Here is a 54,041-nt window from a genome sequence, read left to right on the forward strand (position 1 = left end):
CTCAGCTGCAGTGCAAGCGTAATAGCACATCCCTGACTGCACAGGTGGCATGAGGGTGAATCCCCAGCAAGGAAAGGTGCCAGAGGGACACGCAGAGAACCCATGGCAAGTGGGGAGGATGACCATGGGGGGCTGTTCCCGTGGCACAGCGCTCCGGCCAGGAGCCTGTGCTGTGTCCATCGGCCGGTAGAGGGGAGTCCAGGCCAGCGAGACAATCCTGACCTCAAACTGATGCCAAGACAGAAGCCATGGCTGACGGGGCTCTGAAAGCCAGCAGAGAAGGGGATGCTGGCTGCATAAGGGGCGGGGGCTGCATGCACCGGGCAGGGGTCTCAGGACAAACTGCAGCCGCTGCAGGGCCAGGAGCTTTATTTCAAGCTTCCGAGAGACTATTGCAAATGCTGGGAAAGCTGGAGCCCAGGGAAGCCCTTCAGTTGGGAGCACCTCCTTCTCCACCCCTCCCTCCTTTTTCCAGGCGCAGCTCCACCGAGGCTCCGGCCTTGCCCTCAGCTGGATTTCAGCAGGAATTCTGCTATGGTGCATAGAAAATGTGGGCGATTCAAGCAGCCGTGCAGCTGCCGAGGGTCAGGCAAGGTGCCTCCAACCCCGCGCGGGGCCTGGAGGGTGCTCTGCACCTGCCAGGGTCTCCAGGAGCTGGAGGTGCCCAGTAACTCCCAAGGCTACTCTCCCCAAGGACTGCAAGGAAGCAGGAAGCATAGCAGGGCATACGACCCCTGCAGCCAGCCTTCCAGTGGGCAAGTCCCTCGAGCCACCTGCCATCCCTTCTGCCATCTGGATGCAAAAAGGGGCAATGGCATGTTACCACTAGGGCTGAGACCGGGGAGTGGCGCCCAGGGTGGCCCACTTCTTCCCAGTTGCTGCGGAAAGTCTCTGCCCCGGACAGGAGGAAGCCAGGGGCATGCACGGGGCCCAAGAACAAAGAGAGGGGATCACAGACACCCTGGAGGCACAGTTCCCCAAGCACCATCACTGCCCAATGCCCCCACCTTGTCCTTCAGGGGCAGGGAGCTCTCCCCAGCTACCAGGAGAGAGCCTTGTACATTAATACATGGTACCAGCTCCTAGTGACTTGGGAAGAGAGGCATTGTCCTGCGCTGGGGGCTTCATCGAGTGCCGCTGTCATCTCCCCTTCCCCACCGGCTCCATCCCTCTGCAGCGGCCTTATGCAGCACGGACCCACCGGGAAGCATTGGGCACGAGGGAGCCGATCCAGCCCCAGCCCCTGCAGATGCAACTCGGGGTCTTGAGTCTTTGCCCCACGAAGCTGTTGCACAGCAAGCTTGGAGGTGTCCAGCTCTCCTGGAGAAAGACGGTCTGCCTCCAGCGCCAGCAGGGCCACGGAGCCGGACGGCAAAGCGGTCAGCGCGGCCTGGCATGGATCCCCCAGAGAGCCAGCCACAAGTGGCAAGGCCCCATGTTGTTCCCCATGGGCTCAGCCCCATGAGTGCAGCGAGTACAGCTTCTCCCAGCAAGCGAGCAGGCTTTCCGCCGTCCGGGCCAGCTCCTTCTGCCGCTTGCGGCTGCTGCCTGTCCTGCGGAGCTGCTGTTTCCCCTGAGCCAGTGGCCGTGGTGGGCTCCTCTGCCTCGCCTGGGAAGAAAAACACAACAAAGTCCTAAGGAGAGGCCCCACAGCTCAGACCCAGGGCAGCTGCCTCTAGAGAAGCAACGGTTGCAACCCCATCCCAGCCGTGACCCCCATCCCACGCGGACGGCAAAGGAGATGGAGGAAGCCCCGACCTTGTGGATCTTCCGGCAGTGCTGCCTGATCATGGACTCGGTGTTGCTGGCCACCTTCATGGCAGCCAGCTCCCGGGGGTCGTGCAGGGAGCCGCTCGCTGCAGCCCGGAGGGATGTGCTCATGTTGTAGATGGACAGCAGGATTTTCCGCTCCTGGAAGGGAAAGGAGGTTTCCGCTGGAGAAGCCCATTCAAGAGGAAAAAGTGCCAGCCGCCGTCACCCAGATTCATGGCAGCTTAGTGCAAGTAGGGGGTTCTGGGAGACAGAGCTGAATACAGGCCCCCCACCTTTCCCTCTCCCCCTGCTCCTCATTAGGACAATGCCAATGGTCATAGTTGCCACCCACCCATGAGCGTGGGTCAGAGCGAACGACTGACCTTCCTGCTCCTATGGAGCTGGGCCAAAGGATGCACCACTGTAACCTGCCAGCTGCAATCCAGAAGGCCTGATTGCATGCAGAGGAATCCCTGAGCCCTGGCCGGTGCTTTCAGTGGGCAGAGAGCTGAGCTCCAGCCCATGCTGCAGCTGCCAAGGGCCACAGCAACATGCATGCAGGCTCAGGACACAGCAGCAGGAGCAAGGTCTGGAAGTTGGGAGCCCCGAGACCCTGCTGGCGACGGTGGCCAGAGCCTACACTGCAGAGCCTGAGCCCAACCAGGAGGCGCCGAGCTGTAGGGGCACCAACCCATTGCGTCAACTCATATCTCCACCTTGTGCAAGCCTCTCCATGGCCAGCCCCACTTCACAGCTGCAGAGCATGCCCAGGTCATCCCCTCTGGGGGATGGAGGAGACTGCTGGCTCAGCAGCACTGGGTTGACCGCACACATGCATGCCCTCCCCATGCCCAGAGGGGACAACTGGATGCCCTTGGCTGGGGACAGGACCGCTCACCTGGTTGGAGCGGCAGGCAGGGCCAGCCCTGCTCCGGTGCTTCCGGTGGGCCTCAGCCGGGCTGCTCAGGTTTTTCTGTGGGGAGGGGGGGACAAGGATTTAGCAGCATGCGGCTCCGTGCTTCCCCCCAGCCCCTGCCCTGAACCCGCCGGACCCTTTGCACAGCACAAGAGCTCTATGGGACCGCTCAAATGAACAGCACAGAGCAGCCCAGGAACAAGCCCCCGTCCCGCTGCCCCTCTATTAGGGGGAATATCGTTCTGTTCTACCTACAGACCCATTCAAGATCAAGCTCCCCTCCCACGTGCTTGGGGCTGTACACCCTGCACCGGCATCCCCGACACCTCATGAGACACGTGCCCTCCCCGGCTCACCAGGCTGTGGATCTCGTCGAAGAGCACAGCTTGGTACTGCTGCAGGATCTCCACCACGCTGCACCTCCGCCCGCCCTTGCTCAGCGCCGATGAGGCCAGCAGTAGCAGAACAGCACCAAGGAGGGGCCTGGGGAGAATCTGCAGGGGAACAACCTGGATTCAGCAGGGCCACCCCTGCCACGGTCCTCGTAGCTGGAGCCTGCGGCCCAGGCTCAACCCCAGAGGCACAAAATGGTCAGCATTTGAGAGCATTAACCAGGCATTTCAGTGCCCTGCCAACAGATCCCTCTCTCTTTAGAGCAGAGGAGCCACTGGCCTTGTAGTGCTGAGCAGAGACCAGCTCTCAGCTAGCCAGGAGGAAGATGCCTTTGCAGCATCTCCATCCTTGGAGGCTATTTCTGTGCCAAGAAAGCAAGGCTCAGCTCCACGATGGCACACGGGATAAAATAGAGGAAAGTGTTTCAGTAAGGAAAGGGAGGCTGTTCGTGCACCGCTTCCCTGCCTGCAGGAACAAGCCCAGGGCTCACGTGCAAGTGTCACACATTGCGTTTGCTACGGCACATCAAGCACTGCCCTCCTTCCACCAGCCTCACGCAGCAACTAGAGATGCACTGGCCCAGCCCGAAGCCAAGGCTTCATGGTTCAAGATGGCAGCAGGGATCAGGAAAGCTTTGCCTGGGAACTTCCCAGCTATGGCTGCCCTCTGTGCGCAAGGCTGCCCCGCGGGCTTGCAAAGGGGAATAGAAACACCTCGGAAGGACAAGAAACAACAAGGTCTTGGAGACGTGAGCAGTACACACAAGCATCGCTCTGCAACCCTGGAGCAAGGGACCTGCGTAGACACAGAGTACAGGCAGGCATCTAAGCAAACGGAAAGGCTTTGCAATGTGCTGGGAAAGGTCATCAGGTTTTCCCCCCACCTGCAGCAAGATCAGACACCTGTCAGGCTCCAGGCCAGGAGATCGGGAACCTTTCCTGTGCTGCCAGGTCAAAGAGGCCTGTCGCCCAAGGAGCCGGAGACTGAATGGAGAAGCACGGCCTTATTCACACCGGCTGGGGGACCCACCTGGTGCCTTCCAACCTCAGCATCCAAAGGAGTTAGGACTGTTTTTTCCCCCTAGTTTTAAAGGGAAACTCTTTTTCTCTCGAGGAAAGCTGAGATCCCGATCGCACGTCAGGATCCCGGCGCTCTCAGACCCAGTCGCTGCAGCGCAACGGGCGCGCGGGGAGAGCCGCCTTCCTCTTACGCTTCCATCAAGCGGCCCACCGCCGGGAGGGAGAGGGGGCCGCTTCGGAGGCATTTATCATTAGGGAACCTAATCCTGCCTGCCGTTAAATACCAAAAAGTCACTGGGGAGCGGCGAGAACTGCAGGGACGCGGGATCTGACTCAACATGTTGGGATCGGGGGGAAACGAGTTCGCCGTCTGAAGGGACGGGCAGGGGCCTGCTCGCCCCGCACGGGGTCACGGCAGGACCCTTGGCTTACAGCAGCGCTGGCCCCCGCCTTCGGGCTCCGGGGGGATCTTCGCCTGGACGGACGGGGCGGCGTTGGGGACGTCCGCGCCGCGCCGTCCTCTTCGGGAAGGCTTCCCCGTGGAGGGCGCGAGCCCGGGCCGCCCGGCTCCGGCTCGGAGGCGAAGGACTCCCGCCTCAGACCGCCTAGCGAGCGGCTGGGCCCGGATTCAAGAGGCGCAGCCTTCCCAGGCAGCTGGTGCTAACATCTGCCGGCTTCCCCCGTGGAGCAGAGACAAATTCCCCGAACTCATGTGACCGGCCGGGCCCCGGCGAGGGGGGCCGCGGGAAGGGGCCCCCAGGCCGGGCACGCGAGGGTGTCCCCGCTGGGCGCGCGCCGCCAGGACGAGGCCAGAGCCCTGAGGGGAGGGATGGGGGGGGGGGGTGCCCCTCCAGGCGGGCCCGGGCACTCACCATTGATGCCCGCCGCGAGCCGCCGGCGGCATGGCCCCGCTGCCGGGCTCCGCGCTTCCCCTCAGCTCCCGCGAGCCGGCCCCGGCCCCGGCCGGCGGGCGGGGAAGCGGCGCCACGCCCCCCGCCATCGCCTCGCCTCACCTGCGGGGCCGCACGCGCCCCGCCCCGCCCCGCCCAGGATGCTGTCGCCCGGGAGACGGCACAGAGAAGCAGCCACCCGGGCCCAGCTCCGCTGCGCGGAAAACGGGGGTTTAAATAAAATACGCAGGTTCCAAAACTCAGCAGCCCTAGGCCCACTCACGGCCCGGCATCCACGGCCTTGCCTCGGTCATGCGGAGAACTGGCAGCAAGAGGGCGGGTGGAAGGCGCGCACGGGGGCTTCGCAGGGTTGGAGGCAGGTACGTACCCCCCCCCGTACTCCCTAGGCTCCCCTGGGCACCCCCTCCGGCCCCCCGCTGCGAACTGGGGAGGAGGGAGCAGGCCCTGCCCCCCAGGCAGCATGGAAAGGAGGGAGCCTTCCTTGCTGGTGTGAAGATGCCAGGCTGACACTTCCCAGCCCAAAGGGAAGGGGGCCCCCTTAGACTAAAGGGACAGATGAAAGCAGGATGAAAAAAAAAAAAAACCCACCTCTGATCAACAGCAGAAGGACTCGCCCCCCAGCATGGACGTAGCATGTTTCAAAGACTTCCCAGCTGCCCCTCCTGCAGGCCATTCCTATGCGAGCCTACTCCCAGAAACCCTTATCCCGCTAACCCCAATGTGGCTGACCCAGCCTCAGGCCTGCGCGGGGTCGTTGCTCCCTCTCTCCTCCAGAGGCAGCTCCTGCCAACACTCCCCCTCCTTGCAGCTGAAGGCAGCGCACCTCGCTTGAATGCAGATGCAGTGATACGCTCTCATCAGCTGCTGCAGCAAGTCCAAGAGTTTTGTTTCATAGGGATAAAGTCTGAAAGGCAGGCTGTTGAATCAAGGACAACCACTGCTGCTTTAGGGTTTAAACAACGTGATATTTTTGGCAAAAAGATGCGAAACTGCTTGGATACAAGAACGCTACTTACAGCAGATATATTCCTAAAAGACTCACCTTTATCAAGAGTAGCAGGCAAGGCTGTCACAGGGCACCTGCCAATCTGAGCCACTCGTCCCTGATCAAATCTTTAATGTGCAAGATTCGTTACAACGGAGATGAGGACCAAATAAAACTCGAAGAGGAACAAAACCAAGCTGTATTTTACACGCCTGTTTCCCAAGCAAGTGCCAGGTCCCCCCCCAAACAAAACTTCTAGGACAACACAAAAATATACACATGGAAGCAAAAGCTTTCACTATATCCTACTCCACAACACGCACGGTCAAATGCAACAGGAGATGATTTTACCACTCCAATCAGCAAGTACAAAACAGATAGTCCTTCAAGGTGGAGACGACTTTTCATTCGAAGGAGGATCACAAGAATTCAAGTGAGCCTCTTCGGGTCAAGTGGCCCTGATCACAAGTTTTAAAAGAGTATATGCAAGTCATGAAATAAGACAACTTCAAGGCAACCACAAATGCACAGACCTGTGCTCACTAAGAATCCCTCCAGCTACAAGTAAGATTTTTCCACCCGTGCTTGGAGAAGCTATTTCTACGGCATTTGTAGTGGGAGAAGCAGCTTCAGCTGTCAGAATGCCTAGGCCTTATAATGGCTCTAATTAATGAAGATTCTTCCTTTTTTAACTGGTCTCTTAGACTGTTTTCACCATGTTGTCTTTGTTCTACTGTGGTGTTCAACAACATAACCCTAAAAATATTGCATACATTACAGGCATTTTAAAATCCGGGGAAGTGTCTTTTTAAGTAAAAAAGTTCGCCATTGAATGTCACAAAACATTCAGTTGACTAAAATCTTCCTCCTTACCAGACATGACCAGGGCTCTACCCTGGTCACACCAACACAACTGTTCTCAGACCCTCCTGTCACCCCACGATTCCCCCTGTCTGTCAGTGATGTTCATAGCCATCTCCCTGATGAACTCAACCACAGGGAACCACCAGGCAACTGAAGAGGAGGGTGACAAGAAGGGACCCCACATTAGGGAGGACACCAAAAGGGAGAGCAAGTCGGGAACTGAACAAGCAACTCTCACAGCTCCAAATCTGCAGAATGGGTACAGGCAAAAATCGAGTGGCAATGCCAGTCACAGCTTGGCACTCCTGCCCCCACCCTGGCAGTATAGCTGGATCTAGTGTATGCCAGGGCAATGACTGTCTGTAGTGCCATTGCTGGAGTGGGGAAAAAACTGACTCTCCTTGGGGTTTTGTTTTTCTGGAAAACCCAAGGTTCCTCTCGTTCCTACCCATTCCCTTTGCTTGTTCTAAGTTACTGTGCTGCTATCACAGGTGAGTGTGTTGAAAGCACAGAAAGCAAAGAGGCCAAGCCCTGCCAGGGTGACTGACAGAGCTGAAGGCGGCATGCTCTAGAAGGTATTTTTAATCTTGGCTGCCACGAGCACGAGGATCTCTCCAATCTTCTTCTGCCAGTTCTCGATGTCTTTGGACATTTCACACCACAGCTCTCCATGGCGGGGCTCAGCATTCTCGCAGCGCTTCTTCACCTCCTCCTGCTGCTCCTACAGAGGGAGAGAAACAACAGTTTGGGGCCGTCTCGGTCACTTTGTTCTGTCCTCAAGCAGAGCAAGAAAGGTCAGAGACCTTCCCCACCATTCCTCCTTCTGCGCCAGTGCAGTGTGCTGGGTGTCAGGTGCTTATATAAACCAGTTTTTAAAGGAAACTGGGAAGTGTGTGTTAAAGGACGAGATGAAAGTTCAAGGGCAGCACCTACTCTGCCTTGCTGCAGGCCAACTTAACACCACAGCCCAACAGGAGAGCCAAAAAAGGGTTTGGAAGCAGGAGAGCAGCATGACGGTATTACATCATCATGTCAGGAGGAAGTCATGAAATCATGTCTCATCTCAGCTCATGCCAGGCTGCTCTCTAACCCTCCCAGATCAGACCAAGCAGTTCAGCTGATCTGCTACACGTAGCAATGCACACTAGATGTTTTAGAGCAAGCACAAGGCAACAGCAACCCTAAAGGAATGTTATTTCTAATAAGATGGCTTATATACCTCAGGAGTTTCTCTCACTGATTTCTGTGTGCTTCCAACAGTGTTGAATTATTTGCGGTGGAGACTTCTGTGACACGGTGTCCTGGTGGACTGTGCATCTTTCACAGAGGTCACTTGCCACCGAATTCAGCAAACATACTTGAAGTAGTACTCAACTGTTCTCACGTTATTGCAGAATTGTTATTGTCCTGCATTTTATTTTCCCACACTCTGCTAGTTAGTGGGATGAACAAAGAAATTCTAGGGAATGTGTTGAAAGAGAAGCGCTTACTGCACATTGCAAATAGCAGCAACTTTTGTTTCTCATTAAAAGCAATGAGAATGGGCTTTGAAGACGCAGCTGTCTGTAGCCAGCAGAGCATGGGCAGAGCTGGCAGTGATGTGCTATTCCCAAGGCCACAGTTTCAACCTAGAGGCAGACACTTACCTCTGTGCCATGCTGAAGCTCAAATTTGTAAAAGAAAGCCCAGGCATCCCCCAGGTCTGAGTCGATCTTCACTGTCCGATGGAACCATTCCCGGGCCTTGGTTATTTTGCGCTCGCTCCAGAACAACCTGTTGTAGGGAGGGAAGAGGGAAAGAGCAGAAAGAGGTGGTCAACAGCCCTGTGTCTAATCTGCAGAAGGGCCTCCCCAGAATAAAGGAGGCAGCCTTGCAGATGGCTCGCTCTCTCTCTCTCTCTCTCTGAAGAGGTGGTGGAGGAAGTACAAAGGCAAGTTCCAGACCCCCATCATTTCCACAGTTTTACTGACTACAAGACTAAATTGATGCCCTAGCCAAGGAAATGGGTAGAGGGTAGGAAGGAAAATTAGATCTTCCTAGGACAGATGCATCATCTTCCTACTGCATTTCATTCATTTTGATGCAATGAACCAATTTTGGAACAAAGCAGTATTGGGCCCCTGTCCATTCCCCTCACCCCCACTCGCTCCCAAATTCTTAATAGTTTATATTTAATCTCACAGCTCTCAAACTACATAAGCTCTGTAGATATTTGGAGGTTAAAATCCCCCCTGCCCCTAGGGAAGGTTCAGATTCACCAAGGCTGAAGCAGCACCCATCAACATGCATATATTCTGGGCCATCAACATGCATATATTCAGGCACCAAAATACTAACATCTGCTGGAACACAGCCCTGCCCTGCCAATGGGAAATGGGCAAGAAGGGGGAGCACAAACTTTTGTGATTATGCTGCCCAGCGTCATTTCTAAAATTCACTCATGAATTTCAAAACACCTTCCGCCTCCCAAGACCCAACTGGTTGCGTCAATAGTTTATGGGTTTCATTTCTACACATCAAATAGAGTTCAATTAAAATAAGCGAGGTCTTTTGGAACAGGAGGCTGTCTGATTGGCTGTGCTGTTAAGCTGTACAATTCAACGGTGTGATAATATGATTTCTTTTTAAGGTTTACAATACTCCTGATTATTCAGTGTTGGATAAATTGTGATTTAAAGAGCTTGGACACTGATAGCAAAGCAGACCAAAACACCTGCAAAGTAACAATTGGCAGTGACTAATTTGCTTTTAAACAAAAGCTCTTCGCAAACTCATTATACCCCTGCATATCAGACTGCCATGCAGCAGAGGCACCAAGGGAGGTAGAAGCCATTCATATGCCATCTGGTTTAATTACTAAATAATCTGAGTTGCATCAGGTATAGGCTCTGATAACTGTATTACAGTTCTTTCTCCTTTGCTGCTAAAGCCAAACAATGGAGCTGTCACTGTCTGGAAGATCCTGGTGCTGCAGTTGCTGGAGTGGATCCTGTGGCTTGCTTTGGCTTGTAACAGAGTTGTGAAAGAGTTGAGCAACCACTTTACATGTTTCCTGCATGAACCTCTTCTGGCATTCACAAAGGGAGGAAATTAAACAAAGGCACCCAGTTCAAATCCCAACTGCGTTTCAGTCAGTCCTGCAGCGGGTAAAGTCTTTCAAGTATAAAACAGGAGACGTATGGTACAGCAGATTCCAGCACTAGTTCTTTACCACCAGAAACCAGCACTTGAAACCTTTTCTAGGCAACAAGAGGAAGTTATTTTTTAAATCCATTAGGAACTAGAACATCCTCCTGCTTCACAATAGCATCAGTGTGATTTGCTGGTTTTGCTCATAAACAGCTCTAAACTTAAGCCACACAGAGTGGCAGAACATGAAGATCAAAGTGGTTCTCATGTTCCCAGAAATTGGGGAGCAGAAGCAAGAGATGAGGAATTAACAGGGCCTGTCACAGCAATCTGGGCACTAGTCAGTATAAATAGTCTTCCCTCCATCCCTTTTGTAGGTCTGAACAAGTTCCCTTGAAAGCCAAGGTAATGACAGCTTGACAAAACGTGCATCAATAAGTTATGGGCCATGGGGCCCTAAGTAACAATGTCTTCAGTGTTCACAACATCTGGCTCAGATCTGTTTTAGCACTGACACACACGCGCTGCTACACCCCCAGGTCTCCCAACTGACATGGGTACTTGGAAGAGACAGAGTGTTCATGTTCAGCCAACAGGAAGAAGCAGATCTGCACTAATACTCAGAAGGCAGCTGCAGTGAAGGAGCAGCTGTTCCCTGATCTGAGGTACATAAAAATGAGGCTGGAGGGGCCTCCTGGGACACCAAGGCCAGTGCCCTGCATTCACAGGTAACCACACAGGCAAATGATCCATCAGAGGGATGCTACACTGAAGCAAGACTGAGCAGTGCTATCTGCAGTAGTGTCAGGTATATGGCCTTTGCTTGTGCACAAACATCTTTTTATTACCTTAAAAAGCCCATCCCTAGTTACTCACTTAGCCACAGCCAGCAGGACGTGTGGGTCATGTTCACACTTCTTCAGAGCATCCACACTTTTGGTCTTCCGTTGAGGTCTTGCCTCCAGGAAAATTGCTTCTGACCAAAGGATTCCTAAAAATCAAGTGGAAAGATTTCAGCTTTCATTAATTCAGAGATTAAACTCCATGCTGCTGAGAGCACTTACACTAGGGTACTGCTTTCCAAAGAGGGAACCTCATTCCCCCCAGCCCAGTAGAAGGGCTCACACCCCTCTTTGGGCTGAACTCTTCCTCATTTTACACTCTGCAACACCAGCTGCTGCTCCCCCCACAACACAAGTGCTTCTGCTGCAGGTACTCTAAGCTCTTGCCTTTCGTACTGCTTATGCTTCCTTGCATTGGCCCCAAACCCATGGTTTTTAGCCCAGTTCACTGCACCATCCCATTTATGTAGTGAAGAGTCATCCTCAAAAAATCTGTATGGAGCCTGTACATCACACAGTACAGATGACTGCAGCTATCGGGTAGTTACTTTGTCTGCCACCATCACATACCTGCAAATGCCTTCTACGAACGTGAATCCAGCAAGCAACCATTTTACTATACCAAACAAGCTGCACACATTGTCAACAGGCTAATACAGTTAATCTGCAAGTGCCAGAAGGGGAAAGCAGGCTACAGGATCCTTGTAGCTGGCCGGAAGGAATAAGCCACACAGGAATCTTTCACTGCTCTTCCTGCACTTTATTCATTTGCAGAGAGCGTTGCCAACTAATTATTAGAAGCAAGGCAGCAATTACTTGAAGGGCAATGTGTTCCCTACCCACTTGTGGCCACGTCATTGCTAGCAAACTGGCTACAGACAAACTCAGTGACTGATCAGGACCACAGTGTTACCAAATCTCTCAGAGCGCCAGGAGTAAAACTCTTCCAGATGTAAAGTGTAGATTGTTCAGAACCCTTGTAGGGTCTTACACCTATTGTAACCATCAACTCTTCTTTCTTCCATGATCAGGAACTCCTACAAGAAAATCCCCAAGGAAGTGCAACATCAGGAAGCAACTTTAAGAGAGAGACTCAAGAGGAATACTGATGTCACTGCTGCCAGAGAAGGGACTGGTCATGCTAACTCCAGGGAACACCACTCCAAGTGCCCACAGAAACATAAGGTTTCCTCCCCAGAGCTTCTCTCATCCCCAAAAGCCAATAAGGAAGCCTGCTCAAAGCAGCATGCAATCTTTTGCTTTACCAGTTGCACCTGGCAAACACATTTCAACACAGAGGCCAATCCCATCATTGCACCAGTTTCTTACACATGGCACCACACACATAGACAGTTTGGATTTCACTAGCAATTTTGTATTTATCTGCAGCTATGGTTCCCCAATCTGTCAGCCACCTGAGGGGTCCCCATGGCAAGTCTGCTTGACAAGAGGATAGTCACCCCCATTTCCCACTGCTACTAAAAGAATCAACATTCCTCAGTGAACACAAACCCTGAATCATCTCCTGAAAAGTCAGGACCAGCCAGCTCTACAAGAGCCCAATACTTCAGAAGCAGCCACAGACAGAAATGAGAGCTTCAACAGGAATGAGGGATAAGGCATCTGAGTCCATGTCCATGGAGGAGAGGAAGACAGGACTGGTGCTTCCAGGAAACATGTGGAAGATCAGACAACATGAAGAGCAGAGCAGCAACAAAGCACAAAAAAGCCTTAAAAAGAAAAGCTTTCAAGCTTGTGTGCACAATTGCCACAGCATTGCTATTGAATCAGGAATAGGAAGGGAGGCAGGTCAGGAAAAGCTGTCCAAAAACACAGCTTGTCCAGGCTACAAAGCTCAGAAGTCCCTAATCCAGCAGGCTGATCTTGCAGATGGAACCAAGGACACCCATGCCCTTAGCCCAGCTGTCCCTGACTGCTGTTACAGTGGGCAAGTCTCTTGCACTGCCCTTGTTCCCCATCTGTTAAAATAGGGATAAACTTTCCTTGGCTCACAGAGGCACTGCAAAGCTAAGCATATATGAGAATGCCCAAATACTAGAATTGAGAGTCTTATAAAGGGGTATAAAAATCAAAGAACCATGCTCTCTCAAAGGCAAGCTGGACGTAGAAATCTCTAGCGAGCTCCCTTAGCATGGGAATTCTGCAGCAGCTCTGCATACATGAAAATGGCTATTTCCACAACAGGGATCAGTAATGAAATAGTTAACATTTTAATCATCGCCCAAATTCAGATTTCATACTCCTCTGTTAAAATGATTGTTTCAGGCTGGCAAGGATGTACACACTGCATGCGATTCATGCTTTCAAAGCGCTCTCTACAGCCCGACAGGACTGGGTGCCTTTCTAAAAAGATATGCTCTAGTTCAAGCACGAGTTGTCAGGATCAATGAAGCAGTCAGGAGATGAAATTCTATGGCCCATGCTAGCTCGTGTCAGATGGAATAGGCCCTTCTACCCTTAAACTATTATCCCAATAGAGTTGGAAGAGAGTATGTTGTTTAAATGAAAACAGATCCTACAGCACATTTCCATAGAAACAGAAAGAGTCTGCAGCAAGTTGTGGCAGCAAAGGCACACACAGGCCATTCATAAAACAAATTAGCAGAGTGTGGTTTGCGATACACGACTAACTCTGTTGTCCAATAGTGCACTATATTGAGGAGCTTGCGGAAAGTCTCTCAAGGCACTACAACCTGGATTTTCAGAAGACATCTAGACACTTAACTCCCAAAGGTTTCAACTGGACTTGGGTGCTTAAACAATTTTAAACCTCTGACAAGCCAAGAGGATGATTTTTAATTACCTTGCATTTCTGCGATGACAGCTTTTCTCCAAGGATTTTAACATGTTTTAACAATTAAGCCTCCCAGTGTTCCTATGACACAGGCAAGTCTCAAGCCAGTTTTTATAAACCAGGCCAAAGGAGGAAGTTAATCACCAGTTCAGACTGGTTTAAGGTTGGACTTGACACAATTTAGTTTTTAACAGCAAGTTTGGTTATCCCCCTGCTGAAGCTTTTTGGGGCATAACTAGCTGATCTGCTCCAAAGTCTGCTATGAATACAAAACTTTTAAAGCCCTCAATCAGTTCAGAGGCATAAAGCCTAGAACTGAGAGGCAACTGCTACAGTATTTTTTTCCAAAGAAACAAAACTACTAAAACAAATCCATATGAAGGATGCGGACCCAATTAGCGGACCCTGGCAACAAGGAGACAGAATCTGATACGAGAAAATCTTATAAATGCACAGCTGATCATGACACACAGAAATCCAACAATCCTTCCACTAAATCATGTCCCGCTGAATTGTTCCAGACCACAAATTGTCTTTGTTAGCTCAGAAAGCCTCCTACAATCTGCTTTGTCTCTTCTCAGAGAAAAGCCACCCACATCAATATACAGTCTCAAGAAACCAAAAACCATGGACAGGGACACATGTCTGACAGTACAATCCAAACAACACCAAGGGGAAAAAGGATCCAACGACCAATCCAGGCCCTTCTTGACAGTGGAGAGCGAAAGGCACCTAAAACTGAAGACTTTGAGGACTACCACCACCTCCCTAGAGCACATCAGAATCCAGCCAGGTCATGAGACAACACAGCTAGCAGAAACAGAGACAGATGAAATGCTCTCTTGCCATCAAGACAGTTTGCCCTACATCCTGCTTCTATTTACACATGGAGTTTTGTGCAAGCTCTTGTTCCGTGCCTGCTTCTCTCCTGGAGCCTGGGGAAGTGTACTGTGATACCTGAAAGCTGGCCTATTCTCTATCCTAGCCATGCAGTTGGTCAAAAAGAGATAAATCACCTGTGAGAATTTTTGCAGTCAAGCAATTACAGCTGTATTTCAGAAAAGCTCCTTCTTACCTGAGTTGGGACATTCTTGTAGAGCCTTGGCCATCAGTGTATTGGCGATGTTCTTCAGTCCAGCCCTGTATTCCAATCGCACAGATTCTAACCTAATGTGGAAAAGACCCAGGGTGAACACCCAAGATGTGACCTCAATTCAGCATTTCACAAAGCAGATGCTCACTTGCAGGACATGGAACCTAAGACATCTGCCATGACTCATCCCTAGCTCATTCAGCTAAACGCGTGCAGTAGGAAACCATGGCTATTTAAGCAAAGAACAGCAAAGTAAATGGCTGCCACAATTTTCTCATTCTGGCATTAAAAAAAACAATTATAAATGTCTTTAACAATCATCTTAGATAAAAGCATTTGAAGAGGGGACTAGCCAAACGTGGAAATGGAAAATGAGGTGTTCAAAAATTCTTTTCTATTACCCCAGAGCTGCCATTTAAAGAAAATAGCTGACAATTACCTGTATACCCAAAGCAAGTAACACAAAGGCAGTTGTATACTAGTTGGACCCTTCAGAGGCTGAAGATGCTCAAACGGAAGCAAGCATAAAGCCATCTTAGAATTTCCTTCTCGCTAGGTATAGAGACGCCATACTCGGAGGGCTGGAAGGGTGTCAAGTGATTAGCATGGCTATGGCACTGCCTATACAGCTCGTGGAAACTCCACTCAGCTCCACTCCACTCACCAAAGGTCTGGATTTTTCGGATTCTTTAAGCGGGACTTCTCCAAGATGGCTCTTGCTCTGGTCAGTTGCCCAACTTTCTCCTCCAGCCTTGACAGCAAGAGCCACAGGGGGATGGAATGGGGACATTTCTTCAACTGTTAAGAGAAACGTGCAGGATGGTTGGGGAAGAAGAAGATAAGGAGTCTGCTGTTTTACCTGCTTTTTGCACTAAGGCTGAAATAGTATGATAACCTCCCCAGAGGGCAATTCCCTCATACATCCCTTTTCTCTGCAAGACGTGTAGAGAACGTGAGACAGGAGGTTGGTTACGTCATTTGATGTTTCTCACATTCTACCTGGCTAATTCTCGGATAGCAGTGAACTAGAGAAAACTAGCCTGTGCTTAAGTTCAGGAGAAATTAAAGAGGCCATTTCAGTGTTGTGAACTACACCTTGCTTCATAAGTACATTTACAATTTGTGCTCTCTGTCTGGAGATGGAAAACCTTTGGACTGTGCATTGAGACAGACCAGGTCATTCCCCCAAGCCAGATGTGTGAAACAAATCTCAATCATCTTACCCCTTGATTATAGGCTTCTCGAGCCTTTTCGGTTAGTTCCTTTTGCTCCTCTACCTGTCCTTTCATCATCCACAGTTTGGGGAAGTCTTCATAGTGCTTCAGGGCTTCCTCACAGAGTTCCTGGGCAGCAGCAATGTTCCCCAGCACCCATTCTAATTTCACAGACTTCATGAAGACCTAAGGACAAACCAGAAGATGCTTTATTTTAGCAGCTACTGATGGGCTACGGTATCTGTTAATAGAATGGATCTTTTGTCCTGTCAACCGACAAACAGCCACTGCACGCCTAGATGACAAATAGTCTGAAGATATGAAAATTAAAGCTAAAAGAAGTGGCAGCTGGAAAATGCTAGAGATCAACTGTTGAAGGAGCTGGAACAAAATGATCAGACATAACCTTTGGACCCAGCTGCAAGTAAGAGGATAGACCACAGTATTCAGAAGTGCCCAACACAAACATTTAGGCAGCTGCATATGCTGTGAATATGGGTTTGCTTGTTCTCTTTCCCACAACATCCACCTCTTTTCTTTTTCAAGGTACTCATACTTTAAGACCTCCTTCCCCCTCCTCCACACAAGATTCTGGATTGCTGCTACCATCCCTCTAGCTGAGAACAGAAAGGTCTCTCTCTTTTTTGTGGTCAAAAAAAAAAAGCCAAAAGAGCCATTACTGTGCAAAGGCAGGTCAAGGCTGGGAGGGACTTAGATGAAACAAAATGCAGGTTGATTAGACACTTGTTTCCTCCTTTTAGCCTAAGTAACACAGACATAAACATTTTCAGAAGCTCAACTGCCAGGGGAGGAGAGAAACAGTGACCAATGTAAAAACAAAAAAAATTCGATGTTTTTCTAGTGTAAAGTTTTGATTCATTTCCCCCCAGGAGATAAGATGAGAAACATACACAGACCTGGAATTTTACATGACAAACTACAGTTGTTTTGCCATGTGAAGCTGTATGCATTAGCGAGCCTCCTGTGACAGGATTCTCTTTTTTTTTTTGGTAAAGAAAAGCCAAGCTTTAAACCAGAATGTTACATACTGGGAATTTCCCAACTTTTTCCACTGCATAAAAATCTAAGCTTGTATTTGATCTTAGGTTTTTTCCCATAATACATTTGCTTCATGTCACAATGAGCTGAAGAAACACTTCAACAATCAGCTACATGCCTGCGAAAGGCAATGGCAGGATGCCATCTGGTAAATCTCTGAGGCTGCAAAAGCAAAGGAACTCCCTCTTCCGTCCTTCCTCCCCCATGCCAAGAGAGGTCTTGGTCTCTCCACCCTTTGCACATCTCACCCTTGCAGTGGGGGCACTGCTACGGGCTTTCGCCAGCAGCCTTCTTGCTCTTTCATACTCATTGTTTTCAGACTCCAGCTTCACGGCAGCCAGCCAGATCTCTTCGCTGTTGGGATTGGCCTGCGAGAACACGAAATAAAAGACAAAAATACATACAGAAACAGCAGCAGATTTAAGCCTTCACATGGATCAGATGAAACAGATATCAGGGCATCAATCTACACCAAGATTCTTTCAAGTTCAAACCCTTCCCAAGCGTCTGTCTTTGAGTTTACACAAAGTTCCCCAATGGACTCACAACCTAAGGATCTACGCTAGCTTGAGAATCCAGGACAAAACAAAGCCTTCTAGTATAAAGGCCTGTACATGCAACTGCAGTGCAAATAACTTCAGGGCATCAGTGATGAGAAGACTTCAAGGTTTTATAAGAACCGGCCAAAAGCCTAATTTTGGCAATAATGAATCATTCACCTTTACTTAGAGCAACTGCAGCCATCCAACTATGCTACAGTTCTGCTAGTAGGGCACTGCTCTCCAGGATACCAGAAATTCCCATTTCTCCAGAACTGTGATGTTTGCCTCGATCTTCAGGGTCTGAAGGATCATTTGTAACAAGATGACTGTACTGGTCCAGATGACAAATGCTCTCAAAATTACCCATGAAAGTGAGGTGGGCATGTTCCCAGTTCTGGGACCAAAACCACTGAGTTCCGAGAGAGAAAGTTAAGTTATCCCCAAGGCCTTGTTTGCAACAAAGCGACTGCAGGTCATGTTATCCTAGAGTAGCCCAGCACCCAATACACAGGGGTCTTTGTGCCTGACCTGACTTCTTGGTTCTATGGGAACACAAATAATAATAATAATAATAATAATAATAATAATGAATTCTGAAAGGGTACAAGGTCACAGGGCTGCTACCAGTCTCTCTCTATTTGAAACCAGCAGGTTGTGAAAGATAACGAGGAAAAGCAGAACACAGAAAGGTAAGTTCTGCTATTTTCAAAGGCTGACTGCTGCTGCTAGCTCAGAACTGCCCCCAAAAGGGCTTCCTCGCTTAGCCCCATCTTGCCCATGCTAATGCTCACACCATATCCACAACTCTAACAGATAAGTGATACACAAACCTGGAAAGCCAGGGCCAGAATGCTTCTGGCTGCAGGCACATCTCCAGCCAGCCACTTGGATTTAGCTCCCATGAGCCACAGCACTTCTGCTTTGGGACAGTGAGCCACAGCTCTCTGCAAAAGTGCCTCCAAGGATTCCCTGAAACAAGAGAGTGCTGGATACAATCAATAACCTGAAGATACAGATATTAACATGAGCTTCCTCAATCTACCTCCACCATCCCTTGATGTTATAAATAGTTATCGTTATAAAAAGTCCAAGGCTATAAACACTGATAAGTCACTTCACCAGGAGGGAGTGGGTGCTCTTTTCATGAGGGTTCAAAAAAATCAGCATCAGAAGATCACTCCACAAACCAACTCCCTGTTAACACACCATAATCAGAAAGTGTTTATGGAGAGACCCTCTAAAAACCATGCAAGTCTCAGGTTCACCTAAACCAAATCTTAGCAGCTATGGTGACAATTCCCCCCCCAATATTATCTGTTGAAGTAGCCTAGACCTCATGGATAAGATTACACTTTTCAGAAAGGTAAAATACATTTTAAGTGTAATGAGAGGGGTTATAAGTCAAGTCACCACAAGAAAATCTGAACAGATATTAACATCAGTGGAGGTGGGGCAGAAGGCAGCTAAGTTGCAATAAAAAAAAAGGCAGCTTCAACAGTCTAAACTAATGCCCAGATCCTGCAACAGCTGAAACAGAAGAAGGTCCCTTGGCCTTAGGGTTATTGCTCAAACATTTAAAATTAAGCCCGTGTGCAAATAGTTGGAGAACTGGGGTTCTTACAAATGTACAAACAACTTAGAATGGTTTAAGATTTCCAAAAAGACAAATAACCAGATACCCATCATGCAGATGGAACTTTAAAAAGGTGGATTTCTCTTTCTTTGCACTGTCCGTTCCAAATTTATCACCTGGTACCAATGTGCAAGAGCAATAATGTTTAATTAAAAATGATGGAGTGCTTCCCAGCAAACAGGTTCACCGGTCAAATGGTAAACCAGGAGGCATTTAAATAATTTAGAAAAGCAGTAACACCAGATATTTCCATTTCTGCTTGATGCCTCAGTCCCAAGAGGTATAGCCTCATCTGTGCCACCACATGGACCTAATGAGGCACTCTTCAATCCTCAAGAGGATTTTAATGATGTTCACTAACAACAGGCACTCTGACCTGCCATAGAAAGCCTGTTAGCTGTGCATAAAATGCCAATATTCTCTGGCCTGGTAAAAACCTGCAATTCCAGCTGTCCCATAAGACAGCTTATGGTTGATTGCCTTGCTTCTATGCCTATTCCACAAGTCTTAGAAGAATTATCTTCACATACCTAGTTCCATGATTCTTTTCAAAGTAGGCTGCTCTCAACCACACACTCTTCTTGCTGGGGAAAATTTGTAAGGCGTAAGCATAAATTGCCCGAGCACATTCCAGAGCATTGTGAGCGACACACTAGAGAAAAAAGTAGAAAGAAGAGAGTTTAGCAAAAGGGTCCACCAGAGATACATCCATCAGTGACAGCTCTCCAGGTGTGACAAGAATTCTACTGAATGGGTCTTTACCAAATACTTATATCAGAAGAAGGTACGCTTTTGATCAGCAGCAGGTAAAAAGGTACACATTGGGAATGTGGAATAAATGTTTTAAAGAAAAAATATGGGATTTTCAAAAGCACCCAGGTGTCACCGATTCCATGAAGCGCCTCACTTCTAGATTACTCAAGAATTTTCCAAAATCTGGAAGGTCCTAAAAGTATGGACTCTGTGCTTGCATATGCATTTTCTATGTACAAAACTTGCTGGGAAGCACAATTTCTTGTGTATATACACCATTCATGGTAAGCACAATGCAAAACCAGCATTGGAAACTTAGCTTCACATGGGTTATGAAAGCAATATAGATGCTTTCTTGCTGCAAGTTCAGTCTGCTGCAGATGAACTAAGCTATGCGCTTAAGTTGTTCTAGTTCCAAACTTAAAATTATTACATATAATTAAATTAATCTAGTCTTTCAAAAGGTGGAGTTCAACCACTGCAAAATGTGATGCAACTGGCCCAAGGAACGAGAAGCCAGGACGTGGAACAACAAGGCTGCTGCAGAGAGGCAACCTTGCTACTGGCCAGATGCAGAGAGGTACTGTGCATCAGCCCTTCACTGTCCCAAGACAGAAAATTCACCTGGTCCCAATCCCCCTACCATAGTTCAAGACAAACGAAGCTACAACTGGACATACGCTATCTGCATCTTCCATCCAGGTGTGTTTCCGATCTTCCTCCTCAATCCCAATCCCAATTACAGCTCGCATAATCGCCTGACAGGTTGCCACACTTCCAGCTTTATCGCACTCCTCTGCATCCTGGAGAAAATAAATCAGATCAGCACTAAGGAGATGCATCACTTCAGCCTGGGATAACAGCAAAGGAGAAAACAGATTTTATAGCATTGTTCAAGCAGGAGTTACTATGCAGGACCTTTGCAGCATGGATGGGTCCCTCTCACTACCCCAACATGGGAAGGGCAAGAGACAAAGGGAAAGGAAAAAAAAGGAATTGAAGAATTCAGGCTTGTAGAATTTATTACAGGAGTTTAGTTTCAGCCTCAATTAAAACAGTTTTATGATGCTAGTTGCCATAACCACTTAAATCCTGCCATGAATATCCAATGTTTTCTAATGCCAAAAAGTGTGGTTATGCTACTGCATTCATTGGTGCAGTGTGCCCACTGCTCAGTGGTTGTAGGACCAGGCTCAGAGACAGGCCCAATTTTCCTTGAACCCTGCCATTCAGAAGTAGAAGGACAGCATATGCGAATACTTGGCTGCTTTCACCCCCTCTGGCTAGTGGAGTAGAATCAATTTAAGTAAGTAATTCTGATGTGGTTTATTTTTAAACAGCATTCTATGCTTAAGCCCTGTTTCTAGAACAAAGCAAATCCAGGCGAGGTGCCAGAGGGGTTTTAAGTGGAGTATCAAGCTAGCAATGGATGCCCGCAAAGGCTATTGCCAATGCGGGAGCATCACAGGCATCATTACTACCCAAAGCGTTCAGACATGGCTACTGCAACATAGCCCCTCTCTAGTTTTGTACAGTAAAAGGCTGCAAACACAAATAGTCAATAACAAATTAAGGAGCATTGTTTGGCTCTCACCATACATGGAGTACACTCAATTTTTGCAGCGGGACAAGGAAAGAGACCTCATTGGCTCTACTGGCTTCAAATTCATTATGTAGACAACATACAAAAAGTTTACATGGAGGTTCAACCTCCATCTTGCCTGGTAAATAACCAACTTCACCTTGAAGCAAGTTTCTTTTTAAAAGAGCAGCAACTCTGATGAAAGCAAGTGTGCTCTCCAGCTAAATTAGCATTTTCCTTTCCACGACATACTATTTAATCATAACAGTAGCCTTGATCCTCCCAGCTCAGACTAACTGACCTTTTAGCCTTGCCCAAAGGACCCAAACAGAGAACACATTATACTGTTCTCAAAACTGGCTTAGTTCTATATTATTTTATTTATTTAACATAAGAAGCCCTCAAAGAAGAAGGTGTTACATGGTTAAATATGGATTGTGGTCTAACACTAGAGTCCTCATGAGGCTTTCTAAAACAAGAATGAAAGCGAATACCTGGATCCACTGCTCTCTGTTGATTTCCACCCCGTTTGCCCTGAGGGACGTGATAGCTCTGTCAATGATTTTCTCTACCATCTGAGTGTTTCCGTTGGCTTCTTCCAGTTTGGCAGCCGTGATCCAGATGTGCCGGTCTGTCGGAATGTTCTCACGGGCTTTATTCAGGACTTTGCGAGCATTCTCATATGTCTCCAGCCTTGCCAAAGCAAGCCACAGCTGCACAACAAGACCCATTTTCATATTAAAACAAGAAGGTGACAATGCCTGATAGAGGTGTCAGCCCAAGCAACATAAGAGAGAACATTTTGTTCTATGCCAACACACACACATATACTTATTAACGTGGAAGGGGGAGTATTAAAATCACTGGGCAACAGAATGCTATTATACAAGTAAGATTTGAGTTTAATCAATAAACACTACTGATTTGGGGTTCTCTCTGCTGCAATTTTGAATACTATTTTTTATGTTGCCAGTGGACTTACAGCTTAATAGTTGGTTAAATACTTAAATGAACTTTTTACATTTTTAATATTTTTAAACTATGGCCCATATTTTCCAAGTTGGGCATATGTTAGCTTTCACAATTAAAATGTGCCAACTGTGAATGCAAATGTGCTTAACAGGCCATCTGGAGGTACAGTCACTAGTTTTATTTGCGCAGCCACAGTAACAAACAATTACACAAGAAAAGAAAGCAGTTAAAAAACCTGCCCATTGCCCTACGTATTAGTTAAAACATTGGGTGAACCCATGCATTGTTCCGTTAACCTGAACGGAAAGCAAAATTGGTTGACTTGCCTCCACACTAGTTGGGCAGCATTCCACAGCACGGCTTAGCATTATCCTAGCATCTTCAGGTTCTTCCAACTCTACTGCGGCCTTCCACAAGCGCACCGAGTTTGGAACGTGCTCAAGGGCTACAATGGAGAAACAATAATATGAGTCATGCAGAAGAATTCTTGCCCATAAAGAGAAAACAGTATAGCTTACAGTTGCCCTGCAAAACTACTTTGCTAAGAGACTCTTCAAAGAAAACAGGCAAAAGTTTGCTCATTGGAAAATACTGTGGAATTAGTGAGGGAGAAGGGGGGAAAAATCTATTTGTTCAAAGCTAGGAGAGTCTCATTTTTAAATTCACCTCCTAGCACAGGCTGAAATAAGAGAACATCTAGCCTCAATTTCTGCAAGCTGCCAAACTCTTATCAAGTAACATCTGTGTTTCAACTCTTGCAAAATCCGCTTCAGTGATCTTTGGACATAAAGTCAGGAAAGTAAGCAAGCCATAAAACACTTTTTCCCCTGATTCAAGTCAAACAATACCAGTTGTCAAACAAGTTTTGTGCAAGTCAAAAATTTTTCTACTTAGGTCTAACTGCGCCACATTTGGTATTGTAAGCCCAGGAAGAGTTCAAATACATTATAAAAAGGATTAATCCTACAACAAACAGAGATGAGTGAATAACTTACCATGCAATTAATCCCCAGCTTCAAAAGAAGCTGAGTTAAGACACCAGGCATAAAGCACCCCAACTCTGCCCAAACATATTTTATTGACCACAGCATGAAATCCTGAGACTCAAGTACTCCTCCTCTGTCCAACATGTGTGTATGAGCAAGTTCATATCCTCACATGTTTTTTAAAAGTTCCTATAAGAAGTCATGTTTTCCATAAAGAGCTTCCACTTTAAACAGCAATACACTTTCTCTTCATGTCAGAAGCATTTCTCAAAGAAATGCTGCTTTCCTTCAAGAATGCACTGACAACTGTATGGACAGTGAGTGGTCTAGGTTTCCTGAAAGATAATATAGTACCCTAAAATTTAAGAGACAGTTTGGAAAAGCTTTAGCAGCTCTCCAAAACATTGTTAAAAGATGCAAGTTACTGAAGTCTAATTGTCCTTTCTATAACCAAGTATGTTTCCATTTAGCCAAGGGCTTTTCAGGTTCAGGAAATGTCTAGGCATTTTCTAGCTTTGGTAGGAACTGCCTTCTCAGCAGGCCATGATATTCGAATTCTCAAAGTCCAAACTAGCGACTGCTCTCAACCTGCCTTCTGACAAAGGCAGAATTTAACAAACAAGCAGCACTACATACTTTTCTATTTTTAAAAACTCTGACTTGCTGCAAACACCACAGATTATTATGGCACAGAGAATGCTGTGCTCTGTTTCAGGTGCCTTCTCCTCGATGCCCATGATTTATAACCAGTTGTGCGGTTTTGCCCGACGTGTATGTGTGTGTGAACATGCCACAAGACAGACCAGAACCTTTTAAAACAGAAATAGGTCACTGTAAAACCACAAAGTTGGTGGGCTGGGAGAGCATCTGAAGTTACTTTGAAGGTGAGCAGATTTCAAGTTAGCTGTGTCCCTTTAAATATTCCCACAAAGGTCCAGAGAGATTAACTGTTATTCTGAGCCTCCTTGAGACTCAGATGCAGTAGGAAGTACACATGGGTTTTACAATAAAGGCATTTTAACCAGCTGAACATTACCTGGTTTTTTTTTTGTCAAGTCTACAGCGGCAAGCCTTCTAAAATGTGCAGTACCAGTCTCTGATAGTTTAAGAGTACCAATCAGCAGGACAGAGCATGTTTTCCAAAGGCAGTGTTCAATTTCTATGCTTCGAGACATTCTACCACTCAGATTGCTGCACCTGACTGGAGAGGACATAGGCTTTAAAAGCTCTAGAGCTGAAGTGGGATGGTAGGGTCACACACAGGCAATAGAAACAAAGCAGAAATGCATTTTAAGAGGATTGTGTTTCAGGGCTTCTACTTGGCACTCAGCCCTCCTTATTTTTAAATAAGCAAACTGGTTAAGTTTCCAGATCTCACATGGCAGCTATTCCACATGCATCCAGGCATCAGATTTGTGATGGACCATAGCTCGCAGCAACGTTGGAATAGTGCAGAGCTGATTGTTAATGTATGTAAATGAGAAGCAGCACAACAAATATTCTCCTTCTACACCAAATGTTTGGCCAGGTTGTACTTCACGCAGAATCTCCGAGTTTGCTTCTCACAGGAGACAGGATACAAGATTCAACCTTCAAAAAAGCCCCATATATTGAATCTGCTGCAAGTCATTGCTTTGATACAAAGCGTCCCTCTGACATTTCATCTACGATCATGGTACATTTTTCTATTTAATATTAATTGCTAATCTCAAAGGCTAACAGAGCACAACAGCAGCAGCTGCAGCATCCACTCTAAGTAGATACTGCACAAAAACAGCCAATGGAAACTCCTGAGAGTTCCACCATGGCAGCTGTAAGTGAACCTTAAAGTATAAAGCTTTTATCTAGCAGCAAGAGTGTTGTTCCATCACTGAAAACCAACTTAGATGCAAGTGAGAGGCAGGACATAATTTACTTCCTTTGGTCCCATCCCACTCTGCAGTAATGATGCTCCATGTTATGCAGTCATTTAACACAGTGGATTGCTGCATAAAGACTTCAGAAAAGCACTTTCCCCCAGGCACCTAAAAGACTAACGTTACTCAGACCGTTCGTTCCAAGCTGTAATTGCTGCGGTTCAACAGCTCAACAAGGATTTAGCCTCTGCTAGAATGAGGCTGACATGGTGATTTCAAGCAGTCAAATTAATGCTGTGAGCCCATGGGCAAGACCTGGGTTCAAGATACCAAAACGAATCACTGTTGCGAGAGAAAGAGGTGTCAACCATGTGTGGGCTAAACTACATTGCTGGCTGCCAGCAGACTGACCAAGCATTACGAAGCCGGAGTAGACAGTAAATTAAACAAAGACTGGGGAGACAGAAAGCAGTTATGGGGATGGCACAAGGAAACAAGGGATTGAGTAAACATAGAAAATTTAGTTGGAACAAGTTAGTTCTCCTAGCAGAACAGATCCAAGCCTGACATCCCGGTTGACAGTGACCAGTACCAGACTTTTCAGCTGGAAAGTTTCTTCTCCTACATAGGGCTCTGGAAGTTAGAGGCTGGTTTACACCTTTAAACCCAAGGCTTAAAATGTTTTCCAACATGAGTGCTGTCAAACTCCTTCCAGGTGTTTTCCAACCTCCGCCTCAATGAAGTTAAATGAAAACAGGATAGAAGGGGTTTTAGAGGACAAGAAATTGTGCCATGTTTGTTCAGTGACAAAAGTGCTTTTGAGATCATCAGCATTACAATTCTGGATGTGCTGCCTAACCACATGAACATGCAGTCCCATTTTAAACCCTGTCAAATCTCTGGCATCACTGACCTGCTACAGCAGTAAATTCTGCAAGTTTAAACACATTAAGTGCTTAAACATGTCCTTACCAAGAACATGGAAAAAAAAAACCTCACAGATCTAAGTCTTCAGATCAGACCATGAAGAGACGACACTGTGTGCACATATGTCTTAACACTTTAGTTCTTCCAACCTTGCGGAAGCTCTCACCTTTCCTGAGGACACGTTTCTTTGCTCGGATGTCTGTCTCCAGCTCTGCTGCTCTGATATAAATTCGGACAGACTGTGGGAGATGGCGGACTGCCTGGGCCACCACTGCCTTCGCCGTGTCCCCAGGCTGCAGCCGAGCAGCTTCTAACCAAACATCTTCACTCTGTCAGTCAGGAAAGAAAAATTAGCACTCCTCACAGAGAACACTGGCAAAGGCCCCATAAGAGGGAGGTTCAGTTATAACCACAGGCTAAACACCATTTCTGCTCCTGTCTTACAAGATAAGCTTCTCAGTATAGGCTGAGAGTCTAATGGAGACAAGATGCTTTTAACCACACTCTTTTTGTGAGGTTTTAAAACAGTCAAGTAGAAACCAAAGCAGTTCTAACCTTGGGGCACATTTCTGTCCCCTTCATGATGAGGTTGCGAGCTACTTGCAGTTTGCCAGTGACTTCTTCCAGGCGGGCTGAAGCGATCCACGCTGGGGGGTGGTGAGGGTTGGTCTCCCGGACAGACTTCAGAAGCAAACGAGCTTTTTTGATATCACTGATAAAGAAAACACACAAGGAACTCTCAGTATGCTAATTAACAGCACGCCTTAAGCCAGCTCCCTGCATCCACTCTCTCACAAATCACACATGAATACACATTAACCCTGGCCTTATTCTTAGACACAAATACGACCTTACATGCTAATACTACCCTCCTGTAGAAAATATAGTCATGGAGCTGAGGTCACGTGTGGTTGGAAAAAACAGCACCTGGTGGAGCTGATAATATCCAAGCATGCTTACAAACTTAAAGCCGTTAGATTAAAAGGTATGAATTGAAGTTGTGGTGAATGCTGGTTTAACTGGCCATTTTTAAGGACAGCATCGAGAGCACCATCGGTAGCAAAAAGCTATTTAGTGAGTCAAGTCTTTTGTACAGGTAGACAGATAGATAGATAGATAAGATCTCAGCTTTGACATTTTAAAAGGTCACCAGTCAAATCCAAATCTGCAGTCACTGATGGGAACTGAACTGGATCAGTTCTTAGCCGATAGGCAGTTGCATCACAAAACTGCTGCCATATCTCATCCCCAGTCTTGGCAAAACTGAATACTTGTGGGGACAGTTAAGTGCATCTAACTAACAGGTCTAGATCCTGACCTGCCTTTGTATCTGTAGGGGAGAACTTGTGATAACTGGGCCTGTGGACAAGGGACTTCATCCACCAGATTTTAAGAATACCAATCTTTGAAGAAGAAAAATGTCATCATTCAGACTAGTACAAAGGTTTTAGCCAGAGATATTAGAAATATGGGTTTCTATTGATATGCAGATTATTCAGTCACTGTCAAAAAAAAAAAAAAAAAAAAAATCAAACCAATACATGCCCAGCAAGACCTACTTGATGTCTCCGCCGTGTGTTGGAATCATAGAATTCAAGTCTGTCAGGTATCCCTTTGGGTCCACCACGGTTTGGCCACTCACAGAGTCAGACACCTGAGAAAGAAATTCCAATACTGATGAAAATTACCAACCACAGCACAGTTCAGGAAAAACCAAAAAAGCAACTTATTTGAGAGAGGGAAAACACCAGCACTACCATCACCTGGTTTATAGGGTCACCTGGTATGAAAACCAAAAGAGCAAAAAAAAGGGAAAACTCCTTTCTTTATCACTCCTCTTCCCTCCAGCTCCCCCATTTCTAAACTACAGGACAGTACAGGCCGATCTGAAGAGCTTCTTTCCTAGAAACTGAATCTCAACACTGTTTACATAATTAAACTGTACTACTGACATTTAAACAAACAAAGAGAGAAGAATGAAAAGATCTAATCAAGCTGAGAAAAAAAAAGTGTGTTCACTTTTGACATCTGAAAATAAAAGGGAAAAGCTGTTGAGGCAAAGACATCCAGAAAGGGTATTCAGAGAGATGACAGCTGCAGGAGACAGCTTCTGCATCAACAGCAGTAAATCTACAAGGGCACTAGGAGAAGAGATCAAAACCATCTGGGAAGCAGGATGGCACAAGTCAATTCAGAGTGATTTCTAACTAAGTCTCATTACAATCAGAAGGTAGGAGGCAAGTTCCAGGGAAGAGGTGATCAAGCTTCTGTGAAGTCAAGGCAGCCACTAGAAATAGTTCGTGCACAGAGATGCGTGTTTAAGTTACACATGTGCATGCACATTATTTCCATGTTCCTACTGAACCACAGCACTGAGACATTCTGCTCATGCAATATCAACTTTTTTTTAAAAACAAGTACAAAAGGCTCCAGTCTGGAGCAGTAAAGGCCATTTGATAACCAAGAACTGCCGAAGGCAAATCATCTTGCTATAGATAACTACATCAACTGCCCCTCCAGGCAGGGATCTCTGGTCTGCTAATATCACACATGCACTTTTTATTTAAACAGAAAACTAAAGTGCTTAATAGCTAAGAGCTGACAATTTAAAAATATGGTCTTGAAACCAACTTGCAATCAAAGAATGTACTTCAGAGAGCTCAAATCCAGCTAAAAGTAATAAATAAATAAATAAATAAGAGATCAAATATTCATGGGGAATAAGGGACAGCTAGACATAAAAAGGTTTTGTAGTATCTACAGAAACACTACCAAGAGGGTTTCACTAACAAGCATTCACCTTCAGACTAATTCCTTCAAGATTCCACCTAGGCAAAGACTACATAAAGTGCCACCTTGTTCCTCCCTGTACAAACTGTCACTAACATTGTCAGATATGACAAGTAAACTTTTTTAAATCTTATGAAATTCTGCACAATGAAGAGAAGTAGGAAGATGAAGTAGATTCCATTCTGACGCCTACACAAAACCCAATAGTTGAAGTATTGAATTTTCTCTTAGGTTGAGCAATCCCTCAGAAGATAATGCGTTGCTCAAAAGGATATCATTTAACCTGAAAAAAAGGTTAACATTTGTAGAAATACACAACTGGAAAGCAGAAAGCAAGCAGCTTGACTTTCTGATCCCAGTGGGAGCTGGTAGTACTGGTGACTACGGAAACAAATAAATACATAAGCCCACATTTACTTTGACCTAGAAAAATGCTATTTTAAACAACACTGTTTAAAAGAGCCTTTTCTGTTTCCTTTTATTATTTTATAGCCCAAAGGGAACAAAATAAAGCTTCCAAAACAGGGCTTCATGAGAAACAGCCTACACCTACAGTAAAAGCTCTGTTATCCGGCATCCCCCAGGAACGGGGGTTGCCAGCTAATCAAATATGCACTGTTTGGTGCATGCCCCGGCATCAGTGTGCCAGAGGACAGGGAGGGGGGCCCGCACAGGCTGCTTTGCCCCAAGCTGAAGAAGTAACAAAGAAAAACTTGGCTCACAGCAGTGAAACGGGAAGTCCCCTGGAAGTGGTACTTCCGGTTTCACTTTTGCCACGTCCCTCACAGGCTGGTTAATATGAGTTTTCCAGCTAAGTGCAGGTTAACACAGCTTTTGCTGTATCTTAGGCAAGCCTTTCAGAGGTATGGTATTCTTGTGGCTTACCTGGCTCAATCTCATATCCATCAGAGTATTCCTGGCCTGGCCAATCTTCCTCATATCCAGTTCGCCTGTCCCAGGTGTCATTAGTCCAGGTGTCATTCCTCCTGGATAAGGAGTGTTCAGTCCTCCTGGATACGGCGTGTTCAAGCCACCAAATTGCTGCCAGAAAAATGGAAGAACTTCTTATGATCTATACAGAGATTTTCAGAGGGACCCAAGGGACCCAAGGGAGCGAGGTGCTCAGCTGTTTTTGGTTTCAGTAGGAGCAAGGTGCCCAACTCCCATCCATGCCTTTGAAAGTCTTCTCCTAGCAATTCTGATTGCATGAGCTAAAAGATATGGCCTGGGGAGGCAATAAGATCTCTGTTTGTATTGTAGTGTCATATCATTTTCTAAAGATCAACCACTGGATGAGGAACAAGAATGTTAATGAAATAAACCTCAAAACAAGTGTCAAAAGATGATCATGACATATTAACTGGCAAGGATAGTAATAATAAAAGAGTCATGAGATAACTTGGTGCCAATTCAAGATTGATGCACTTCTCTTCTGTCGGCAGATCACAGTAATCTTCATCTAAAGAATCAAATCATAAGCCAGGCTTAAAACACTGACCTCACTGTCAACTGAAACCAAAACATCTCAATTCTAGAACAAACAAAGCCCCTAGGGGGAGTTGTATTACACTTCCTGCTAAGTATTTCAAAAAAACTTCAGCCAATTAAGAAAAAAAAACCCCAAAACAAAAACATGATGGTTCACTGAGCACACTTAATTATGCACCCCCCTCCCCACCATGGAAAAGGGCCTGGATAACCACATTTTAGACTCTTTCATTACTAAAACAAAATCTAGCCTTAGGCTCTTTTTGCTCAGCTCCAGAATTTATTTTTGTTTCCAATACACCTGGGACTGCAATAGGCCGAAACATCTTCCAAAGCCTCCCATGCTCCGGATGTTCTTCACGCTACGGTTGTCAGCCTCAAGTCCAGTCTTTATTTTTAATGGAACCACAGGACATGTTACAAGTGTATATTGGCATACACTGTGCAGCAACTCTTTAGCTCGACATACAGCTAAATGTTCATCCCAGACCAATGGAAGTTAATTTTCCTAGTTTTGTTTTCATGCTCACCGTCTGTCGGGGGTCCACAGAAGTGTGATTCTCCCCACTCTGCAAGTGTTTAGCAAAAAAGCTATCAGGTACAGGAGTCAGCTTCTCATAACGTGGGTTCCTCTGACGCTTGTTTCTGGCATCACCAACTTCTGGAATGCTCAGCCACTCTTCTTCTGTGACTTCTGCCAGCTTCCTCTACACAAGCACAAGGTGTCAATATTACTGGTTTTTAGAAGATTTTGTGCCTTAATACACCCTGTCAAATTCTTTAGTGAGCTGAATATCAACCTGATAGTTTAGAAACTTCAGGGTAAGTTGGATCCTATTTTGCCAGCAAAAATTTTAAAAAAAAATAGCACTCTTTTCAACAGGTATTTGTTAATATAAACAACATTGCTTTGTAACTACAGATGCCAACAGAATTTTGGTTTAAACCAGTACTGTCCCGTCCCCCCCGCCATACAAAACCTCATACTGAAAGTCATAACACAATACTTCAGGTATTGTCAACCCAACACCGGCTTCTGCAACCTGAGCTATCAGCTACATACTGGTTTTTGCATACTATGCAATGGACATTGCTGCCGTTGTGAAGGCAGGCAACAGGCATAACAGCAAATTCTCAAACAGCCACTACTCTACCTCAAACTGTGCTAATAAATGCAAAAGAATCATGCCCATCCCCCAAAATGGGATTTTTAAATTTGGTGACATGCAGGATAATCTTTTTTTCTTACTTTCAAGTCGGAGAACTGCTGCTGAATTTTGGGACGTTCCATACGGTACTTTTCAATTTCTTCTTTCTCCCGTTGTTCTCTAGAAAACAAATGTCAGAGAAGCTGCATTCACAGAAACACTGAGCGGGGTTTAGACAAAGTACTGTAATAGATCACCCTGTTTCGCCAGAGCTATTAAGGCACAAACCTACATGGAATGTGAGGGGTAGTTCTATAGGTCAGGCTCAGATTCATCTGCAATTAAATAGGATCAATACTTAGTACAAAAAAAAAAAAAAAATTCCAAAGACAACGCAATAGAATAAAAATTAATATGTGCATTAGACCTGGGTCTTTAATCCTGTTATCTATGGATCTGATAATATTATTTATTTTTAATTAAGTTTCTTAAATTTACAAAATATCCCCATGAGAAGACTCTTCTGGTAACATCCAGCTTGTTGCGTGAGGCACATTAGTTCAGTTATGCTCACTGGGAAGTACTATTTCCCCAAACCATAAAAATAAACCACCATGAAAAGCCTCAGCTAATTGAACTATATGTGAATGAAGCTAGGCAACAAGCATTAATCATTCTCCAGGATAAGTCGTGCAACATACCAAGCACTTCTGAAGCAGAAAGGCGCCTCACACTCATTCAGTAGTGACTTTTGAAAATGTTGCCCTGGTAACAGAGCAAGGCAGCACAACAGCAGACAGAGAAGCCAGAAGAACCAATTCCTAGATCCATACCATAAATACAAAATACTGCCTCTCTGAAGTTCCATAATTAAGCCTACCTTCTCTCTTTTCTCCTTTCGTCCATCCTCTTATCCAATGCTGCATAAATAGCATCCGCTTCCTCATCATCTTTCTCATAAGGACCACTTGAGAACAGGCTCCCAGCATAGCCATTAAACTGAAAATTTTAAAGGGCCAAAACATTTTAGTTTCAAAGTTCAGTTACACATCCAGTGAAGCCAATACAGTCATTCAGAATAAAGAAAACCCCTCAGAGACCATTTTAACAGTAAAAAGGCAGCAAAAGGACACAATACATCAGCCCCCTTGGCTCTGCAGGGAACTTGTAGACCTCCTGCATCTAAAAAGGAAGATCTGTAAAGGATGGAAGATTGGATCCACCTCAAAGGAGGAATATTCTGCACTGGTCTGAACCTGTAGGGAGCAAACCAGAAAAGCCAAGGTTGTGACTGAACTCCAACTGGCTACATGTATCAAAGACAATAAAAAGGTCTTTTGTTTTGTTTTTTTTTAGGTATGTGGGGAGCTAGAGGAAAAGCAAGGGTAACACTGGATCCCTGCTAAAGCATATGGGACAACTGACAACTAATGCCCAAGAAAAAGCCAACCTGCTTAATGGGTATTTTGCGTCAGTTTTTCACCAGTCCCAAGGGTGGTAGTCAACAGAAGTCAATCACTGTGGTGCACCGTGACCAGTGGCGTCCCCCAAGGCTCAGTCCTTGGGCCTATACTCTTTAACATCTTTATTAATGATGCGGACATTGGTATTAGAAGTGAACTGGCCAAGTTTGCCGATAACACCAAACTTTGGGGTAAAGCATCCATAACCTGAGGACAGGAGGGCAATCCAGGCCGACCTTGACAGGCTCAGAAAATGGCCAGATGAAAACCTGATGGCATTCAACACTGAAAAATGCAAGGTACTCCACCTTGGGGAAAAAGCCTGCAACACGCTTATAGGCTTGGCAGTGCTACACTGGCTAGCACCACAGCTGAAAGGGACTTGGGGGTCATGACTGACCACAAGATGAATGAGCTACCAATGTGATGTCACAGCTGGTAAAGTGAGCAAAACTCTGGCTTGCATCCATAGATGCTTCTCAAACAAATCCCAGGATGTCACCCTCCTGCTGTACTCGGCCTTGGTGAGGCCGCAGCTGGAATACTGCATCCAATTCCAGGCTCCACAATTTAAAAAGGATGTGGACAAGCTTGAGAGAGTCCAGAGGAGAGCCACACACATGATCAGAGGGCAGGAGAACAGGCCTTATGATGAGAGGCTGAGAGCCATGGGACGCTTCAGCCTGGAAAAGAGCAGGCTCAGGGGGGACCTGGTGGCTGCCTATAAGTTTATAAGGGGTGTACATCAGGATCTGGGGGAACATCTTTTTTCACCAGAGAGCCCCAAGGGATGACAAGATCAAATGGTCACAAACTCCTCCAAGACCATTTCAGGCTAAACACAAGGAAAAACTTCTTTACCTTCCAAGCCCCCCCAGGGCCTGGAACAGACTTCCACCAGAGCTGGTGCAAGCACCTACTCTGGACTCGTTTAAGAGACATGTAGATGTTTATCGTGCTAGGATCCTTTGACCCCAGCTGACTTCCTGCCCCTGGGGGGGGGGGGGCTGGACTTGATCATCTTCCGAGGTCCCTTCCAGCCCTAATGTCTATGAAATGCAACTAAAATAGCCCTAAAGCAACCTATCATAGTAGTGAATTTCATCAGCAAAAACCTTCTGGTAAGTGATAATTGCATAAATGTTTCATTAGCAGGAATGTTTAACTATTGAAAACAAATGTAAAACAAACGATGCATCTCAATATGAATCAATTTTGCTGCGTTAAATGCAAGTTTTTATTGGGACAGGATAATCTCAATGATGGGGTAAAAAGCAAGGGTTTAGACTTCACTTCTGGAGAAGAATAAGAGGAACGGTCCACAAAGTACTCATCTTGATGTTCTATTTATACATCCCTCCCAAAATACCCAGGGTTCAGTACAAACAGCCTGATCACAATGTGCAAATATCACCACAGAAAAATAAACCCATGAACACTGTGGCATCACACATGCACAAAACTCACAGCAAAGGGTGCTGCTAACTGACTCTGCAAAGAACTCTGCCATTGTACTCTCACATAGAGACTTGTCACAGCACAGGACTTCAGGATGATTTTAAGTAGTGTTTCTGGGATGGGGGGACAGGGTGGGGGAAGAGAGGTAGCGATAGATTTCCCCCCCTCAGACAGGAGGAAAATGCCCATGGAGCATCACCTCATCATAATTGGTGTCGTTCAGATCTTCGTCATCATCATCTGCCGTCTGGTTTTTCTTCATCTGGTCCCCAACAGTTCTCTTCCCTGGCGGAGCATGACGATCATCCACTGGGTCATTGGCATCACGTGCAGGGCCAATATCAGAACGGGTGGTAAAGCCCGTAGCACTAAATTGAGAGACATGAGGCTATGATTTAGTCTGCAGCAATAATACTAGACGCTCTGAAGGCGAGGAACAAAAAATCCAGCCATTCACAAGTATAGTAGTACCTAGCCCCACCACCTCGCTACTGAAATAGATATTGTGCAGGAACAGCTTCCCCCTTAAAGGGACACCATGATGGGGCAAGGAAGCCAAACTTCTACTGTCCAGTTTCCCTCCCAAGGTTCAGTGCCTCTAAATACATTGAATCAGGAGGCCTGGAGGAAAAGAAAATCTTCCTCCTATTCATGAGAAGAGAAGCCAGGCTGCAGGAAAACCCTTTTTGCCACAGTCCCAAGGTACTTTGATCACCTTGAGCTTCCAACACCTCATCCACAATGAAGCACCAAAGTGCACCTGATCACTTCCAGGTTTGAATGCAAACTGACCTGGCTGAGCCGCAGCCTATTTCACTCTGCCTTCAAACCCACTCCCAAACCTTTTAGCCAGCGGCTCTCAACCTCATTAGACTCCAGGCCTCACTCAGAAAATGGCAGCTTTTCAGCCCCTGCTACACATTGCATATATTAGGCAATTCGCTGGTTAATCACGCAATAAATTTAGACTGGCCGCTTGTACAAAGTAAGACCAGTCACAAAGTCACCATCACACCATTAATGGGTCAATCATATATTTAGCCCAAAGTAATTATCAGGTAATAAAACTGTCTGCTCAGCTATACAGGTAGTGCTCGGAAGTGTGTAATAACCTGATAGCTAGTTACCATCCTGCTTTAATTCAAAGGTGTAGCAGGGCCCCTAGTTTCCCCACCTACAGAGAAACAAACAAACCAAGTCTCCTGCCGCAGGGAGCTGCAAGACACCCTCGCAGATCACAACACGTCAATTCCTGCTCTAAGCCCCCAGCTCGGGGGTGCCAGACGGACAGTGCAAGGAAACCCCAATCCTGCCCCTCCCCCTCCCCCCAACTGCCAGCTCCACCCAGGCTCGACTCCCCACCCCATCCCCCTGCGCGGTTGTCCCCGCAGCACCAACCCCTCCAGGCCCGACGGCAGCTGAGAGGCGCCGCAGCCCGCCCCCCCTCGCCCAGGCCCGAGGGGGGGGCGGGGGGAGGGCTCACCCGCGGCCCAGGCCCGGCACGTAGCCCAGCGGTGCGGGCATGCCCAGGAACGGCTTCTTTTTCTTGTTCATGGTGCCCGTGATGGCGGCGGCCAGGCCCGAGGGAGCGGCCGCACTAGAGCCGCCCGCGCCTGAGGAGGAAGAGGAAGAGGAAGCGGCCGCGGAGGCCATTTTGGGAAGCGGAGGCGGTGCTACCCAGGCAGGCACCGCGGCCGGAAGTCCCGCCCGCGGGCTTCCGGGCCGAGGGACTGAGGTGGGGGGGTGGAATGTTGGAGGGTGTGCGCATGCGCGCTAGGGCCATGGTGGGCTGCTTGTAGGTGCCTGCTCGTGCAAGCAGGTATTCCCCGCCCCCGGCCAGCCTCCCCTGGGCACGCACTGCGTGTGACATGCACGTGCATTGCACGCCACGTGCCCCGCGTCGCAGAGGTCAGGGTCCTCAACATTGCCAACTTCCGTGATTTTCGGCGTCGTTCCTAAAGTTGCCGTAAAAGTTTATGCGTCAGGATTGGGAAAACCGCAGCTCTTTCTTTGATATAAGTATTACCAATATACATGGACGTGAAGGAGCTACCTTGTTGCACGTTCCTGAGGCGTAAACATTTACAAGCCACGCCAAAAATCATGCTGCGTGCGCGGTGTGGCTCCCGCGCTCGGTGCGTGCGGGTGCTGCCGGGGTGCTCTGCTTTGTGTCGCCTTCTGGCTCCCTTGATAGCAACCTGTGACCTCCCTCGGCCCCGCTGGTTATTTGTCCCAAGGAATCAGTTGTGACCTCCCTTATTAAGACTTAAAATTTCATTGTCCTACGATTCCCTTTGGCCCATCACATAGGCCCCCAGCCTGGGTTGCACCATTCATCCCCAAGGCCTGCCATGCAGAGCGATGGAGCTGTGCTGCAGGGAAGTTCTACCTAGGACCGAGGACACTTGTATTAAACCTATAGGGAAATCCTGCCAGGCTTGTTTCAGGTCTCAGGGGTGGAAGCTGCATTGGGAGCCCGTGCACAGACAAAGCCCAGGAGGCTTTTAGCATCGTGAGTGCTGCGGTACACAGATCTGTGCTACTTGTTGGGAGATGTGGCCTCATTTGCCGACTGGCTTTGCGGGGGTATCTCTCCTGGGGATGAAGGGCCTTGTTAACACAGAGTTTGCGAAGTCCGTGAGGACCTCATAAGAAGGGGAGCTCAGCTACACAGAGGGTTTGACCCTCCTTCAAGAAAACCCCCTTGAAACCCAACTGAGGAGTCTCACTCGATCAGAGCCCGGGAGGCAGGTTGTTCAGAGGCCGGCGGAGAAAGCTTCATCATCATCACAGGCAGACAAGGTTCTTTGAGTAGAAGTGACATTTTTTTTGTTAGGCCAACTAAATAGTTGGGGAAATAGTTCTTTGCAAGCTTTCGGGCACAACTGCCCTTCGTCCTTAGACAAACATGGCTAGAACCAACTTGTAATCACAGGGCATTTGCTTCTGCATCACGGTGCAGCAGGGTAACACCTGTGCTCACATCGCCCATGCACTTTACACGTTCAGTGCATGCCACTAAATCCACTCTGGTTTGCTTGACTCTTGGCCCAGCTTCTTTAAAAAATGATGCGTTCCTTCAGCAATCCTCGCCTGAGTGACAGCAGCAGAGCCAAGCTGGACATCAGCTCTACTGGAAATATCACTGCTGGTGGATTCCAGCTGCTGGTGGATGGGTCTCCACAAGACACCACATAGGTCTAAAGTGACCATTACCCACTAGCAGAGATTTTTAGGTACCTTCTGAGAAGCAGAGGGGCTTTCCCCCATGAAATCTGCTTGGTTCCAGTTTTGTATATACCACCAGGTGGAGTACTTACCGCATTAACTTGCCCCTTATTAAATAATCACCTCTCAGGTGCATAATTGAAGACAGGAAAAAAGAGAGACTCAAATTGGTTCTTTTTTGAATGTCCATGCGTGGAATTCAGGCCGAGTCCACCTTAATGCTTGAGAACTGATGCAGCCTCAATAGGCCTTACAACTTCTCAGAACTCATTCAAAACTCACAGGGGAAAAAATAAGTCTTCAGAACTTGAGTAAAATTCGATACGCTCCTCACTCTAGTTCTGCACCTCAAGTGCACTGCTTTCTCATCAGGCCTTTACGAGAAAATCAATTTCATATCTTAGCTCTCTGTATGAAGTTAAATTTAATCTACGTGGCTGTATTTTGCTGTATTGCTTATTTAAGGGATAATATCCATGGTGGTGGAGTATGCAAAGCAATAAGCTGAGCTTGTACTTGATTAAATGCTGAAGCGGAACGACGGCATTTAATCAACAGCAAACACCATTTATTGCAAGCATGCTTCAGTGCCATGAAAATTACTGCTATTGTACTGCCAGAGAGCAATTTTAGGAATCTATTCTTGTTTGAAGAGGGTTTGGAACTGGTGTGGTGCTATCTGTGTAGAATTTTCCGGTGATGGTTATATCTGGGGTAAGAGAAATGGGGGGAACTAAACATCACAGCTGACTTTGAGGATGCTAGAATAAGTGTGACCTGAGCTCCCCCCGTTCCAAGCAAGCCCCAAATTGTAGAACGGTCAATTTTGCATTGAGCTGTAGGGTTTGTTGTTGTCTCTGTGCATTGAATGTAAAGGAAGGGGGAGAGAAACTGGAAGGGATAAAGTGCAAAAAGAGGTGATCAGAAGGGATGGGGATAAAGGCCCTGAACCCCTACAAACAAAGGCTTGCCATGGTCCTTCCCCTCTTCCATCCCCTCCAACCCCGAAGTTGGCTCTGTTACCCCCTGATGAAAAGGACAGTGAATAATTGATGAAGGGGGTCCTTGAAAGTGAATCACTGATCAAGGGTGGAAGGGCTGTGTGGAGAAGAGACGCTGCAGGAGATGCTGCCTGAATGCCGATCGGGTTGACAGTGTCACGCCTAATGAGACAGCGCTCTCTCTTCAGGACCCCGGCAGGCTCGGTCTTCCTCGGATCCAGGCTGTAATCACTGCCATCGCTGGCACTGTTAGGAATTAGTATTTGCACTGTGCTCAGGGCTTTGTTAACCCCTGCTGCTGTGGGGCAGCACAGCAAAAGATACAGTCTCCTAGAAGACATCCAAAGTTGCTCTTTTGGGCAATCCAGTTGGCTATGGCCTACTATATCTTCTCTGGTGCTTGGGACTCTGCACCTAATGCCTGCTTGAATACACTGGATCTTTCCATTTCTCTGCTAAATCTAGAGCAGATGCCCGTGGGCAAGGGAAGGTGGGCTTTGATTGATTGATCTGTCCCCACTGGCAGATCAACAGTTTTCCTTCTGGCTCCAACTCATCCCCTGCTGCCTGGACTTCACATTACACAGGCCTCTTAATATGTGTCCCTCCCACCCCCAGTTATTTTGCTTTTGCAGCGTGCATATGTGATACTGTAAAACTAAATGCATGCAAGGTATCCCGCCGGACTAGCATAGCAGGACTGAATGGGGACTAGCCAGAAGGCACCTACTGACAAGGACTTCTTCAACATCAATGTACCATGGCCATGCTGAGAGCTCGGGGGCACGTGGTAATTCTGGTCACAGTGTTTCGGGAATGCCTCTAATGTCACACCCCATCAAGAATGGCCTATGGCCGACCCACATTGGTTCATGTTGCCCTGTTGGGGGTTGCTTCCCAGATGCTCCCTGATGACACAAGGCATTAAATAGAGACTGCTGCATGATCAGTCCATAGTAGAGCAAGATGCCCAGTGGAAACTGCCTCTGGACCATATAGTCCTACACAGGGGCTCAGCACATGCACTTTCACCCCCTCAGCCATCCAGCAAAGACTGTTTGGGTAGACCCTTTTCTATGCACTAACTGCACACAAGGTCATCTGGCTCTAAACTACAGCTCTTTCCTGCCATTTCATGGCCAAGCAATTGCCTCCTTTGGCCTATCCCAAACTTTGAGCTTCTAAAGGGCTGTATCAAATGTAAAAGGGAGTGAGACCCCTGAGAAATGCATTAACGGCCTCCTACAGTGCAGCATGCTTGGCCCCCTGAGAGTAACAACCACTGAAATGAAGTACTCGGGACCAGGCCAGGGCTGGAAATGGTCCAAATCACCATAGCTCCCTGAAGAACATTCAGCCAGGCCAGTTTTCACCAGCTGAGGGCCTGGCCCATCAGTAATGGCAATTTTCCTCCTAATTTGTGTCAGGAAAATCCTGATAGATTCATGCTGTGCTGAACAAAAGGCGTGTGCATGCATGTCAATGGCTTAGATCTTTTAGCTGATTAATTACCAACTGGATTCTATTCCTTTCGCATTTGCAATTAAGAGTCGGAACAGATGGCGAAGGCTTCATTTAACGATATACGTCCCTTGCAATAATCCGAGTCTCCCTAGGCTACAGCTTCTGCCACAATGAATCAGGACCACTGGGAAAATTATCTTGGACCAGAAGGTTTCTCTGAGGCAAAGCAGGGTAGCCAGGAGGAGAGGTCATGTGCTATGGAGTCCGATGGCTCTAAGAGGCCAGATTTGGTGAATCATAGACTCATAGAAAATTAGGGTGGGAAGGGAGCTCGGGGGTCACATCTAGTCCAACCCCCTGCTCAGAGCAGGACCAGCCCTGACTATATCATCCCAGACAAGGCTTTGTCTACCTGGGGCTTAAAAACCATCAAGGATGGAGACTCTCCCACGTCTCTGGGTAACGCGTTTCAGTGCTTCACCACCCTCCTAGTGAGGGAGTTTTTCCTAATATCCAACCTCCTTTTTCCTTGCTGCAGCTTGAGCCCATTGCTCCTTGTCCTGTCGTCTGCCGCCACTGAGACCAGTCCAGCTCCGTCCTCTTTGCAGCCCCCTGCAGAGAGGTGAAGGCTGCTATTCAATCCACCCTTGGTCTTCTCTTCTGCAGACTCAATCAGCCCAGTTCCTTCGGCTTCTCCTCACAAGTCACATGCCCCAGTCCCCGAACCACTTTAACCACTCCTGCCTTGTAACACCACATGGCAAAAATCCCTGTTGCAGTTTCCACCCTTGTAAGCCAAGCATGGCAGCGACCCCTTAGACCTAAGCATATACGCTACTGACTGTTCAGACTTTAGGACCTGTCCAAATAACAGAAGGAGCCTCCACTTTGAGAACAGCAAGATCCAGAGTTTAAACCAATATGGGGTGTGCAAAATGTGTGTGCAACTGTATGTCTGATAACATAGGCAAGTGCACAAGGAAGGGAGCTGCCCACATACACAACAACCCTAATTTCTGCTTCGTGTCCTCTTACCCTACTTCCACCAGGAATTGTAATAATTAGGAAGGCAGTTGTCTGAGCCTTGGCACTCCAGTGCTGTCATAAATCTGTCTCTTTGAGCACTTTAATGTTTAAATGGACATAGCTAGCCCGTTAATGACCAAAGAGCTGAAGCTTGGGAAGTGGCGGAAAAAAGCCCACACACTATCTTTATCAGGCTGCTTTCATTTAAAAGAAGCCAGCCACTGAAAAGAAGTTATAGGGCATGGTTTTTGCAGAACAAAAGGCTTCATGCAGAGTAAACTATTGGGATATGTTACAGTCCATCCAAGTGGGAAATTGAAGGGAGACCGTGGAGATGTGAGATAGAATATGCTCTCTCTGTTGGAGAGCTTGCTTAAACTACTGCAGGCACAGTAGTCAGAGATGAGTTATTAAACCAACAAGTAAATAGATGAATGTGAAGCCTGCCTCAGCTTTTATTATACTTCCATTTCCCCCACGTTTTAAATGATGCGTTTGAACAAGGTCTCTCAAAAAGGATCGTTTCTTGCCGCACGTGACCAAAATCTTCCCACTCCCTCCTGACTGCTGTATTTTCCCATTATCGTCCAAAGCACATTAGATATGTGGGTATAGCCATTTCCTTGAAGCACTGTTGCAGCCGCAGTCACGCCACACTTGCTGAGTCTGCGTGTGGGCAAGCGTGTTTATGTTTAGGAGGTATTTAAAAGGTTTCAAAAACGATGTCCTCTTGGGAGCCATATTCATCTCAGTCGACCCCATGGGCTTAATTTTTTTCCTTAACCATGAACTTTAGTACAGACCCATTTCCTAGCACACAGCACTTTCTGAACAGTGAGACTAATTAAGCCCCAAAGCAATTTTCTTTCCAGCAGTAGAAGCAGCAGCAGGTTGTTGTCAGGTGGAAGTGGCTTTAATTTTCGGTTTTGTCGTCCTGGAGGTGCCAAGATGCCTGTAGGATGGATGGCACGTTGAATGTGAGCAGATATGGAGCATCTTCCATCAAGAATAGACACAGTTCGGTCATGCTACTGTCGGCCAGTGAGAAAAAACAGCTATCCGAATGTATTCTGTAGAAGAGAAGTTTCAGGATTGTTTTGGCAGGGGCAAGATTTTGCTCGGATCTGCTGTGTCTCTGCAAAACACTGCATTCATTATCTCTTTCCATTGATTGAAAATGCCCTTGGTTCAGGGTGAAAGTCGCATGAAACTCCACTCAGTGAAGAGTGATTTTCCTTTTCCCAGTTTGCAAAGCTGCCAGGAAGGCCAAACTAACCATGTTTAGTGGTGCAAAAGTTTTGCTGCTCATGTGGACCCGGTGACCTGGGAGCACCCTTGCAGCCCCCTGTTTCTAGGAAAATAGAGATCATTCCTCATCCTGCTGGAGAAAGAAGGTTGTGCTGTCCCCTGGTCCTTTTATATATTGCCTTCCTCTCTCAGACCCAAAAGGATTTTGTGCCCACATATCCGGTGGGGCAGTGGAAAAGGAAACCAGCAGCTATGCTGCTTGGATGGGAGTAGGAAATGGTCTAATCGTTTCCATCCTGGCGTTGGATGAAGCTTTGGGCCCCACTTTGAACAAGTGGATGGCCTGATACAGCAGTCAGCAATATTTTGCTGGCATGCTTAGTGAATTTAAGGAGACAAGCAATCCTCTTCCAATCTGCAGCCTTGAGATTCGCCCAGCTGGACCCCCTGCCTCTAGGATAAGCTGTTAAACCTGTTGATCAAGGGCTGAAAATAGAGGAGGGGTTCACTGCACCAAAGGACGATGCTTAATTTTGCGCATTTGAACTGGGAACAGGACACAGAGACGGGAGCCATTTGCAGGAACTAGCAGCAAGTGCCTCCCAGACATATTAGTACCCAGCCTCTTGCTGCAGTGGTGATTGCTGTGTCACAACCTCTGGAAGGATTGCTTTGCCTTTGCATCACAAATGGAGGAGGAGAAAAGCTGCAGTGGGGGAAAGGGGTCTCATATACATGCCAAGTGCTGAGAGAGCAAGAGCACCATGTCCCTGGGCTAAATGCAGGGAGCTCAGTGATCTCAGTCTGGTCCCCAGCAAATGAATAGTCATGTCACAAAATGTAGCCAGCACAGATGTCACAATTGCAGCAGAGTTGATGGATGGGCATAAAGACAGAGTTAGTGTCTTGCTTCAAGATGGAGGCATGAAGGGAAGTTCGCTGCTGCACCCGGTTCACCCTTTTTCTGAGTAGGAGCCATCCGTTGCCAGATCTGTCAGGCCAGCCAGCTTCACCGGTACAGAATTCACACCAAGCACATTTGTCTTGAACACCCGGGTGTAAAAACAAGGAGAGCTGCAGGCAGGGAAGCGGTTGCCCAGGCCATCCATCCGTGTCAAACCTCCTCAGTGCCAGCACCCCCTGTTCCCACCACACACAGTTTAGACCCCCTTAGGGCCAAACCTGCCTTCCTCTCTCATGTCATCAGGGCAGCAGGATTCATTGCAGTTACACATGCAGCTAAAAGGAGAAGGATTTGGACTCAGGCTTTCAGTGTTTATACTGAAACATTTATTGGAGATAAATACATGGAGAGCTGGCAGCAGCCGGTCGATTTGAGTAGTTCTGTCCTGGTTTGTATCGTCTCTATAAGCCCAGTGAATCCCAAACCAAGAAGAAATCTTCATGATCTAGACACGGCGGGACTGTGACTCAGTGGTCAGGGAGCAGAGATACAGAACCTCTGCCACTGGGCTGCTGTGTGACCTTGGTCGGGTCACTTAACTGCTTCGTGCTGCTCTTTCCCCAGCGGGAAAAAGAGGACAGTGCTGCAAGGCAGCCTCCTGGAAGGTTTGGGGCCTTCCTTCTCTAAGGAGCTTCGAAATCTTTTGCTGGACCCTGAGCACACATGAGAGCAGCTGAGCTTTGCAAAAAAAAAAGGACCAGGGATTTTGGTGCCAAACCGGAGGGCCCCGATTCCCCACCTTTTGAAAAAGCAGGTCTCTTTCCAGTGTCTCAGGTTGTTCCCTCCAAAAATAAAGGAGCCTGACTCACTAATAACTTCTCCAATTCTTGATAGAAGAATATTATGGATTATTAGATCAGAGCTTGCTCCAGCCTCAGGCTGTCTGCACGCTGGCTGGTACCACTGCGGCCTGTGCCATGTCCTCTCTTCATGGTAAATGAAACCAAGAGGTTCTCAGAGTGCACACCGGGAAAATGATGGAAAATCCACCTCGTCTACAAACCTTCGATCCAGATGGGTTAGGCTGGCACTAGGTTCCTCCTGCAGGGATAGAGGGAGATCATTCGCACAGTCCAGTTTTGACCTGGGGTTTTGAGCGCCCTCGTTCACCACACGGGTGCTGAGATCCAGGGTTTGCATCTGGGTGAGATCTAGGAAGATATGCAGTAGTAGGAAATGCCTGTCTCTCTTCCCAGCCTTTCGGGAGCCCTCCTTTATCTTTGGGGGTGACAGTAAAGACGGCCCAGGCCCCAAGGTGAGAATTTATTGCCGCATCCGGCCATTCATTTCACTTTGCATCTGTGAAGCCAGCTGTGCCATCAAAGGCTTACAGGGGAAGCGGGAACAGACCAAGCAGAGAGGAAAAAAAGAGCCAGCCCAACCCTTTTATCTCTTTCATGAGAGATTTACCTCCACCTGTCTCAGCTGCTCACCTACTGCAGGCTTCCCCTCCCACCCCTCATCCTCCCGGTCCTCTAATTACAGATTTCATGGTTTAATGAGTTAACCGGTAGGCCTCTGAGGAGGCTGCCACAGGAGCAGGACTATTGTTGGTTTAATCCCTTACAGGCAATGCCTCGGCAAAATGCTTGATGGGGAGGCAGTGCTGCAGACCTGAAAGCAAGGAGGGCGATGGGTGAATACGCAGTGACCGTGGGCTGCACCCTTCTGGAAATGCCATAGAGATGCCAAAGCAGGGCACGGAGGGTGTCGTGCCCATTTCCTCCTTGAAGGCGCTGAGATAGCCGGAGAGACACCACGTGACAGTCTCATGAAGGTCCCGTGAGGATGCACAGGCACCCAGCCCCTCCTGCAAGCCAGTTGGGAAGGCGGGCCAGAGCCTTAGAGGATCATAGAAATGATGGCATTAGAGACAGAGCCTGCCCGTCTCTTGGGGGTCCCACGTGCTGTCTGGCATGTCCTGGGAGGGCTCAGGATTGCTGCAGTGCTTGCTCCATAGATAGCAGAACAACAGCTCTTGGCAAGCCCAGCACAGTATGAGGCACCGTCCTTCTCCAGTCCTTCAGCAGATGCAAGTAGGGATGCAGTTGCCTCCGGGGCCCCTCGTGGAAGCGGAGCTGCATCTACCAGGCAGCAGAGGGGAGCACGGATGCAGCAAACCCCAGTCTGCCCCGGTCCGTGTCTGGAGAAGGGCTAGAACCGGAGAGCCCCGAACTAGCCTCGCAGTCCAGCCCCACTAGACCACACTCCCGGTATCATTTCGGGTCCCCTGTCCCCTCCCCCGTTATCCACTGTGTCCTCCTCAGGTGCTGCGAAGAGTGCATATTTGCAATCCCCTGCCAGTGTGTTCTCCATTATTCACCACGCCCGGGTTTCTCCCCTTCCACCGCCCGTTGGTCCTAATGATGCTTGAAATGAACCTGCTTTCTGTTAGCTCTCTGTTGTCTGAGCACGGGGCCATCCCCGATGTCATTAGCACACTCGGAGTGGACACAGGGCCCAGATCCTGGCAGTGGCACAACACAGCACAGCAGGGCCTGGCCTCTTGGTGGGGAGAGGAGGTGTTTTCCATCCACGACTCCATGCATTCTCCCAGTGCCGGGTACATGGCTGCGTGCGGGAGTGTGAAATGCAGCGAGCGTTTGTCCTTCATTGCTGAGGGGCTGCCGAATGCCTTCGTCTGGTGCTCTCCCCCCAAACGCAGGAGGCGAAGGAGGCCCCCCTCCTGCTGTCGCACCCCTGCGGACAGGCAGGAGGTTACAGGGAGTCTGCTCTAGCAGCACTTAGTCGCGTGGCATTTGCAAGGTGAGGCTCCTAAAGGGCCCTCCTGAAATCCTGGGGCAGGAGCTGCAAGTGGAGCTGGTCTAGTAGAGTCACCTTAGCACAGAGGTGGTCTCAGGTGCAGCCGGTGACAGTCCCTGGGGAACTGGAAGGGGGTGGAGGTGGAGGTGAGGGGGTGTCTGAACAGCAGGACAGGAAGCTTTGTGATAATGTTGTGACTGCTCCCATGATTTCAGATCCCTTCTCCGATGTGAGGAGACTTTGGCGACTGGATAGTAGCCTTGCTGGGACCGGGATGTGCTTCTCTTCACCCAAAAAGGGCAGCCAAGAGCTGGTGCTTCTACCCTGGGGCAAGACTGGCCCATCTTCCCCTCCCCTCTTGCAGCTGGAGCTTGTTGGGAGACGAGCCACTTGGTGGTTTTCTTCCCATCACTGAGATCATCTCTTCTCTCCTGAAAGCTGAGGCAGCTATGGAGGGGCCTCGTACAGCCTGGGGGTGCTTACACCATGGTGCTGAGCTGGGCGCTGTGTCCCTGTTCTGCACTGGGACAGAACCTGCACCATAGGGTCCTTGGCCCGAATCTAAATAGTTAACAGCTCAAGTCCATTTCCCAGGCGTGGCTTTCCCAGGCAGTCACAAAGGCTGGTGTCAGGCCCCACAAATGATGTAACTTAACAAAAATGGGGTCAATCGGGTTGTTGGGTTTTTTAATTCCTTTTATTTATTTCTTTTTTTGCATATTTCAAGGTCAGATCTTTGAGCTTTTGGCCACAACCAGTTAGGGGCTGGATCCTGCTGCAACCATGAGAACTAACAATGCTGGATACCCACAACTGTGTTTTACACGATGACACGTGCTGATTGGTTTGACTGGTTTAATTTTAATGCATTCTGGTAGCAATTCAGCAGCAAAGCTCTGAGCACCTACGTGACACTCATGGGGCAGTAGTGGCAGTGTGGTACAGTGGGGAGAGCACTCCAGGGCTCAGGAGACTTGGATTTAATCCCACCCTGGCTTATGTAAATGCCTCCATAACAAGCCCATTGCTTGACCCGAGAAGAGGCATTTCACCTTTCTTTCCATCGGTTTTCCTCTCTGTAAAATGGAGCTAATGATATTCTTTTCGATCCACTCCTGCAAGGGACCAGATAAGAGCTGGGTGGTAGTAGGGTACCTCTGACTACCAGCTTTTAAAGCCCTGGCTGGGGTGATGTAGTTGGGGCTGGTCTTGGTTTGAGCAGAGGGTTGGACTAGAGGTGACCTCCCGAGGTCCCTTTCACCCTCATTTACTATGATCTATGATTCCAGTAGTAGTAGTAATAATAATGATAATGAAGAATTAAACAGCCTTTGCAGCATTGCAGTCAATTCCCACAGGAGCCCAGCCAGCCAGCCAGCTCCCCATTCATCATCTAAGCAGTACAGCCTCAGCCTTCTCCAGGGACCCTCTCAACCTGTCGTCTTTTGCAATGTCCCTAACCTAAAGCAGTTTCAGACCGAGTCCAGATAGAGTTTGCCAAGTCCAGACTGAGCAGTGAGCTCACATGCCCTGCGCCTTGTCCCTTCTCTTCAATAGCAAAAATTAGCAGGAGCGTGTATGAGAAGAGCGACTAACATTTAGTGGGCATTTTGCACGAGGGAATACCTGACTAGCATGTGATTTCCCCCAAATAGCCATATAGTGAGGAGAAGTGCAATTGCACAAGTGTTTTGTCAACAGCCCCAGGTCTCTAGTAGATGAAAAGGCTGCTCTGTAGGCTCCAGAAACACACGTGGCTCCATCCAGACCCCTGGGATGCATGGAGACGACAGTACGATGAGCCCCCTTCTCCTCTGGCATGTAGCTGGGCAGGATGCTGTGATCGTGCGCTGGAATACCCAATGGATTCAATCTCCCTTAGCGTAACACATACTAATGATTTCAAAGGCAAATTATCCCTCCGAATGTGAGCAGGTTTTCACACTGATTTGTACTGGATAATTTCATTAGCCCACCATGTCGGCTGCCCTTGGCGTTGCCAGATCTCGTTAGCGTCAACTGCCTTGACGAGACAAAGTGTAGTGGCTTCGGGACTGTAGATACCTTACATGCCTGGGCCATATGCATTCCCCCATCAGCTCCACACATGGCTGGTGGGGGGTTATCCAAAATCCCAAAGTTTGAAGGGTCTAGTTCAGCCAAATAAAGGGTTAAAATGAGATCTTTCAAAGGCTCAGACTGTCAAATGTTCAGGGCAAAGCTTGTAATCACTAGCTTCTCGCCCCACTTCAGGCAGGAGATGAATCCACATCCTTCGTCTTAATCCCCCAGCCGGAGCCTGCCTCTTCCTCTGCAGACAGGAATGCAGCCCGCAACCGGAGTCAGGGTGGGAGAGCTTGGCCCTAACGAAGTGCCCATCAGCAGGCACCCATCACTTACCCCAAACAACCAAATGCCCCACTTTGCACCCCTGCCACGCTCCTCATATGTCCCCAGTCCCCAGCCTGACCCACAAAATTGTGTCCCCACCAGAAACTCAGCTGGAGACCCTTTATGAGCTGTAGCGGATAAAGAGATTGCAAGCAAGAGGGTCTCTAAATCATCCAAAGGAGGCAACGGTCCACGGTATTGCCTTCTGGTGCAGGGGGTTTGCCCTCTCTCTGCGACCTTGCCTGCACTGTTGACTTGCCCGGTGTCACATCGTGTAGACAGGCTCTACTGGGCCCCAAACGGCATCTGTAAACAGCAGCTTTAGCTGCCAGTGCTAGCAGTTTGCACAAATGGCTGAAACAAGGGGAAATCATCAGCTGAGACAAGTTCAGCATCTCTCTCTCTCTCTCTCTCTCTGTTTGGCGGAAAAAAAAGCAAATTTCCAGGCCTTGCAAAAACGATTCACTCGGCGCAGCCCGCAGAATCAATATGTCGATGGAGTGATATACAAGTTACACCTAGATAAAAGGAGAGAAGGAGCAGATCAAAGACAATTTATCTTCCCGCTTGCTGGTGATGGCAGTGCTACCGAGGAGGCCTGGGCTTGGGAGACTGGGGGCAGGGAAGGGAAACGGAGCCCAGGATTTCCCAGGGTCAAATGCTCCGCATCCATCACGGTGAGCAAAGCAGCTTGGCCCTCATGGTCTGTCATGTTTGAGGGTATAGACAGAGGCTTTTCAGAGGGGCAGATGCTTCTTGCTTTTCAATGAATGCTCAGGCCGGGAAGCCTCCCCACTCGCGGGCACCATCTGTACACGCATCGCATGCATGCTTCTAGGCAGGAGACAGACGGGGCGGCGATCTGCTCGCGGCTTAGACAGAAGAGCCGGGAGACGCGTCTAATTCTGTCCCTGACCCCAATTCCCTCTGCGGTCCTGTGCAAGTCACCTCACCTCCCTGCCTCAGTTTCCCCAGCCATGAGCACATGGCTACGGCGATCTCGCCCCTCCATGCAGGTGGTGTCAGGATTAATGAGCTCCTGCTTGCCAAATGCTTGGAGCGAGGCAGAGGTTAAGCAGTATTAATATCTGCACAGAGGTTCAAGGCGCCTGTGGGTTTGAGCAGCCGGCTCAGAGCACCCGGCGCTCAGCTGCCGTCTGCAGCGCAGGATGAAAGGTTAGGGCATCGTCTGGGGCTGCGCGAGCCGGTGGGATTCGAGCCTGGCATCTGCTTGCAGGGCAATGTCGGGAGGAGCCCAGGCAGCTTTATCTCAGCTGGAGAAATAGGGAGAGAATGAAACGAGGAGCGAGAGAAAAAGCCCAGGGAGCTCTTTTATTTTATTTTATTTATTTTTGTCTGCAGGCAGGAGAGCCCGGCAGTCGGTATTGATTCCCAGCTCAGCATCTGTCTGGCGAGTGCGTGCCTGGCCGAGCCCAGCAAGGGCTGGCTCGCTGATAGCATTCAGCGTCGTCAAGCCTCATGCAGCGAGCTCAGGGAAGAAAGAGGGAGGAAGAAGAGACTCACGGCTCCGTAGGGCCAGGAGAGTAAACCCACCCTGCCCAGCAAGAGACTTCCCCTGGGTCTTAGGTCTCACTGTGCCCCAGAGCTGGTAGAAGTCCTAGCAGCACTGTTTCCCCAGGGACCCACTGGGACACCCCGAGTGTGCAAGCCAGCCTGGAAAGGGGACCCTGGCAGCTTGCAGAAGACATAGCAGTGTCTAGCACCCACCTCATGCCCTGCGCAGGCTGGTGGCATAAGGGAGGGTCCTGCCTCTGCGCTGGAGCAATGGGCACAAATGCACTCAGGGCTTCACCAGCATCTGAGCTATAGCATCGACCGGGCCTGGCTGCCCATATCCAGCTTCCCCACATCACGAGGATTTGCTGTCTCCTGTGAAGCCCCGGCCAGGCTTCAGAACTCGGAGCGTTTCAACATAAAGCAGCCGCGGCGAAGACAGCTTAATTGCAAGCGCTAATTGCAACACCTGGTCGGTTGTGTCGGCTGGGTTCTGATTTAGTTATGAAATAATTCACAATAGCGGTGGCGGAGAAAGGAAGCATTTGTGCCTGGTGCGGAGGCGCCGGCTCCTGGCAAAGCTGCTGGGTCTTAGGCCCAGCTATTTAAAGGTATCAAAGCACCCTATTCTTTTTGGCAATCTGTCCCCTACAACCGTGGGGTGGCTTCGAGCTCCGGTTAGACGAGTCCACACAGGAGAAGGGGGCACGGGCATGTGGAGAGAGGCAGGGAGGAAAGACAGAGAGCAATGGAGGGCAACAAATGAAGGCAAGGGCAGGAAGGTACAAGTGGGGAAACTGAGGAAAGGAGGCAGACCAGGGAGAGTGCAGAGAATAAGGGGGGAGCAGAGAGGGAAGAGACCGCTCCTCCTTGCACGAGAGATTTGAATCCCGAGCAGCTGGGTACCACCGTGGCACCCAGTCCAGGAGCATCCCCAAACCAAGCTGTGCAGGTGCCAGGCCAGGAGAGGCCTGGAAAGGGCGAGCCGAGCCTCATGGCCAGCTGTGAATGTCAAAGAGGAGGAAGAGGGGCTGGGGAAGATGGCTGGACGGAGGGACGGGAGGACATCCTGCCACCACGCCCTTGCAGAGAGAGTCCGGAGGGAGTCTGTTTTCCCAGGCAGCCTGCGCGGGTGAAGGTAGATACTGGCAGGGGACAGGGACTTCATAAAGCACATCAAACAGGGAGTCATTAGCAGATCCCTTGGCAGACAGCAGACAGGTGCGGGCTGCGATTGAAACGGCAAAGGTGACCGTTCCTGGTGCCGGGCAGGCTGCGCCAGCTGGAGGCAAATTGAATCAGCCCGAGGAAGAGGTGCTGCTGCTCCGGCGTCTGGGCTGGAATCCTAATTGCCTCGTTAGATGCCGCCGATGCAATGATTTTGCCCAGCCTGGTTCAGGAGGCAACGTGCTGCCCGCCGGGTGCAGCGGGGAAGATGAGAAGATGGATCGGTTGCTCCACATCAACGTTGCTGGGAGCAGCAAGCGACCCGCAAGTCCTTCCTCCCGATGAGTCCCTGTCAAGGTATCTTTCGGTGGCGCACCTGGGTGGGGACCAGGTGGCCGAGATGCAGCACCTTCTGCTTTGCCAGAGGGAGAGACATCGCTCTGAGGACATGCTGCTATTCAAAAGCCAGAGGCTCATTTCTGAGCGAGGTGGAATCAGCCCAGCCTCCCCGCTGCACCCCAGATAGTTCAAGGGGGTTGTTTCCACCTGTTGTGGCCGATAGCGTGGTTTAAAAGAGCTTTCAAAGACCCAGCCCCTAAGGAGCTTCTTGCTTCCCTCCACTCATTTCCAGAAAATAGTCTAAATCAGGAAAAAATCTCCATCCTGAGCTGCAGCAGACACACACAGGAGCTTTCTTGGCATCCAAAGCAAGCAAGGCAGAGGGCATTTTTATTTACTGGGTTGCTTTTTCATCCTGGAACAAGAGCTGCAGGGTGTCGTTATATAGATGCACCCCCTGCACCTTGCAGAGGAGACAAATAGCAGACTGCAGGGCAGGGTGTCCAGGATGAAAATAAACTTCCTGAAGCTGAACGATGCAGCTCTACGTCCCCGCAGCAGACCCTGGATGGCAAGATAAACCGGGAGAACAGGGCTTGAGACAGGAACAAAAATGCAGCCTGATAGAAGTATGGAGTTGGAAAACATTGAGGAACCCACTATAAAGGGCAGTTAAAGGACCCTTGGCCTCCTTTCCCAGCTCCAGGCCTCAACCCATCCAATGTCAACTTTCCTGGAGGTCTGCCTTTGTCCAGCTGATTGCCTCCTAAACCTGGGGACATTTGTACCATCCTGAGGTTTCTCCTGTATTTCCCAGTTCTGTGCTGGGCCAGAAGATGCGAGTGACATCGGGGGGAGGCTGCCTTGGTTGGGGCGGGATGAGGAAGGAGCTAAAAATCTCACAAGCAGCACCACCATCGCTTGACTTCCAGTCCAAAGCCGCACGCCCAAACAGCAGTGCTCACAGATTAGTTTCTTATCGACGGGCGCTTGCACGCGTTATGCGTTGTTTAGAGATGCATCATGAAACGGTGCCAAAAATTGCCATTTCACTAGGTTGGTTGCATCTGAAAATACACGTTGAGGTCTTCTTATTTGGGTAGATTTTGATTTATCATGGTAAATTAGACCACCTCCGACAGGTTTTATTTGTAGCGTGGCCAACTGTTCGCTGTTAAGACCCAGACTCAAGCAAGGGGCTGCACTGGAGCTCCCATCCCCTGCACGCTGGCTTCTTCTGCAGCCTCGGCACCCTGATATCATCGTGGCAGCCTCAGCAAATCAAGCAGAGCCTCTCAGGAAAATTTGGAAGGTGAGATCCTGGCTCTATTCGGGGGGTGGGACTGATATTGGGGCTGTCCTGCAAGCTGTTTGCAACAGGTACCAGCAGCGTATGCAAGGGCTTAGCCAAGGCTTCCTGTGGGACGGCGTAGTCCCACCCTGCCTGGCACTGACTGCAGTGCACACAGGACGTCTGTCTTTCCGAGGAACAGGCTGCGCAAGAGGAGCCACGTCTGCGGCTGCCACCTGCTAAAATAGGTGCACGTGTGAATACGACTATTGTCACGTGCATAGGCAAACATCCAGCTTGGGTGCGTGCCTGCGGAGAGGGAGGATGTGGTTGCTACCATGCATTTATATAGCCACAGGTGCCTTTTTGCTCCAACATCTGTCACACCTTGTCTCACAATGTGGTTTTCACCCTTGGGGGGAAAGCACGGGGGTCAAGTGCCCCGAGGCCCAGATACAGCACCACGGCTTATAGTGAAGTTACAGCCCTTCCTACCTGCAGCGAGCTGCACTCCTGATGTAGCTGCCAGCCTGCTAGAGGCGGCAGCAGCAGCATTTCTCATGCACCAAAATCCCAGGTGGGCAGCAGCTCCTGAGACTGTTGCAAAAGGAGGGCTCCTTCCATAAATCCAGCCCCTTGTAAGAAGATAAAACTATGTCACATGGTGTTCAACACTCAAACCCATCTCCCCAGGGGCACAGTGAATAATTGATCCTCTGTTTATCCAGCGCAAGCTGCGGGCATTTCTCAGGCTGGGTGTTTCTGAAAACAAAGTGAAAGCAGCTGGGTAGAAAGAGTCAGGATGAAGGTGCTAGGGGAGAGCTACAGGAGGATGAGAAGTGAAGCTAAAAATGATTATGAGGGGAAACGTATTGCCCCTAGCACCATAGGTACACCCTGCCCTGCACACACCAGCCCATGCTGTCATTAGGGGTAATTTATAAATCCGTTGTAGATGGGTTTGAATCACGTGTGCATCTGGATGAAAGATTTATTGTGCCCGACTGCGTGTGCAAGAAAGACGGGGAGGCCTGACACCAGCCGGCTTTCGAGT

The 54,041-nt window shown here is 48.4% G+C and overlaps 2 protein-coding genes across 2 annotated transcripts; both read right to left on the reverse strand.

The window, feature by feature from the left end:
• Positions 1-372: 372 nt before the first annotated feature.
• On the reverse strand, positions 373-5,080 carry C10H20orf204 (chromosome 10 C20orf204 homolog). The gene is made up of 7 exons (XM_090064097.1): positions 4,953-5,080; positions 4,798-4,897; positions 4,513-4,734; positions 3,025-3,162; positions 2,651-2,725; positions 1,759-1,911; positions 373-1,609 (listed from the first exon to the last, which is right to left on the reverse strand). The coding sequence occupies exons 1-7, from the start codon at positions 5,078-5,080 to the stop codon at positions 1,454-1,456; spliced, it is 972 nt and encodes a 323-aa protein (XP_089920223.1). The 3' UTR covers positions 373-1,453.
• Positions 5,081-5,935: 855 nt separating this feature from the next.
• PRPF6 (pre-mRNA processing factor 6) lies at positions 5,936-36,273 on the reverse strand. The gene is made up of 21 exons (XM_090065034.1): positions 36,074-36,273; positions 34,790-34,958; positions 32,550-32,668; positions 31,771-31,849; positions 31,052-31,228; positions 29,919-30,074; positions 27,803-27,897; positions 26,799-26,955; positions 26,410-26,572; positions 22,801-22,919; positions 21,997-22,215; positions 20,601-20,723; positions 19,698-19,819; positions 18,365-18,503; positions 17,241-17,360; positions 15,943-16,119; positions 15,384-15,517; positions 14,702-14,793; positions 10,846-10,960; positions 8,487-8,613; positions 5,936-7,561 (listed from the first exon to the last, which is right to left on the reverse strand). Exons 1-21 carry the CDS (start codon positions 36,241-36,243, stop codon positions 7,409-7,411), a joined length of 2,925 nt encoding a protein of 974 aa, XP_089921160.1. The 5' UTR covers positions 36,244-36,273; the 3' UTR covers positions 5,936-7,408.
• Positions 36,274-54,041: the final 17,768 nt, after the last annotated feature.

This window comes from Crocodylus siamensis, chromosome 10 (assembly GCF_052110815.1).
Source record: "Crocodylus siamensis isolate JL-2025a chromosome 10, ASM5211081v1, whole genome shotgun sequence".
NCBI lineage: Eukaryota > Metazoa > Chordata > Crocodylia > Crocodylidae > Crocodylus > Crocodylus siamensis.

Coding starts and splice junctions, on each gene's coding strand:
- C10H20orf204 (XM_090064097.1), bottom strand. CDS start 5,080: ATGGCGGGGGGCGTGGCGCCGCTTCCCCGCCCGCCGGCCGGGGCCGGG. Junction 4,898..4,952: donor GCTCGCGGCGGGCATCAATG/GTGAGTGCCCGG, acceptor CCCTCCCCTCAG/GGCTCTGGCCTCGTCCTGGC. Junction 1,912..2,650: donor CTGCCTGCCGCTCCAACCAG/GTGAGCGGTCCT, acceptor TTTCCCTTCCAG/GAGCGGAAAATCCTGCTGTC.
- PRPF6 (XM_090065034.1), bottom strand. CDS start 36,243: ATGGCCTCCGCGGCCGCTTCCTCTTCCTCTTCCTCCTCAGGCGCGGGC. Junction 14,794..15,383: donor CCGAAAAATCCAGACCTTTG/GTGAGTGGAGTG, acceptor TTTCCACATTAG/GTTAGAATCTGTGCGATTGG. Junction 10,961..14,701: donor ACAAGAATGTCCCAACTCAG/GTAAGAAGGAGC, acceptor CTTGATTTTTAG/GAATCCTTTGGTCAGAAGCA.